This window comes from Ylistrum balloti, unplaced genomic scaffold (genome assembly GCF_031769215.1).
Source record: "Ylistrum balloti isolate Yb309-2 unplaced genomic scaffold, AGI_CSIRO_Ybal_v1 Utg371136, whole genome shotgun sequence".
NCBI lineage: Eukaryota > Metazoa > Mollusca > Bivalvia > Pectinida > Pectinidae > Ylistrum > Ylistrum balloti.
In genome coordinates, this window is record NW_026782623.1 from 129,646 (window position 1) to 187,165 (window position 57,520).

The 57,520-nt window shown below is 36.6% G+C and overlaps 2 protein-coding genes across 2 annotated transcripts; both read right to left on the minus strand.

The window, feature by feature from the left end:
- Positions 1 to 2,119: 2,119 nt before the first annotated feature.
- Positions 2,120 to 34,865, minus strand: LOC132561006 (tRNA dimethylallyltransferase-like). The gene is made up of 11 exons (XM_060225724.1): positions 34,740 to 34,865; positions 33,457 to 33,597; positions 32,988 to 33,086; positions 13,867 to 14,267; positions 8,982 to 9,050; positions 8,034 to 8,152; positions 6,273 to 6,350; positions 5,385 to 5,473; positions 3,939 to 4,056; positions 3,511 to 3,583; positions 2,120 to 2,773 (listed from the first exon to the last, which is right to left on the minus strand). Exons 1-11 carry the CDS (start codon positions 34,863 to 34,865, stop codon positions 2,398 to 2,400), a joined length of 1,689 nt encoding a protein of 562 aa, XP_060081707.1. The 3' UTR covers positions 2,120 to 2,397.
- Positions 34,866 to 37,700: 2,835 nt separating this feature from the next.
- LOC132561002 (myc protein-like) lies at positions 37,701 to 41,249 on the minus strand. The gene is made up of 3 exons (XM_060225719.1): positions 41,163 to 41,249; positions 40,022 to 40,524; positions 37,701 to 39,890 (listed from the first exon to the last, which is right to left on the minus strand). Exons 2-3 carry the CDS (start codon positions 40,521 to 40,523, stop codon positions 39,208 to 39,210), a joined length of 1,185 nt encoding a protein of 394 aa, XP_060081702.1. The 5' UTR covers position 40,524; positions 41,163 to 41,249; the 3' UTR covers positions 37,701 to 39,207.
- Positions 41,250 to 57,520: the final 16,271 nt, after the last annotated feature.

A 57,520-nucleotide genomic window follows, 5' to 3' on the forward strand; every position in this document is an offset into this window, starting at 1 on the left:
TTTGACACAAATATTTACATATTCAGACTGTTGATCAACAGATAAGGATTTCCTTTTTATAATAATCAATTATCCTGTTCGTGTGCATATTTCAGCTAAAAGCAACTGTCATTGTGGATAAGGTGATACATCTAAGATATATATGTAATACTGAAACTTCAGTAATAATATATAGTTTTACCATGATGTCGCTTTAAAAAGGTTGATCTTTATGATATTTTGAAAAATTTTCGCTTGTAGACTATTTTTTTTGACGCTGAAGATGACGGCAAGATTCGGTTATAAGTGATAGCGTCAACAATATAAATGTTATTAGGTTGCTAAGGTACTTCTGTGGAGTATAACTCTTGGATAGACTTCAACTAAATTTTGCATGAATTATCACCACAAATCACTTATTTCAAAGTCGTGGTGAACCACTTTCTCAGGTTTTCAGGCCGTTAACAAATAAATCATCTTGTTTCTTGATATATAAAGAAACTGGCTATCGTGAAAACTGCAACAAATAAAGCAGAGACTCCTTTTTTTTGAATAATGAAAAGTATCCTAAAATATTTCTCTATCCAATCATAAAATCTTCTAAAAAGTTTAATACCAGAACATGGTTAAATAAAGGAATTCAGTCATTTTGTACATATTGATTTTTTGCTTATAAACTACTTTCTAAAAACCGATCAATCAAGAGGCCCATAAGGCTGGTATAGCTCACCTGGCCTTGCTTGGCTTCATGAAAACAGAAGGAAAAGGAATTCTAAATATCCAAACAATAATACAAGCATATCCATTTTCCTATTGGATCCTCAGGAGGTCAGTTAAACCATTCATAATTCAGACCAAATCATTCGAACAGGATAGGAATGATTTTAAAGAATTTGCCCTTTTTCCAATATCTATTCAGACCATATTTGGACAAAATTTAATCAATCCTACAGGAGGAGTAGGATTTTAAAGAATTTGCTCAATTTCATTTCTGTTGGGCCTTGTCCGACCCATCCACGGGGGAAGAGATCCACCATTTATACAAAAATGATAACCTTTACCCAAGAATGCTTCAGACAAAATTTGGACAAAATCCAATTATTTCTACAGTAGGAATAGGATTTTTAAAAATTTGCTCTATTTCCCTTATTGGGCCCTGCCATATATATGAAACTGACACCTCTTCCCCAAAGGATGCTTCTGACAAAATTTGGTCTAAATTTGCCCTGTCATTCAAGACTAGTAGTGATTTGTAGAAAAAGTTGACAGACACTAGGCTATGCCAATAAGCTAATCTGGCAATCAGAAAAAAAGTGTAATTCTGGAATATTTTTTACTTCTCATACATACTTAACACTAGCATCAGCTCATTTTCACTGGGATGATACTTTCTCTATTTTCCAGGGTAGAAATTTGTTTGTCAACATTTTATCCATGAAATAATAAGATACGTGTAAATATTAATCAGGATTTCATTAAACTGCAAGTAAAGGATGATATTCTATCATTAACACCACTCGGCAAGTTCCCATAATCCAAGGATATTTCAAGTACAATACAATGAATGGTATAAATGCTACGTGAGAACAATTATTTGTTACATTGTACAGAATACATTTACATACTTGCAATCAAAGCATTATATCAACAGTATAATGAATCATCACAGCATTGGACTGATAAACCAGTTATCATGTATTCAACACTGCCAGTAACATTTGTCTTATATCAAGATGACAAAATTTTTATTTGTGTTCAAATTTAATTCTTGTTTTGAAACGAATATCGCAAAAATTTTTTACCCATATACAGTGTTTCAATATAACAATTTCTTTTTTGATTGATTTTTCATTCCTTGTGCAAATAAAATGAATTTAGGTGAAAATATTCAATGTTCTAAGATTATTTCTTCAGTTGTTTCATATATTGAAACAATATGGTTTACATAACAGCCGAAATCTGTCTCCTTCAAAACATCAAGTCTGTGAAAAAGGGCTTAAAGGCTGTGATGACATATCATGATCAATTTTCATGTAAACAAAAACAGAATCAAAATCAAGGTAATAAAATCAAAAGCAACAAATATCTTGTTTATAATTGTGTTATATTTCAAAATAACAGATTACAGCATGTCTGGAAATGTTCTTTAAACATGATATATGAGAATTTTTAAATGAAAAAGATCTTCATATGTCATATATGTAGCACAGTTATCTCCCAGTCATGGCTTGTTATAAGAGAATCCTAATCAGCATTAGAATTGTCTGACATAGTTATCTCCCCATTTAATCATTTCTTTAATGTGACACAATAACACAGTCTGGTATAGAAAGGTTGTCTTCCATTCTACAATTATTTGTAGAAGTAGGCTCTGGTATTGATGAATTATCTCTTTGCTGATCAAAGCTTTCCACTCACTCAGTCCGGCATTGATGAGTTATCTCCCATTGATCCAACCTCTCCACTCCCACAGTGTGGAACAGATGAGTTGTCTCCCATTGATCCAACCTCTTCACTCCCACCGACTAGCTGGGATGAGTTATCTCCCATTGATTCAACCTCTCCACTCCCACAGTGTGGCACAGATGAGTTATCTCCCATTGATCTAACTTCTCCACTCCTACTGACTAGCTGGGATGAGTTATCTCCCATTGATCCAACCTCTCCACTCCCACTGTCTGACTGTGATGAGTTATCTCCCATCAATCTCACCTCTCCACTAAGACTGTTTGGTAAAGCTGAATCATCTCCCTCATCCCCAGGTTCAGAAGTCACTTCTTTCTTTGTTTTATTGCTACAGAGTTATAAATATAATGTATAATAGTAAATACATACACAAAGCTGTGACATTTGTGAAATTTCATATAGATATATGTCGTAGGGTCAATTAATTGGTGATTATTGTCTTGTATTCAGTTATGTCTGTTTAGGTGTGTCGCAGACAAATCTTACAATAGTGGTTGTAATGTTCCAAGTACTTATAATATGCTATGAAATCACGTGGCCCTATTTCCATTTGAACACCCCTGCTGCCTTTCTGTTAAACAAGTCTAGTGTTATGTCAGGCTTATTCCCTAACTCAACATTTCATGGTGGTACTTTTACAATATAAACTAGGCCTAGTCAGAGCAAATAATGTTCAATTATATTTTCCCTCATTTCCAATCAGCTGATTAAGTAATTAGATTGAATGATATTGTCTTTGTTGTTTACAGACAACCCAGTGTTTCTTCCATAATTTGGCTGTTCTGTTGATCTCACCAATGTTCCAACGATGTGCATTAGGTAACTTTATTTGTTATATGTTTCACAAATACCCATGGTTATCTAATACTAGCATAAGAATTGTTTGATCACACATCTAGGATTCAATTTCAACTCTCAGAGAAATATTTGTAAAGTCTTAAACAAATAGCCAGCTATCATTTTTTGGTGGCTTAAGGAATCTCAACTTTGCAGTTAATCTAAGAATAATAGTAAATATCATATACATCAAAATTCTGTAGTAAAGTTAATTACTTAATAACCTACCTATTTAATAAACTCGCTTTTTCCTTTTTCAGCTTATATTTCCTTCGTTCGTGTCTTTTACTTTTTAGGTGACCTGAAAAAGAAAATAAATCACATTTATCCTAACTCAGATTCTGTCTATCCAATCATATCAATATGTTATAAACCCCATGCATCAAGTATGTGTTTATTTCCACTGTGTTAAACATTAAAGTACTTGGTCATGGATTTTCATCAATAAATACTTTGTCTTACAACTATTTCACACATTAACAGCATGATAATGACTCACAATCCCTTCCATTAGTTATAAAGTAAACATCAAAATTAAGCGTAAAGGTGACAAGGACTTTATAGTCTTTTTAGTATCTCGATTTTTTTTTCCGCTTGTAGTTTTATGCCTTTGAAACATTGAATTATAAAGTATTGGACTAGCTCTAAATACTCACGGTTCCACTCCTGTGATGTGTAGAAAATACGTCCATCATTACAAATGTCACACACTTCATGAACTCGGTAGTTATCAGTCTCTTCAGAATGGATGGGGGCATGACGGGGTTCTCTCCCCTTTAACAAATACAAAATGCCAATCATACAACAAATGTGTACAAAGGGAGGTAAATACAGAAAAGCAGCTCGGCAACATATATATTCACCCACTGAATGAAATGTTTAAAGCCAAATTTAAAATAATACTCATGACAACATCTTGTGTTGGTATTGATGTAAAAACTGTTGATATCCATTTTCGGAAACATGCTCGTTGTTTTTTTCTGATCAGTCCCAAAATCAAAATGGTACAATTAGGGACAAAAGGAAACCTAAATATGATATGTAAGAAAGATCATTTCTAAATTTCATTAAGAAATAAAAATGACAAGAGTTCCTCAGAACTGTATGTGCAATGTTCGACCATAATGTTTCTATAACTCGAAGCATAAAGGAAAAACTGCGCAAAGCAATATTCTTGAGAAATTTTCCAACTTCAAAGGGACATATCACTGCCAAGAAGGGTTACAGACTGCCAAGAAGCAAACTTGGTGCATAACTTTTGACCAAGAACTCATACAAAATTGTATTTTGATAACTTGAAGCATAACGAAGAAAATTCCAGAAAACAATATTCCCAAAGAATTTGAGTTCAAAGGGGCATAACTCTGTCAAGAAGGGTCACAGACAGCCGGAAATCAAACTTAATCTGTACCCTTCCAACAAGAAGCCATGTACTAAATTTCATTTTGATAACTCAAAGCATAACCAAAAACAGTCCGGAAAACTTTCATATGGATGATGACAAACAAAGTGATCCCTAAGTGTCCGCCAGCTCTGCAGGCGACACAATAAATCCAAGTTGGCCACCGGTCAGCCATTTCTATTTTCTGATTGGTCCTGAAATCAAGGGGAACAAAACTAGGGACCAAAGTCAACCAACACATAAAGTTTGGAAAAGATCTGATGAACACTTCTGAAGAAATAACAATAACAAACGATGGATCACAAATACCAAAGTAGAAGCCTGTCAGCAATCCTGCTTACTGATCAGACACAAAATGGACGACATATTTCTACATGTTGAGACCACGGCAATGCATCTAATGAAATTTGAGAATGATTCATCAAACACTTCCAAAGAAACAGAAATAAGAATTGTTTGAAGTATGGATACTGGCTGCAGAGTGGTTGAGGGGATTTAAACAGAATACCATCTATAAATGGTGGGTTAAAAATGTAGTGAGATGTCACATTCAAAGATTTCATCATATTAACACATCAAATGAAAAGTAAGGTATGAAACAATACATATACTTGTGTACTTTCGAACTCCTCAATAAATCTCTTACTAATGGTAGATTTATATTAGCTATAATTTTATTTATGGGCACTTGACCATTTACCTGTAAAATATCTGTTAGGATTTCAACAGCTGGTGTCTTTACTCTATCCTCCCACTGAGAAACATCAGAGGCGTATACACCTCCCTGATCTGAGAAACATACACAGAGGCAATATATACAGTCCATATACAGGTAGTGTATAACCTCCCTACCCTGGTCATTATCCTGATCAATATATATAGAATGCATTAGGTCTATATGTAAAACCTCCCTACCCTGGTCAATATATACAGTTTACAACAGGTCTATACATCCTTTCCATCCTGGTCAATATATATAGGTAGTGTATAACCTCCCTGCCCTGGTCAATTGAAAAGGCATATACACAGGTAGTATAATAGCACCAGCCCTAGTCAATATATACCCTGGTCATTATATATAGAATACATCAGATCTTATATACAGGTAGTTGAAAATCCTTTCCATCCTGGTCAATATATATAGAATACATTATGTCTATACACAGATAGTGTATAACCTTCCTGCCCTGGTCAATTGAAAAGGCATATACACAGGTAGTATAATAGCACCAGCCCTAGTCAATATATACAGAATACAATAGGCCTATACACAGATAGTGTATAAACTTCCTGCTCCAGTCAATATATACAGAATACAATAGGCCTATACATACGTAGTATATCATCTCCACATGTGTCAATACATTCAAAATTTATTCAAGTGAATCTTTGAATTGAAATAGGAACAAATGAACTCCAGTCATTTCACTATTGCAGACTTAATCAGAAATATTTCTGTAATGTGATACTAACACACTTCTATTTTCACAGATCAAGCACTATCAGTAGTCTACTGCTATACCTGTTATAATCCACAAGGATAAAAAACATGAAGTTAGGACATTTAGGAAATGGTTGTGCTACATACGTTTGATGTATCTGTTGCGAATATGCTTTACTTGGTACTTAGCATAGGCCCGAGTTCTTTTCTTCAAATTTTCTACTCCTGTAAATAATAAAAAAATACATTTTGTTTATTGAGGATAAAATTTGTATTACCAAAGGTTAGCAATCCACATGGTCCTTTTGTTACCAAATTACAGATGTTAGTTAAAAGACTACATATTTACACAAACAACATCAGATGTATCCCACTTATCTAGAAATTAAGTTGTCACAGAATGTGTAAATTCTCAAACAAAGGTATTTTAACCTTTAAAAGGCATGTTCTTCATATACATGCTATTATAGCAAAATATAATTGACATTGTTATATGCTAATAAAGTGTAATGTAAAACTAGACTTAGTTAAATTAATTTGATGATAAAGAAGATTGAAAAATAAAAAACATGAGTCCCAAGGACATTAATGGTCACCCGAGTCACAATGCTTCTTGTAACATATTTTTGACCAACTCAACAGCCCCCTGGGTGTCAGCTGAGGTCAATATGTGCATCTCATTTAACTATCTTGAACTTAAAATAATAATTCTAACCAGGTCTGAGCTATTTCCAAGAGAAAATAAACAAATAATGTCCAACAAGAGGTCCATGGGCCTTGATGGTCACCTGATGACTTCAGGTCTTTGGAAAGTTATGGAACCTTTCCACAATCTCAGAATTGGGGCAGACAGAACAGGACTGATATATTTCCAAAGTATTTATTGTTTCTAAGTTTAAAGGCTTAATTTTCAATTAAACAGAACTGATAACACAGTCTGTTGTTGAAGTTAGCATATTTGACAACTGTGGCCCTTTGAATAAAGGTCAAGGTCATTAAGTTGAACAAAATTGGTAGTGCTTCATCCCAGCATGCTACTGGCCCAATATCATGACCCTAGACCGTTTGTTATTGAAAAGAAGTCATTTGAATTTTGTTTGATGTGACTTGAATTACAAATCAATCAATCAAATTCTAAAAAAGTTTATGTTTTCAAATTTACAAATTGCTTACAGAAGTATATGTTGTATTTCTACAATGACCATCCATCACTGATGATATATTATTTGAAAAAATACCGGGTAACAGGTGGACAATGATATTAAGATAAAATACATAACCTTCTATGTTAATAATATCGACCAATTGGCATTCACCTGAGTTTCTTAAACAATTCACTGGAGATATGTCATCCCATACATTTAAAAAAATCCTATTTGCTTATTTATAAACTTTGAGCAGTTTACCTATTAAATTGGAGTTTCACCCTGACCACACAGTACTGCAGTATATAAAAGGATGGAAAATGTGAGAAGTAAAAGACATTGATTTACGTTCAGTAGGTAGATACAGACTGATGTGACATACAAAACAAACTGTAGGTTATTTGTCTGTGTTATCATTTTGTACAAGCCTTGTTCTGGCCGCCATCTTCACATGGGATATTTTTTATAGTAACAACATGAATGTTTTGAACAAATGAGGAACAAAAACAGCACTCTATGCTTGTAACAGTAAGAGATTAAATTGCCCCTATTTGTTTAACGATTTTCTTTTACATAAATACTGGAAATCAAATTCCTGGGTAAAACTGGTATTTCTCTCATAGTAATAACTGTACTAAACATTAATCAATAACAGTTCTCTATATTGATACAGACTTTCCATTCTACAAATTAACATTATACATGTACCAAATTCATAAAAATCCATAATTAAAAAAAAAGGTGACCAACATCCAAGTCCTACCTTCTTTGAAGAGTTGCCTCCCCTTGTCTGTATTCTGCTCCTCCTTTGACAGAACCAGGTATTCATGAAATTCCTTGAAGCCTATACTTTGGAATATACCTTGTGTGTAGTCAGGCTCACTGCACTAACACAAAAGTGTTGTATTACACCAATGTATATTAATTGATAAGCATGATTTAAAATACAGAAAGTAGCTGATGTTGTAAAATGTGGATCGTGAATTTCAAAAAAACCCTTAAAATCCTGACCTGTGTATGATGATGATGGAAATTAAATTGGTACATGTCTGTAAATGACTGAGAAAGTAGTGATCATTAATGATGTAAGTACCATTACTATACTACTTTATAGATATTAATAAAGTTACGAGTACAATTTCAGTAAAATGAAAGCAAATGACTAGAAACAGAAAGTGGAGTGGACCCAGAGATACCAACCCTGGCATTTGTCAAATCATACACTAGGCCAATAGAAATATATTCTCAGTTCAAAAAACAAATTGGTTGATGGTATAAAACATTTCAATCACAAATTGATCTTTTTTAAAAATGAATTGTTACATGAATAACACAGGATGTACAGTTACATTATTTGAACTGTCCAATTTTACTTGCTATGTCTGGTAGTCTCTTTTTTAGCTGTTATGAGGTATGTCTTTCCAGTTGTAGGTCGTCAGGTTTGTAAGTAGGCAGTAATGCTAACAGCCAGTGATGTTCTGTGTATATACTTAGACGGTCACAGTGATTTTTGGAAATCAAATATTTTTAGTCCTGGGCTCATGATTTCCTGTAGGACCTATTCAAATTTTGAGCATCTTCTTTATCTCCATGTAATACCCTCATTAAAATCTTTTCATATGGCGCTCAGGACTCGCTAGAAAAAAGATCTTACAAAACTTACTGTGGTAAGTAAAGTAAGCACTCAGTGGTGGACTATTGAAGAAGTTACCTTTTCTCTTTCAATCGGTCAGCATTGTATTGTTGATGAAAATCCTGTAGCTCATCCACCAAGCCACGTTACAAATGTGAATACAGGCTTTCTAAAATTAGTTCTGAAGCTGAAATATTGTTGAGTTTGAGAACCCAAGTTTCTAAAATTCTGTATCCAGACTTAAAAATCCCACATACCCACATAGCAAGTGACTCTTTTTCTCCCACATGTACCCAAATACTTGACATAATACAAAACATTAATCAATAGAGCTGACTTTAATGCTAGTAATACAGTCCTCTCCGAGATCAAAACTATCTATTTTTATATGTGATGTCTATATTACACTTAACCATGCTTTCTTTGGTATTTTTGTGGAGATGAAAGATAAAATACAGATCAAGGAAAGCCTGTAATACCCATCCACTGAAGCTAAATATTCACCTGTAATAATTCCCCACTGAAGCTAAATATTACCTGTAATAGCCAGAAGACACAGGTGTGTTGGAATCTTAGAGGTCCACTGAAGCTAAATATTACCTGTAATATCCATCCACTGAAGCTAAATATAACCCCACTGAAGCTAAATATGACATGTAATAACCCCACTGAAGCTAAATATTACCTGTAATACCCATCCACTGAAGCTAAATATTACCTGTAATATCCATCCACTGAAGCTAAATATTACCTGTAATATCCATCCACTGAAGCTAAATATTACCTGTAATATCCATCCACTGAAGCTAAATATTACCTGTAATATCCATCCACTGAAGCTAAATATTACCTGTAATACCCATCCACTGAAGCTAAATATTACCTGTAATATCCATCCACTGAAGCTAAATATTACCTGTAATACCCATCCACTGAAGCTAAATATTACCTGTAATACCCATCCACTGAAGCTAAATATTACCTGTAATACCCATCCACTGAAGCTAAATATTACCTGTAATACCCATCCACTGAAGCTAAATATTACCTGTAATACCCATCCACTGAAGCTAAATATTACCTGTAATAACCCCACTGAAGCTAAATATGACCTGTAATACCCATCCACTGAAGCTAAATATGACCTGTAATACCCCCACTGAAGCTAAATATTACCTGTAATACCCATCCACTGAAGCTAAATATGACCTGTAATAACCATCCACTGAAGCTAAATATTACCTGTAATAACCCCACTGAAGCTAAATATTACCTGTAATACCCATCCACTGAAGCTAAATATGACCTGTAATATCCAACCACTGAAGCTAAATATGACCTGTAATACCCCCACTGAAGCTAAATATTACCTGTAATACCCATCCACTGAAGCTAAATATTACCTGTAATACCCATCCACTGAAGCTAAATATTACCTGTAATACCCCCACTGAAGCTAAATATTACCTGTAATAACCCCACTGAAGCTAAATATTACCTGTAATACCCATCCACTGAAGCTAAATATTACCTGTAATACCCATCCACTGAAGCTAAATATTACCTGTAATAACCCCACTGAAGCTAAATATTACCTGTAATACCCATCCACTGAAGCTAAATATTACCTGTAATAACCCCACTGAAGCTAAATATTACCTGTAATACCCATCCACTGAAGCTAAATATTACCTGTAATACCCATCCACTGAAGCTAAATATTACCTGTAATAACCCCACTGAAGCTAAATATTACCTGTAATACCCCCACTGAAGCTAAATATTACCTGTAATACCCCCACTGAAGCTAAATATTACCTGTAATACCCATCCACTGAAGCTAAATATTACCTGTAATACCCCCACTGAAGCTAAATATTACCTGTAATACCTGTAATACCCAACCACTGAAGCTAAATATTACCTGTAATACCTGTAATCCACTGAAGCTAAATATATTACCTGAAGCTAAATAACCTGTAATAACCCCACTGAAGCTAAATATTACCTGTAATACCCATCCACTGAAGCTAAATATTACCTGTAATACCCATCCACTGAAGCTAAATATTACCTGTAATACCCCCACTGAAGCTAAATATTACCTGTAATATCCATCCACTGAAGCTAAATATTACCTGTAATAACCCCACTGAAGCTAAATATTACCTGTAATACCCCCACTGAAGCTAAATATTACCTGTAATACCCATCCACTGAAGCTAAATATTACCTGTAATACCCATCCACTGAAGCTAAATATTACCTGTAATATCCATCCACTGAAGCTAAATATTACCTGTAATAACCCCACTGAAGCTAAATATTACCTGTAATATCCATCCACTGAAGCTAAATATTACCTGTAATACCCATCCACTGAAGCTAAATATTACCTGTAATAACCCCACTGAAGCTAAATATTACCTGTAATAACCCCACTGAAGCTAAATATTACCTGTAATAACCATCCACTGAAGCTAAATATTACCTGTAATAACCCCACTGAAGCTAAATATTACCTGTAATACCCATCCACTGAAGCTAAATATTACCTGTAATACCCATCCACTGAAGCTAAATATTACCTGTAATACCCATCCACTGAAGCTAAATATATAATACCTGAAGTAATAACCATCCACTGAATAAATATTACCTGTAATATCCATCCACTGAAGCTAAATATTACCTGTAATATCCATCCACTGAAGCTAAATATTACCTGTAATAACCATCCACTGAAGCTAAATATTACCTGTAATAACCCCACTGAAGCTAAATATTACCTGTAATAACCATCCACTGAAGCTAAATATTACCTGTAATATCCATCCACTGAAGCTAAATATTACCTGTAATACCCATCCACTGAAGCTAAATATTACCTGTAATACCCATCCACTGAAGCTAAATATTACCTGTAATATCCATCCACTGAAGCTAAATATTACCTGTAATAACCCCACTGAAGCTAAATATTACCTGTAATACCCATCCACTGAAGCTAAATATGACCTGTAATAACCATCCACTGAAGCTAAATATTACCTGTAATACCCATCCACTGAAGCTGAATATTACCTGTAATATCCATACACTGAAGCTAAATATTACCTGTAATATCCATACACTGAAGCTAAATATTACCTGTAATAACCATCCACTGAAGCTAAATATTACCTGTAATAACCATCCACTGAAGCTAAATATTACCTGTAATAACCATCCACTGAAGCTAAATATTACCTGTAATAAATATTACCTGTAATACATGCCAACTGTTAAATATTACCTGTAATACAGAAGTTAAATATTACCATGCCAACAGGTGCTAAATATTACCTGTAATATCCATGCCAACTGAAGTTAAATATTACCTGTAATATCCATCCACTGAAGCTCAATATTACCTGTAATACATGCCAACAGGTGTTCAATATTACTTGTAATACATGCCAACAGGTGTTCAATATTACCTGTTATACATGCCAACAGGTGTTCAATATTACCTGTAATACATGCCAACAGGTTTTCAATATTACCTGTGATATACAACAGGTGTTCAATATTACCTGTAATACATGCCAACAGGTGTTCAATATTACCTGTAATACATGCCAACAGGTGTTCAATATTACCATGCCAACAGGTGTAATACATGCCAACAGGTGTTCAATATTACCTGTAATACATGCCAACAGGTGTTCAATATTACCTGTAATAATACAGGTGCCTGTAATACATGCCAACAGGTGTTCAATATTACCTGTAATACATGCCAACAGGTGTTCAATATTACCTGTAATACATGCCAACAGGTGTTCAATATTACCTGTAATACATGCCAACAGGTGTTCAATATTACCTGTAATACATGCCAACAGGTGTTCAATATTACCTGTAATACATGCCAACAGGTGTTCAATATTACCTGTAATACATGCCAACAGGTGTTCAATATTACCTGTAATACAACTGTCAATATTACCTGTAATACATGCCAACAGGTGTTCAATACATGCCAACAGGTGTTCAATATTACCTGTAATATTACCATGCCAACAGGTGTTCAATATTACCTGTAATACATGCCAACAGGTGTTCAATATTACCTGTGATATACAACAGGTGTTCAATATTACCTGTAATACATGCCAACAGGTGTTCAATATTACCTGTAATACATGCCAACAGGTGTTCAATATTACCTGTAATACATGCCAACAGGTGTTCAATATTACCTGTAATACATGCCAACAGGTGTTCAATATTACCTGTGATATACAACAGGTGTTCAATATTACCTGTAATACATGCCAACAGGTGTTCAATATTACCTGTAATACATGCCAACACCTGAGTGTGTTCAATATTACCTGTAATACATGCCAACAGGTGTTCAATATTACCTGTAATACATGCCAACAGGTGTTCAATATTACCTGTAATACATGCCAACAGGTGTTCAATATTACCTGTGTTCAATATTACCTGTAATATGCCAACAGGTGTTCAATATTACCTGTAATACATGCCAACAGGTGTTCAATATTACCTGTGATATACAACAGGTGTTCAATATTACCTGTAATACATGCCAACAGGTGTTCAATATTACCTGTGATATACAACAGGTGTTCAATATTACCTGTAATACATGCCAACAGGTGTTCAGTATTACCTGTAATACATGCCAACAGGTGTTCAATATTACCTGTGATATACAACAGGTGTTCAATATTACCTGTAATACATGCCAACAGGTGTTCAGTATTACCTGTAATACATGCCAACAAGTGTTTGATATTACCTGTAATACATTCTAATTATCATCTAAAATAAAACTACAAGTGTTTATACATATTAACAGCATTGATAATATTTTGTGTTTATATTAAGAAGAGTTAATTATCATAACAACATCGCTGATGAATTAATTATCTGTTGATGGTTTGTTTACCTGATTATCTTGCGTCTATTATTTCGGTGGATCATTAGGGCCATCTCTGGGTCCACCTCCTGAAGACGTGCAAACAGTACATCAGATTCCACTCCATTGTATTTTTCCCAATCCAGCGATGTTCCATCTCCATATTCTTTTAGTTTGTCTTTAACAGTAATATTCTTTCTGTCCAAATCAGAGTTTTCACTGTCACGGTTTATTTGTGGTTCTTGTATTTCTTCTGGTATTAGAACTCTGTTTCCTTGAACATATGAAGATGACTCTTTCGCTTGCTGTCCATTCCCGAAAGAAAAGGAAGACAACTCGACTTTACTCGTCAATTCTATCGGTGGTTCAGTCTGGAACAGCTTCGTTTTTTTGGCTGGACTTTGGCCCTCCTTGAGTGCTTTCTCAATATCCTGTTGAAGCCGAGTACATTATTACACTTAAATTTTACATAAGAAAAGTGTCCAAACTGATAAAGTTCACTTGTTAATTACTTAAACAAGTTTACACATGATTTGTATTACACTGCAAGTTCACCACGACCAGCAGCACAGGTATTATCATATTTCATCATCTGTTCATCCCTGTAATAACTGTACAGCTTACTCTGATTTCCCCTCGTTTTGTTGAAGTTTTTTAATGTATATTTGCAGAGTCATGTACAAAATTTTATCTGTATTTTGCTATTTCATTTGACATGTTTCCTGCAAATAATTTTAACCATTTGTTAACAAGTAACAATATCTGTCCTACTCTCACATCAAACTAAGCATACTTTTAGCAAAAACTGTTCTGATTTATCATTGTGATTTATGGAGAAAAGAAGCTATCTTCGTATAATGAAAATGACAGTGTGTGTTTCTAATATAAATTGTAACGGATTGGAGAGCGATTAACAACAAGAACAATCCTGATATCATATGTCTATCAATAAACAGATCATGGAAAGCCTACACATGACCAGGCAGTTGTAGTTACAATTTAGGAAACACACACAATGAGGTGACCATTTGTACATGAAGATATAGGAAATGTTGATTTCCTCCAGATGTGTATTGGTAGGATTGTATCTGGTCACCATGTTAAAGCAGCGATAATTTACACCAAACAACAAGATACACCACAAAAACATCTATCAATGTTAGTGAGAGCAAGCGATGACATACACACTAGAAAACATGCCAGTTCAAGTCCCACTAATGGCTTCCACAGGGACATTCTGAGACTTAAGTTCTAACAGTGGGCACACATGTCCTCGGTTAAAATACATCCTACATCCCCCTAACCTTAGTGAAATGATGTTGTGAGGAATCGCATCCTTCTGATTGTCATTATTCAAGAAGTAATTTAGAAAAATTGTTTTTAATAAGTAAATTTAAATACAGATAAATGTAAGTTGTGGAAATTTTGTCAATGAAACAGAAAGGAATACACAATTTCTTTAATGCACAAACATTTTTAAAATATTGAAATTATTATAAATAATTTGATTTTATGGCTGCAGATTTTCATGATGTTCGTTGTTTAGACAAGTTTATAGTGCTTAAGTTTCAGAAATTTTTGTATTTTGTTATTGTTTTATGAATAAACATGTTCATGGAAAGTAATTTCCATCACTGTTCTATAACGCGAATTCATGAAAATAAATTGTCAATGAATAATTGGTGGTTTATAGTATATGAATGTATCCAGAGAGAAAAAATGAAATGCAAATGTATCTCCTTAAATGAGACCATTTTAAATCTAAAGATCAAACTAAACATTAGCAATCAGTACAACTTTACATACAGAAACCTTAGTCTCATTTTTGTTTTATCCTGAGTATGTGTATTTGTGTCGGTGGGGCAGATTCCCAGTGGAGAGGTCATTAGATTCGGTGTAGGGAGTGGGGACAGGGCCTTTGGGAGTAACAAGAGGGTAAGATGACCTAGACATGGCCCCAAAAACCTGGACCTGGAAAGGATGACACATCAACCACATGGAGCAGCTGGTCCCCCATTTCTTGTCCTAGTCTCTGAGGGATTTAGTAGAGACTATCATTAACAGAGGAGATGTTTTTACAACTGCTCTCCATTACAGCTACCATTCCTACCAGGTCATCCTGTAGACCTCTTTATTACTTAGCTCCCACATAAATCACAACATCTCCACAAAATCACCTACATCCTCCTCTGTATGGCCAGTCTGACCATCATACACCACTCCTGTCATCAGTAGATCTAAGACCACTGACCATCATAAACTCCTCCCTGTCACCAGTAGATCTAAGCCCACTGACCATCATACACCACTCCTGTCATCAGTAGATCTAACCCCACTGACCATCATACACCACCCCTGTCATCAGTAGATCTAGGACCACTGACCATCACACACCACTCCTGTCATCAGTAGATCTAAGATCACTTTCACACACCACTCCTGTCATCAGTAGATCTAGGACCACTGACCATCACACACCACTCCTGTCATCAGTAGATCTAGGACCACTGACCATCACACACCACTCCTGTCATCAGTAGATCTAGGACAACTGACCATCATACACCACTCCTGTCATCAGTAGATCTAAGACCACTGACCATCATACACCACTCCTGTCATCAGTAGATCTAGGACCACTGACCATCATACACCACTTCTGTCATCAGTAGATCTAGGACCACTGACCATCACACACCACTCCTGTCCTCAGTAGATCTAAGACTACTGACCATCACACACCACTCCTGTCATCAGTAGGTCTATGATCACTATCACACACCACTCCTGTCATCAGTAGGTCTATGATCACTATCACACACCACTCCTGTCATCAGTAGGTCTAGGACCACTGACCATCACACACCACTCCTGTCATCAGTAGATCTAGGACCACTGATCATCACACACCACTCCTGTCATCAGTAGGTCTATCACACAACTGACCATCATCACACCACTCCTGTCATCAGTAGATCTCACACAGACCACTGACCATCACACACCACTCCTGTCATCAGTAGATCTCACTATCACACACCACTGACCATCTATCATACACCACTTCTGTCATCGATAGATCTAGGACCACTGACCATCACACATCACTCCTGTCATCAGTAGATCTAGGACCACTGACCATCACACACCACTCTTGTCATCAATAGATCTAGGACCACTGACCATCACACACCACTCCTGTCATCAGTAGATCTAGGACCACTGACCATCACACACCACTCTTGTCATCAATAGATCTATGACCACTGACCATCACACACCACTCCTGTCATCAGTAGTTCTAGGACCACTGACCATCACACACCACTCCTGTCATCAGTAGTTCTAGGACCACTGACCATTATTTATGACATTGACCACCAATTACTATAACATAGTCAGTAGATTTAGAACTATTGCATATGATATATATCATATCTATTTAATTACTTTACAATCAGTAGTAACAAACGTCTATCTTGTTTAACCTTTTTAAGTCACAATATTAGCTAAAAAAACAGTTACATGCCCAGGACAAGTGTCCCTGACATATTATAAACCTTGAAATTTAGGGATTGGGGAATTTACAGTAAATACATGTGCTGTATAAATTTCGCCAACAGGTATGAATTTGTGAGGTATTACATACCTATCAAAATATACACCAAATATGCAAAGGTTCACCAAATGCAAAAATAACCCCAGTGCACACAGCTAATTTATTGAAATTGTAAAAATTAACCCCCTGTGGAAATTTCCACACTTACAGTAACTTACACTGACCAATAGACTTGTCTTGAATTTTAAAGAAATATCTCGTCAGCAGGTTAGTTTGGTACTCATTACTACCTAGGTATACACAAATCAAAGCCTTATACATGGTTACCTAGCAGGGACATTTTGTATATATCAATTATTCTTTGTTATCCAACAACTTAATGGACCAGTACACTCGATATATGGAAAATACTGCTTTATAATTATAGTTTTGATTACTGCATGTTACCTGGCTTCATAGATCTATAGTGGTGTGTTACAGGCATCTGTAAACAATGCCTGATGCTTGACTGAAGTATGAACACATACATCACTAGTAAATGAATCCACTTTTAATTTATTAATTCAGAACATCAGCAGAGTTGTCTCCTTTTGTTTGCTTGGTAATAAATATTGCCTGTTTCCATATGTTAAAAAGTCAGTGGCAAGTTTCCATGTCAGAATATTCCTAGGAATAAATTCATCATAGCTGTGCTACTATGTCTTGGATTCATGCATGACCAAATTTTTGGTTCCAGTAGGTGATTCCCTAACGCTTGAGAGACATCCTTCATAAATACCTAGCATGCCCCAACAGTGTTACATGTGTCCTGCTTAACTGTATTCAATAGCTCAGTCTACACAGGACATGTTTATAAAGCAATTATACATCATACTAGAGCATCAGGCTATCAAGATTACCCATATGCCTGTGGTGGCGATAAGCTACCAATTAATCTTGCCTGACCATGGCTTTATAACCCTTCTATGATGCTTGACATCCTCAGACAAATTGCTGTCAATTGAATCAAGGGTCTGCTATTAATTTTACTGATGTAATGTATCTGGTATATAAGCTTGTTAAAATTTCACCCCTCATTGGCAGAGGGCATTTATGGGAGGGGAAATTCTGGTAACACAGTGGGGGGGGTTACAGAGGTTGATGAGTGGAGGTTGATATCGGAGTTCACACCCACCACAGACCTGCTGCCAACTAGTACTATAAAATAAAGCTGTGACCTAGCTATACCCCAGACAAGCTAGTAAGAAATGAATAATGCTGAAATCAAATTTAAACACAATGAAAAGTGTAACTGAGCAGCATAGATTTATAATGATATTGACATCACAACCGGTCCTCAGATATACTTGGTTAGGTTTAACATTGGTTAGACAGATAAATTCTTGGTTAAGTTTACTTATCCTTAGTAAGGTGTATATATTTTTGGTTAGACTGATGAAATCTTAGTTAGTATTCTTAATCTTTGTTAGGTGTATATAATCTTGGTAAGACATAAAATCTTGGTTAGGGACACTTAACCTTGGTTAGGTGTGTATAACTGGGTAAGACTGATAAAATTTTGGTTAGGTATACTTAACCTTGGTTAGGTGTGTAAAACTGGGTAAGACTGATAAAATCTTGGTTAGGGACACTTAACCTTGGTTAGGTGTGTATAACTGGGTAAGACTGATAAAATCTTGGTTAGGGACACTTAACCTTGGTTAGGTGTGTATAACTGGTAAGACTGATAAAATCTTGATAAGGTATACTTAACCTTAGTTAGGTGTGTATAACTGGTAAGACTGATAAAATCTTGATAAGGTACACTTAACCTTAGTTAGGTGTGTATAACTGGGTAAGACTGATAAGTTACACTTAACCTTGGTAAATTGTATATAATCTTAAGGTTAGACTGAGAAAATTTTTGTTATTTTGTTATAACCTTTGTAAGATTAAGCTTGTAGCTTACAATATCAACTATTTGTCAGAATAAATTGATGCTGGTATAGGCGATAAACCCAGCTAACGAAGAAGAAAAAATTGTCAGAATGAAGTGTGACATTCATCTGTTTTTCTTCATAAAAAAATGCTCTATAAAAGATATCTTCAAAAAAAAAATTAGTGACAATTATAATCATACATTAATGAGAGCTTTCTCTATCTCTGAAGGTTTTATTGTGACTAGTGAACAGGTGATGAAGCAGATGTGACATTACTGACCCCAAAACATGTAATGAACGACCCTAAAGTAGTCAAGCTTTATAGCCCTATTACCAAACCACTAGTGGACTCACTTTTATCATCAGATTCATTACATCTCTTATCCTCTCTGCTAACACCTAGAAATAAAACATCTGATAGTATACTCAATCAAAAGCTATGACCATTCCATTACCACCATCAGTCAGAAACTTCCACCTCATATGTCAAAAAACCACAACCTGCCAGTAACTTCCATCTATCTATAGCTTCTATCAATCTGTAACTTCCACCTGTATAAAATTATAAACTGTCTGTAACTTCCATCTGTCTATAGTTACAACATGTCTGTAACTTCCACCTGTCTTTAGTTACAATCTGTCTAAAGCTTCCACCTGTCTATAGCTACAACCAGTCTGTAACTTCCACCTGTCTACAGCTACAACATATCTGTAACTTCCATCTGTCTATAGTTACAACATGTCTGTAACTTCCATCTGTCTACAGTTACAACATGTCTGTAACTTCCACCTGTCTACAGCTACAACATGTCTGTAACTTCCACCTGTCGATAATTACAACAAGTCTGTAACTTCCACCTGTCTACAGCTACAACAACATGTCTGTAACATCCATCTGTCTACAGCTACAACATGTCTGTAACTTCCACCTGTCTATAGATACAACCGGTCTGTAACTTCCACCTGTCCATTGATACAACTAGTCTGTAACTTCCACCTGTCTATAGTTACAACCTGTCTGTAACTTCCACCTGTCTATAGTTACAACCTATCTGTAACTTCCATCTGTCTATAGTTACAATCTGTCTGAAACTTACATTTGTCTGTTACTACAACCAGTCTGTAACTACTGTAGTTACAAGGTGTTACATACTGTTTGTAGGGGTGAAGGGAGTATGAGGGGTTATGTGACAGTGCTATTTGTAGGGATGAGAGTGATATGAAGTAGGAGGGTGTGTGACATACTGTATGTAGTCAGTATGGGGATGGAAAAGTTTTAATGATGCTGATGTTTGCTTTAGAATTACTGTCATGGCCTGCTCACTAATAAGGATAATGCTACATCAACAAACAGTGAACTGCTCACTAATAAGGATAATTCTACCTGTCCTGGCCTGCTCACTAATAAGGATAATACTACCAGTCATGGCCTGCTCACTAATAAGGATAATGCTACATCAACAAATAGTGAACTCATCTGTTTCCTCATTAGAGAGTTTATGACAAGTTTTTCAGTATCACAAACAGGTTAAGTTTCCTATTAAGACAAATTTTTAAAAGTAGACACATTATGTTTCACATATATTTAAACAGCAAGCATTAAGCTCAAAACTCATTTAATCAGAACACTGGTAGAGTTCACATAGTATGCAATGACTGTCTGCTTCTCCAAAGATAAGAGTACATATACCTAAATCTCAGTCTACTGTTCATTTGTACATCTGTAAATGTCTGTACACAAGTACATTTGGTTTTTTTAACACAATCTCTTTCTGGTCATTTTATTCTTGAATCTACTGAAGGTTTTTTCAGAGTTGATTGTAGAAGTCAAAGACTGCAGATATTGTTCATTTCTGTGTGTAAATTGAGGATGCTTTGTATTCCTCCAAAGATACAGGGGTTCTGGAGTACACTAGATATCCTCTGTCTTTGATGTTGAGTGTTTATTAGTAAGCTAACGAAATTCCAATTTACATGCGTTGATTGCTTCATTTCAAGGTAATTTTACCGTTGTGAGGTCGTGGCGTCCTTTACTGCGACACTGACTTAATGAGGAGTTTTGGTGTAGCCATCAACCATGGGTGAAGATAAAATCAGTTCCCCGCTAAAAGAATGTCTACTTTACAGCATGTGTGTTGGCTATAAAAAGCATGTGCATTCACAGATGCACATGCATCCAGTATGTCTGTAGTGCTTTAGACATATGCATTTACACAACAATTACGTCAAATACTAATACCACCCACATATTTAGGCCAATACATCTTAACTCAATGAAAATGTCTGCAGCTTTAACGACAAGTGTAAATCACCTGCGTTAGAATGCATACATGCGCGAGCATAGGTACAGGACTATAAGGTTACTATTGGGCTAATCAGTTTAGAGTCAAGTCTGATAGTCCTGGACCCACACAGCTTTAGCCTTGTTAGCATACCTTAGTAACAGATAGTACTATGTTGAAAGTTATTAATCTAAATAAAATGAGCCAAAGTTAGGACCTTATCTGCTAAAAACAACATCACTTTAAACATTTAAGCTAATTAGCATCATCAACTCCATAGCTTTGTAATTAAAATATAATAGATGCTTTTTAAGCTTAAAGTTTGAAATTGTACTATTGCCATGGCAGTGATATAGGTGAATGCTTCTGGAAGTCAAGCGTTTGAAAAACCAAGAATTAGATAAATTCTCACACAGTCCTGCCACCAGGCAAGACATGGAAGGGGGTAAACAGTACAGTTCACACCTCAACAAGCTTCTGATACAGTGATTTACGGTGTATTTAACGTGAATGGTGAACTCCTCTCCATCCCAATCAGCAAAATACGACATCACGAGCCTAAATACACCAAGATTATACTATAAACAGAAAAAATGATATTTTCTATTTTATCAACAGTTATGTCAATAATAAATGAATGATGTAATACCATGCATATGTATTAAACTTGGTTAAAAAAACATGTTTTTGTGGTAGAATTCTTTAAATTGATTATCGTCGTCTTCACAAATCTTATTTTCAATGTATATTTTTGTGGTGTTATTCCATCCAAAACAGTAAGAATCAGAACCCTTTAACAATAATATTTAGTGATTTACAGTGATTGTCCCACTAATATAAAGAATAGTACAGTAGAATCATTCCTTTCCATGGGAGTTTTATTTTCTTTGATTTCACGAGGGCTCTTTACCATGAATACACATGTCCACAAATTGTTGATATTAGCTACATGTAGTAGATACATTAAGCTATATTTATCCAAGAAATCAAGAGCCCAAAAAATTAGATATTTTTTGAAAAATCAGGGAAATTGAGCCGCACAAAAAGATATAATTTTACAGTAACTTGTAACAAGGTCCCAGAGGAATCTTGGTGCCAGCCATCTCAGGCCACATAAACCGCAGCAGAAGAATGTTTTACTTTCATTTCTATGATCCTTGTGTTTATAGTGTTAATCTTGCTCTAAACAAATTGTTAATTTGTTACCTTAAAGATACTGACATTTAATCAGCATTAATGGAAATACTGCCTCATAACTAGATTACACATTGTTTGTATAATAGATATTAATGAGACCTTAATTACTTGACCTCTGACAGTGGTACCTCATACCTGCGGAGGAGTGGGGAAAGCATGTTGTCAGAGGTGACTAATGGTGGGACACTAGTTGTAGCTTCCGAGTGGTTTCCCTGATGTCTTTTATTTAAGGTACATCAGTGTGTTCAAGAATACAAGCCTGCTGTATTCCACTGCATGACCTTATGAGGCAAGTAAAAGTAGGCCCCCTGCAGGTTTTCTTCACAGTCTTCAACTAAGGGAGGAGACTGACCCCTTTTGCAACACCTGGGATCTTGATCTTTACCTTTCTTATAGAATACAAGTTCTTATAGCACAACCAGTAGAAAATTAGAGTGTGATGTTTTGATGATTACACGGTCACCTTCATCAGACAAATGACTAGTGTGGAGCGTACTAACACTGACGTACGTAGTGTATGAGATGGTACTTTTTTGGCTGTACTATAATCCTATGTAAACTAAGGTGAAAAATAGTGTGACAAGATGGTAAACAGATTATAGACAAAAAAATATAGCAGATGGTAACAAAGTACTGTAGTCAATTCGGCTACGCCTTGTTTAACATTTGGTCATAGATATGCGAGAGTCTCTGGCCCCCCTCGTCCCTATTAAGTACTAGCCTGCCACTGCGTATCCAGAAAAGGTTGTTTTCCCTGTCAACTATCTTGCAATTTCCCAGTCAATGATATGATTTTGCTGTGTGGAATGATCTGTAAGTACAGATTTATTGATCTGAGACTGTGAATTTTTTGCCTTCTTGGAATTCTACATCCTTCAGAAGTATATATATATATATATATAATATGTCGCAGTGCTGCAATGTCTTCTTTGGGTGTTCAATACTTAGGATGAACTAGGATATTTCAGAGTGTCTTGTAAGGATTCATGGCTGCTGCAATGTCATGACCATGGTAAATCCTTTGAATGGTCTGTGACAGGCCTTTGATGTAAGGGATGACGACTAACGTCCTCTTCTTTTGTTTTTTTCCTTGGCGTTTTATCTCTTTGTCTTTTTGCTTGCATAAAATTCGTTAACTGTCTAGATTACCCAATCAGGGTATCCACATGTTGTCATTGTGCTATGGATGTGATTTTTTTTCTTGCTTTTTGTCTTGTTCTTCTCAGACAATTGTTTCAAATCTGTTGAGCAAGGTTCGTACAACGCCCACCTTCTGGTGTAAGGGGTGGTGCAATTGGAATTTGAGGTATTAGTCTGTGTGCATCTTTTTCCTATAGACCAATACTTTGAAAGTACCATCATCTTACTTTACTAGGAGGGTGTCAAGGAACAGCAAAGTGCGACTGATTTTTTCCTCACAGGTGAATTTGATGCTGTTGGTGGTAAATCTATGGTATTGTTATGCTCAATCAAATCTTTCTCTAAGTGTTCTATTAATAAGTTGGCACTATTGGAGGCACTGGGCTACCTATAGCTGTGCCAAACCTTTACTAAGATGGTATCTCAGAAGGCAAAGTATGATGTTGTAAGCATAAATTCTTGTAAATCCATCAGGTCTTGGATATGGAGATTGGTGTTCTTTTGCCATGAGCAGTCTTGCTCTAGGCGGCTACAAACGTTACTAAGTGCTTTTCAGTGGGTGTGTTGGTGAAAAGAGACACTACATTGTGTGAAATGAATTCCTGATGGCTTTGGATAAGTACTGTGGACATTCTTTCTATAAGGTCTTTCAAGTTTTTGACATAATGTTAAGATTTTCCCACCAAGAGTCCGAGAATGTCTGCTAGTGACCTGGAGACATTGTAACCAATGGAACCAGTATAGTCCACGATAGGCCGTAATGGGTTACCTTCTTTGTGGATCTCAGGTGTCTGTACATTCTAGGTGTGTTCTCTGCAGTGGTATACAGGTGTCTTTACATTCTAGGTGTGTTCTCTGCAGTGGTATACAGGTGTCTGTACATTCTAGGTGTGTTCTCTGCAGTGGTATACAGGTGTCTGTACATTCTAGGTGTGTTCTCTGCAGTGGTATACAGGTGTCTGTACATTCTAGGTGTGTTCTCTGCAGTGGTATACAGGTGTCTGTACATCCTAGGTGTGTTCTCTGCAGTGGTATACAGGTGTCTGTACATCCTAGGTGTGTTCTCTGCAGTGGTATACAGGTGTCTGTACATCCTAGGTGTGTTCTCTGCAGTGGTATACAGGTGTCTGTACATCCTAGGTGTGTTCTCTGCAGTGGTATACAGGTGTCTGTACATTCTAGGTGTGTTCTCTGCAGTGGTATACAGGTGTCTAGGTGTGTACATTATACAGGTGTGTTCTAGGTGTGTTCTCTGCAGTGGTATACAGGTGTCTGTACATTCTAGGTGTGTTCTCTGCAGTGGTATACAGGTGTCTGTACATTCTAGGTGTGTTCTCTGCAGTGGTATACAGGTGTCTGTACATTCTAGGTGTGTTCTCTGCAGTGGTATACAGGTGTCTGTACATTCTAGGTGTGTTCTCTGCAGTGGTATACAGGTGTCTGTACATTCTAGGTGTGTTCTCTGCAGTGGTATGTGTTCTAGGTGTGTTCTCTGCAGTGGTATACAGGTGTCTGTACATTCTAGGTGTGTTCTCTGCAGTGGTATACAGGTGTCTGTACATTCTAGGTGTGTTCTCTGCAGTGGTATACAGGTGTCTGTACATTCTAGGTGTGTTCTCTGCAGTGGTATACAGGTGTCTGTACATTCTAGGTGTGTTCTCTGCAGTGGTATACAGGTGTCTATATTGCGATTCAGTGATCTTATTTTCCTGTTTTAGTTTTGATAAGATAGCTACCAGGCGCTGTTTGAACCTTGGAGTAGAGTTGTTTTCAAGTTTTTTATATATTTTGTTCTCTTCAAGCATAGCCACGACTCTGTTCTCGTTTTGTTGGTGTCAATGACATCTGTGCTTTCCCGCTGTCTGTTGTTAAAATCATGAAAGATCTGTCCTTGCTCAATCAATTCTGTACCATCTCATATGTCAGTGCTAGTGCGCCCCATACTGGTCATTTGTCTGATGAAGATGACTGTGTAGTCATCAAAATGTCACACTCTAATCTTCAACTGCTTGTGTTATAAGAATTTCTATATTACTGACATTACCAACCTGAAGAAAATGTAAAAAAAAAACATTTTTCCTTCTTTACTTTTTTCTTTGTTTTATGCCTCATGACCTTATCTGTTACAAGGACACTAAACCTTTAAAAAAAATCCTATACCAACAGCCGACTGAGTAACGGTCTATAAAGTCTCTGAGAAATATAGGTTAATCATCAAAACACAAGATGAATGATGATTAACATCTTCAACATGCAATTAAGTCAAAAATATGGTACACCTGTTGCTAACACAACCAATTCCATCAAGACCTTTTGTGTTGTTCCTTCTAAGACAGCAGTAAGAAAATTTGCAACGGCTGCTGATGTGTCCATATTCAGTTCACAATGAAATTAGATAAGTGGTGTGCCAAACCTTGTTATACATTTATGATTGGACAGGGTACCAGTTCCTAAGTTTTTGTAAAGAATTGCTCAGTTTTTAGCTGACACAAGTGTATCTCCATCTAGCTTAAAGTTAGAATCAGATGTATCCCAGAGACAAAAAAAAATATAAAGCTCAATTTCATTTAAATATTCTAGAAAAAGGCAACTCTAATCAGCCACTGGAAGTTATTTTGAATTTTATTTTATGAAATATCATTCAACTTTGGACTGAAAATATGGGGTGGGCTTATCAAAGGATAACAATATATATTGTTTTTACCATTTCTGTTGAAGCCACAACTGGCTGTTTCTGTTGAAACTACAGCAGATGTGGATGGAATTATTAGCAGACTTTGTATATTTTCAGATCACATCAACGTATCCCTATTACTTATCCTATGATATGAAGAAAAGTTCTGAAGTGTTCTTTAGGAACTTTTAGTATGAAAGCAAATACAAGAAAGCCGACTATATTACAGCTTTCTCCTTAAAGTGCAAATTCTGAAAGGAGTTTGTATAAACTAAGCATATCATTTGTTGGATATTTATCAATTTTGCCTAAATTTGTTAGTAAATACTGTATAATCATTCGATTTTGTGCGGGAGGTTCATTTTTGTGCGGGAGGTTCATTTTTGTGTGGGAGGTTCATTTTTGTGTGGGAGGTTCATTTTGGTTGAATTTGTAGGTACTCTGAACCCATGAATTTATATGTACTAGAAATAACGAACAGGTAAAAGTTGTTATGGATTGTGTATAACTAACAGATTTTGTGAGCAAGAGTTAACCATGAAATCAAGTATGAAAAAATATGTAAATATTTTGGAAAACTACTCCTACCAAAACATTGATTTTATAGTACAGCTTGGTAACTTGTGTGCTGATAAAGCATAACTGTATACAAACATTTGAAACACTTATGATAGATAAGTACTGATACTTTGACATTCGCCGTTATATTTGACATTGACATTGAAGTGGGAGTCTGGAAACTGTAAGGTAAGGTGAGGATAGGTATGACATTGAGGTTAGTAATCAGCCAGGGAAGTAACTCTGGCTGAAGGGAAGTGTGAGAGAGTGTTTGTACCAGTTGTCAGGACAGACACTTCAGTAGGAAATCAGTGCCAGCCATGTGAGTCTATATTGGGCTATAAATCCATTAACAGCTCCTAACAGGTGCTTCCCACTTCCAGCAAGCCTTCCAGTCAACCAGAACCACACAGCTCCCCTGGGTGCAATGTTAATGGTCTGAGGCCAGATACGCCCTAGGACACCCAAAGGCGATAGGCACTCCAAAGGCAGCTAATACACAAATCTCAGGTGGGGAGGGTGAGAACTAATGAGGAAAAGTAGCAGTCTGGGAGAATTCACAGCAAACAGTATGTCTAAATAAACCACTACTTTGAACATCCTACAAAAAAACTTTGTTTCACTTTTTATTAAGGGAAATTAAATTTTATTTGTTCTACTTCCTCCAAAGCATAAGGAAATGGTTGGTGTTACCTTTGATGAAGACATAACCTTTCAGTACTGGTTTGACTCATCATCACCTTACCATCCAGACATGGACAACACTTGTCACTATAGGTGTGGCTAAGACAACACTTGTCAGTATAGGTGTGGCTAAGACAACACTTGTCAGTATAGGTGTGGCTAAGACAACACTTGTCAGTATAGGTGTGGCTAAGACAACACTTGTCAGTATAGTTATGGCTAAGACAACACTTGTTGGTATAGTTATGGCGAAGACAACACTTGTCTGTACAGGCGTGGCTAAGACAACACTTGTCAGTATAGGTGTGGCTAAAACAACACTTGTCAGTATAGATGTGGCTAAAACAACATTTGCCAGGTATGTTTAGATAATTCTTTGTGCCAGTATGTTTAGTAAATGCAATACTTATTGTTCTAACTATGGCTAGAAAACATTTGAAAGGTATGGCTAGGGCAACAAGTGTTTGATAGAGAGTAACTCTCTTTGTAATGGAATTTTATGTTGAGCTTGACCACCATGTTAAAATATACAAGCAGTAATATAATATCTGTCTATAATTTTTCTAAATGATTTCAGAAAGTTTCTTGGCATTTGATAAGGTCTTTATATTATGTAATTCTGACAGTTATCCAAGGTTCTATGTTCATGAACATTCTGAATCATAATAATTAATCACGTTGTATCATCACATCAAAGGGCCAAATATAAATCAGAAGTCAAGGACAAATAAAACTATTAACAACTGTATAACGATCGACCTACTTTGTCCAAGGTCACGTCATACTGTGTAATGACCATGACCTACTGTGTCCAAGGTCACTTCATACTGTGTAATGAGCATGACCTACTGTGTCAAAGGTCACTTCATACTGTGTAATAGTTGGGATATGATTTCAATATGAGTTACTAACTACTAATCAAAGTATATAACAGTCACACAATTAGCCACAAGCTATAATTAGGAAGTGTTTAGGATCAAGCTAGTCTTTTATTTTACATAACATTCACTGTTTTCCCATTAATTAGACTGTTTCTGACCCATTACACCTGCTCTCAGTCTATTCTTAATTATAAATACATTTGTAATAGTTAGGTATACATAAACCTGTTAGATAACAAGATCTACTCTGTGGGAGCTCACTAGGCTAGTTCATATCAACCTTGTAAAGGTGTTTAACAATGAGAACTAATCACTTGACGTGAAAATTCCAGTAAGGTTAGAGTCACACTTATGTTGGCCACACATATTATGTCAGTTCAGACTAGAAATTCATTTTTTTGATGTGCTAAAATATCTTTTTTTCCAATTCTGTATAGAGAGTCCTATATGTTTTTTAATATTGATGTTGTAAAGATGCTAAAGTTTGAGTCAGGGTGCAACTTATGAGCTAATTTTGTCTACAGTTGAAAGACATAGCTCTGCTCCATATATACGTTTTCATGATATAAATGGAGTACAAGCTATACAAAAACCGTTGGTGACTAATGCATCCAAATCAATAATTTTGGCAAAATCAAAATTTTTTATCATATAACTGAAATTGTGATTCTGTTGACCCCAATCCTGGAGTTTTTATAAGAAATTTATAACAGAATATATATCAACCAGACTATGGGCAGTTCTAGGAGTAGGCTTCTTGGTTGCTGTTAGAGATTTCAAGACTGTAGAGGGTCTTCATTTATTTATTCTAATATAAAATACTGTATTTTCGCAAGAACAATAGTTTTATTATTTCATGGTATGTTAACATGATCATAAAACCTTTCATTTGTGAAACAATGAGACATGTGTAAAGATGTTCTTTTATATCCAGAATGGAAAATTTTTAATTTGTTGAAATAAAATTTCATTGTTTTGAAAATTTCAACCAATTTTAATATCCAGCTCTATAATTATTGATATCAATACATTTTATTCTTTTTTTTTTTTTGAAGTCTTGAAAGCCACACTATTGAATTAACAACAATAAATCCCCATTTCTTTCAAAATGCAGTAATTACACAAGAGTATAAGACCTGTTAACCAATTCTTACTGGTGTAGCTATTTCCTTCATTATCAAATTGTTCTGTCAATATTAAAAAGTATGGCTTTCTGCCATGTAGAATATAACATTTCAATGTGATGGCACTACAACAGTGTCTGTCAGTGACCCCATTATCTGAGCACTCACTCCAACATGTCATTGACTAGGTTCTTACTGTAATTTTCTGTTACCTATGTCACTGTTTCTTCTGTCAGTTGTTTGATTGTAAATATCTGTCAGCTATACCGATCAGTTTTAGGATATCCCCATGGCCTTACTCTGATGTCAGTTAACAAAGAGTAGATTCTGAATTAGCAAGAGTTACTCTACATCATTCCTTTCTGACGAACAAAAACTTACATTTTAAACACCAATAAAAAAGTATATTACATCAAAAATAGTGTAATTAATGTTCCTGTAGGTGTGTTCTATGATAAACTTTCTAACCCAACAAGCATTTCAATATAGTTTGGCAAGAAATCTGATGTTTGACTACAAAGCATACATCTTAAAGTGAACACATTAAGTACTTTATACCTGAACATAAACCTGGAGCTTCCTAACCAAGAGGCCCAAAGGATCTTGATGGTAACTGGAGTTCAAGGAGCGAAAAGTTCAAACCCCAATGGCTACAGGTTTTTTTTTCTGTGTAGTCAAATTTCCTCCTAAACTTAAACAGGTGAACCCATAAATAACCTGCATGTGGCACTCAGACAAAGTCTTGGTTAAGGACATGGTGTTCTGTGCAACATTAAAAATAATACTTCATATGTATGTGCCTATATCCCAAGGTTAATGATTCTGAGAAAATTGGCAGTTTTACTAATTCTAAATCTCCTTGACCTTTGACCCTGTGGCCTTGAAACTTAGGCCAAAATTATTTTCACATCCTTCCCTACAACTATTAAATTGCATAGGATTGTGCAAAAGTTGAAGATTTTGGAGGATATTGGCAGTTTTACTTCTTCCAAGTATTGATGGCCTTTGACCCCGAAACTTAAAACTTGGGGAACAGAATCTTTGCATCATTTCCCAAAACTTTCCAATGCAAATACCTGTATAACATGTTGACAGATTCAAATGTAATGGAATTTTAAAGCTGTTTCAGCATTCTGGCTCCACTCAAAAACTGACCCACTCCTGGAGTCAAAACAGTACACCCAAAGACTATGAATTTTGCATTTTTGCAAAAGCTACTCTTTGACATCACAACCATATATTTTGATTATGTCTCCAAGTATAGGAGATTTTCTAAAATAACAGGTTTTGCACCATTCTGGGCCTACCCCATGGGCTGGAGGAGAGTGGGGACTACAAACTTTGGAATTTTGATGCCCCTTAATTGATGCTAGTGACCACATTTGGTAGGAATCGGCCCAGAAATTCTTGAGAAGAAGCTGGAAACATGAAAGGTTAACAGATGACACATAAAGGATGACAGACAATGCACAATGATGGTCAACAGGTGAAGACAAGAGCTGATGAAGAGCCTTTGGCTTAGGTAACCCAAAACCTGTTGTACAGGCCCTGATGACCTTACAAATAGCTTCAGAGACTCCTGATTATAATGACCTTCGTAGAAGTTCCTGAGGTCCTAATGACTTACTGGTATAGGTTCATACGAGTTAACAATATAAAGTATTTTCTCTGATTTTTTCATCTAACTCCAAAATATCTTCAAAACCTCACAGATCTTATGATATTACATTGTCAGGAACATAATATACATGTATCTAATGTAATATCTGATTCTACTTTTACTGTCAGTTACTCTGACATAAATTGTTCTACATTGTAGAGCACAGATAGTCCAGAAACTCCCCATATGAAAGTGGATCCTAAGTGTTTTCAAGTGATTGAAATATATCTATATTGTGATATTATATCAGCTTTATATAGGAAACTGGCATTAAAGGTCAAGTACTGGCCCACACCTTCTTTAGTCACTCTGTACACCATCACCAAAATTATTAATACATTGTTCTGTGATGAAGTGATGGTTTAGATACATTGTTCTGTGATGTAGTGATGGTTTAGATACATTGTTCTGTGATGTAGTGATGGTTTAGATACATTGTTCTGTGATGTAGTGATGGTTTATATACATTGTTCTGTGATGTAGTGATGGTTTAGATACATTGTTCTGTGATGTAGTGATGGTTTAGATACACTGTTCTGTGATGAAGTGATGGTTTGGATACACTGTTCTGTATGCAGAATAAGGTCTACTTGACTGGTAACAGTTTACAGTAAAATCACTTATTGTATACAGATTTACCTGTCTTGTGACTGTTTACAGTAAAATCACTTATTGTATACAGATTTACCTGTCTTGTGACAGTTTACAGTAAAATCACTTATTGTATACAGATTTACCTGTCTGGTAACAGTTTACAGTAAAATCACTTATTGTATACAGATTTACCTGTCTTGTGACAGTTTACAGTAAAATCACTTATTGTATACAGATTTACCTGTCTTGTGACAGTTTACAGTAAAATCACTTATTGTATACAGATTTACCGGTCTTGTGACAGTTTACAGTAAAATCACTTATTGTATACAGATTTACCTGTCTTGTGACAGTTTACAGTAAAATCACTTATTGTATACAGATTTACCGGTCTTGTGACAGTTTACAGTAAAATCACTTATTGTATACAGATTTACCTGTCTGGTAACAGTTTACAGTAAAATCACTTATTGTATACAGATTTACCTGTCTTGTGACTGTTTACAGGAAAATCACTTATTATATACAGATTTACCTGTCTTGTGACATTTTACAGTAAAATCACTTATTGTATACAGATTTACCTGTCTTGTGACAGTTTACAGTAAAATCACTTATTGTATACAGATTTACCTGTCTGGTAACAGTTTACAGTAAAATCACTTATTGTATACAGATTTACCTGTCTTGTGACAGTTTACAGGAAAATCACTTATTATATACAGATTTACCTGTCTTGTGACTGTTTACAGTAAATCACTATTGTATACAGATTTACCTGTCTTGTGACTGTTTACAGTAGAATCACAAGTTACATACATTTTTACCTGCCTGGTGACAGTAAAATCACCTCTTTTTAGATATTCAAGTAAGATTTACCTGTTTGGTAATGATGAAGTTCCACAAGAGAGACTCAATATAGTAGCTTGTGCCTCCCACTATAATTGGAAGTTTTTCCTGCTTCAGTAGGCGGTCGATCTGATTCCAGATGTCAAGGCAATAACTGTGAATGGGTTATGACCATTGAAACAATGCAAAATTTCTCCTGTGCTACTGACAATCTATATTCCTTAATCTACCAAGTTAAGATGATCTCAGCCTGATGTACACATTTCTTTATTTCTTAGAAATATATATCAACTCAAGAACAATTGACAGTCAATGTAACAGTGTGTTTTCTAGTGAAAATAAGAGAGGTACCCTGATCCTGGTACCAAATGGTGTCACCAAAAAAAAGTTGAAGTTTTGAAGAAGTGTTATTGTATAGAAATAGATCCTCACAGACAACAATTAGTGAATTCTATTCCATATAATTATTCTATATAACTAAGTCTTGATAAAGGGATACAATAGGCAGAGTGGCATCCCTGTAATCTGTCACTGTATAGTTCCTGGTCAGGGGGCTGAGGAAATCAATCATGTGATGAGGACATTGTCTTAACTCCTCTGCAGTCACTTTGTTTGTGCTGATATCCAACCCCTTATAGACCTGAAAAATCATAATACTACACATGTAAAATAACAGTTCCTCATATACACTTTGTTTACCAAAATCAAATCTGCAACCCTGACATTATGATTTCCAGTGTCAGCATTTTTTTCTATGGAATATTCAATATTGAAGTCATGAGATTTTAAGGAATATAATTTTGTTTGTCTCTGAAGGTGATCAAAATCCAGAAATGGAGACAGACAATATTCTTACATACTTCACTGGGTGATACAATGGTTGCTAGGAATGGAATAAAACAACTAGCACATCCTATGTTACTACTCACAACATGGTAGTATCATTACTTTATGTAATGTAACTGTGTTGAAAATTGATTGCAATTTTCATGCTCATTACATTTATTAGGATTTATTATGAAAGATAATGGATGCAGGCTGAAGCCTCTATATCCATATCAACAATATATATATATACTGTGAGTAAATCTACATCCTCCAGTACAATAGCTAAGTAACGCCAACTGTTCAATTGGAACTTAGACTATTTTTTTCAGTGTTCATCAAGCAACTACATGGGTTATTCATGATGGCACAAAGTACAGGTTTCACAAAAATCTACGATTTGCTACTTGTTTTTGAAGTATGCAAGAAAAATAATCAAATTTGAGTCTGTTCTGTGGATAAGAATACCTGAGTGTAAGAGTTTGACTGATTATAAATAATTAGCTTGTGTTGACCCGCTAAACTCCTACACAAGGGTAAAGGGTAGAGATATTTCCCAACCACAGAACAGAACAATGCAAAATTGTATTAGCCTAATTCAGTGGAAAACTGGTGTCATACACCAGAAAGTGATAGAAATCATTCGCCATGAAAATTCGAAAGTTCAATTTGAAATTATTCGGCTGTCTAAAATCGCTTATATTGTGAAGATATGTTTTGAAGGACGATGGCAAAAAGCTTGCTGACAAAAATCTTTTTGCTTCAGATTTAAACAGATAAAGACAGTCTCCCCGTCCTGCTGTTATATGCTGCAGCAGGTACTAACCTCATTTGTCAACAACACCACATGGGTGATACACACCCATTATCTGTGTACACGTGTAGTCATTTAAGGATAGTACCTGAGGTGAAACTGGAAATATATTTCATCGTCAACCCTTAAAAAATATCAGTAACCTGCATAGAATCGGCGCTAATGATTTCTCCTTTGAAAATTTTCCCTAACTCAAGTGCCAGCTTCGATTTCCCTGTCCCGGTTGATCCCAAAACAACCACTACTGGCAATCGCATGGAGGCTGCCATCTTGTTTATAACAACGCCACCTATAGTATAAGTTTCTGCCGAACTGTGGTAATTTGACAGCTAACACGTTTCTGCCGAACTCTTTCTGGATCTGAAATTCGATTCGCGAAAAAGAAAAATATCATAAATTGATTATAAGACACCCGATGAATACTTCCAGTTTGTATTCTTCTATGTACCTAAATCACATAAACAATTAACATTAAGTTATTGTGTACTTCAGTTCAAAGAGGGATGTATACTAGATTCATACGCATTGAGCACCCTTTTAAGCAAAGATCGAACGTCTAATCTATATACTATATCCGTAATCGATTATTGTCTAAACACCTATGTTAGAATGCATTATACGACCCAGATATGACCTCATATTACACACGTTTTCGTGTGGCGTCAGGTGAGTAAATTATTAAAATAAAATCTTTTGAAAAAAAAAACTCTTGGTAGATTTCGATCTGTCTTCTATGAATTATTTAAAAATTGGTGTACTCTAGATTTATATTATGTACTCCATCAAAAGAAGTATGCTTACTTGCTGAAAGGTGTTTCGTTGAATTAACCATGTTAGGATAAGAATTCTTTCATTCGTAACGGCATTGTGGATCTTTTGTTGTAATTTTATGTTTTGATTTTCTCAAGCTTGTCACCTTATGCGTGACAGAGTTCACTAACAGAGTTCATAGGGGAAAAACAAAAGTTATCTACACTGTCATATGCAATCCATCAATCGAACGAAGGATGATATCCCGTGCACTATCTTATTAGATAACACCCGGGGTATCGACTTGATCAATTCTCACAAGTCAGAGGTGTCACTTTTCCGTTGCTATATATGCAGTCGCTGTTTTAAATCATTCATCGATAAAAACAAGGTAATTGAAGAGATAAAATGTGCAGAATGTGTAAGAGATATCCGGGGTATATATGCCCACCCGTGAGCGGTCACGTGCACTTGTAGAATAGGAGTGGCCATATGCACAGGATTACACAATCGATGCCGCGGAGCCCTACCTGTGTCAACAACTGTAGAAAAAAAACCCACCTTACACTCTTTTCATAAATTCAAATTCATTCAGATATAAAATTCATATTCCATCGGATGCCTATCGGAGAGAAATCTTTTGACTTGTGAGCCGAATAACCTAAGCGAAATACCTATTGTCCACTGTGCATCTCCGGGAGACAATATTGTGGAACTATATATAACACACTTCGTCTTATCCAGAAATCTTAAAATAGATATATATAAAAACATTTCCCATACCTATATTAAGATATTTAGACCTCTCATTAAACGCCAGAACGAATTACTATTTTAGGTTTGGAATAAGTTCTTACAGCGATCCGAAGGCATGCATTCTCTGTAAAATTTCCATCAAAACGCGATAGAATTTAATGGAGTTGTCCTAGTGGACAATACCTCGTGCTGTCACTCTAAGATATGGACCTATTGTTCCGGAGTTTGTTTGTCTATGTAAGGTTCAACTTTGATAAAATTCCGATTTCAACCAGAACTATTTAATAGCTCTACCATTTTTTTTCTCGAGTAAAATCGGAGCAGTTATCGTCTTCTCGTGGTTAAAGAATATCTTAAGACGTTGATTTTGCAATTTTCTTCACATTTTCAATACAGTGTCATGGTCTCCTATTACAAGCAGAAGATTGATTTGTTGATAAGAAAAGGCTGTTGTCTGGCTTTCTGAGTAACATCCGAGTCATAGTAAAGTGTCCTTAGTATGTATCGATACGTGACTTGGCTTCCATTTGGTCCGTTTGTCCGGCAAGCCCACGGATTTGTTGTTTGGTTTTCATAGTGTTGTTGTTTTAATCAGTGTCAAGATTGATTCTTGTATTACAAAGAACTCCTACATTACAACGAAAACTTTATGGTCTTAAAATGGAAGAATGTGTCTTGGCTATGTAGATGGGTAACTACGCAGTCTAGTTAATGGGTTCGTCATAGGAAGTATAAATAAAAGCACTTTGACGAATCTAATCGATAAACATGCAAATTAAAATAAAAAGTTAACGCTGTTGAGTTTAAATGTCGCCTCGTATGGTATTGAAAGTCCGTTCAACATATGCAATGGTTGAACTTTCAGTGCCGCAGTGATTCCCCATTCAGCGGAGTTTATGTATTATGACAGCCGTGTACATAACGACAAACACGTCTCTGATCAACTGTGATGCCGACTATGTCCCAGGTTAAATATGGTTTTGAATCAAAACGGTGTTATCTACAAATATTCCTTTTACTTGGCTATTTATTAAGTTTCAGTGTCATTTTGCGTGTGAAACCCTGTATAGACATTCAGACTCCCTTCTTCATGTAATGTCAACGAAACGTTTAACTTTATTGTTGAACTTCAGTATTAGTGCAAATCTTTTCATTGACTATGCTTGTGACGAACCATGTTTGGCGGTGAATCTGTTATGGAACAACCGGTAGCATCAGACGTAAACGCATCACCATATTTGCTAGTGTAATAAAATATTGTATATCATTACCATGTCTTTATTGAACGGGTTTATTAGCCGCTATTTGTTAGGTGAATATACTTCTTGTGAATGACATATACTTTGAAGGCAGACTTAAATCCAGTCACCAGATACATCTGTTGTGGTCTGCTCGCTTTCGCAGAATACCACACATATATAGTAACACACGAAAGGTTAGTCATACACGTTTTCCCGCCAAAATGTCATAACATAGCACAGGCGTGACCTACATTCCTCAAGTCTGGTGTATTGCCTCCGACCTCCTTCCTATTTAGCTTGTATTTCTGTTCATCTTCTAGAGAATTCCACGATTGAAATGACGATAAAACACGTATGTACAAGTTAATCTTTAGTTTTTAATTTCATTGAAGGTAATATTTACCAGTTAATTAAGTGCATTTTTTATATTTCAAGTACACATATATATATATATATGCAGATCCCCTGCACACACGAAAAAACACAAATTTTAAAGGTTTTCCATCATTCATGATTGTGTATATTTACAACAGACAACAAAACAATCACTTCTTAGAACAAAAGGTGCAAGAAACAATAGGTTTAACCAATGTTGTTTCTATAACAAATAGCAAAGCTAACTAACAGTATAAACCCATTTACTCTTCAATACTAAAGAGTTTCATATAAAACAGTAAAAAATATAAAATGCAATCAGTTAGTCAAATTGGCAGTTAGTGGTCATTTTTTCAAATGTCAAATCAATGTACATTAATGCCCAGCAATTTCAATGACAAATTTCGAATGCAAAAGTGGGTATTTTTTTTCTCTGATGCAATAGTTTGATGTCAAGATTTGAACACTGTGGATTAGAAGGAAACACTGGTCGTGAAATGAATACCTTGACCAAGATATTGTTACAATGAAATTATTTGAGCAATCACAGAACCAAGTAGAAAATTCTAAATTTTAGATGTCATCAATTTAACATTGAAAGCTTGATTCTACTGAAGTTACTAGCTAGCTCAAACAACACACACAAAAAAAGATTAACACCTTCCAACCACCAAACTTTCGATAGGGACCATCATTGTGACTTCACATCATGGATTTTATGCTATTTATAACAATAATGAATTATGAAACCTTAGTTAGGCAGTAGAACTTTCTGTGCTACCTTGGAAATACCCAACAGACCAACTAAAATAATCAAAAATGTGAAAACTCTTATAAAACTCAGTATACTCGGTAACATATTGCAATAGATATATATAAATGTAAACAAATCAATGAAGGACAAATTGTTCCAACAAAATAACTACCATTATAAAATACCTCCCAACGACAAACTGCACAAACAGTGGAAGAATCGACTTGAACAATTGTCATCAAACCTGCTGTAAACCCTCGTTATCAAATTTAACTGTACATTTCGAGATGATTTCTATGTCATATTCTTCTTGCCCCAATGATTATAGGCTCTTTAGTTATCTTGGATCACCCGTAAATGTCGAGGAAAATAAATTAACAAGTAAACAACTGTCAATTCTAGGATCATTTGTATTTCTTGTGATAAAACACAAGATCTTGAGAGGTATATATACTGCTATGGTTAAATTACTTGTCTAAGGTCAGCTTTATATAGAGCTCTACAATTCACACATTACTAGAAAAAAAACACTTTCAGAAGCTAACTTGAGATATATAACACGGTATGCAAAATAACACAGCACATGATAGTTTATATAAGTGATATATAGTGACAGCTGATCACACAGATATAAAATATATTGAACACATCCCTGGATAATGAACACAATTCCCTGTCAGTATATATTTCAATACCACACAGATATAACCACAAATTGCCATTTAGTATCACACATTAAAAATCCCTAACTTGAAGTTTGTTCAAAGTTCTTCTCAACTGATCATGTTTAGCACGAAGCAAGTCTGTTTCTTTTTCCAATCTTAAGCTTTCATGATTGAGTCTGTGTATATGATCAGCAGCCTTTTTCAATATTAACACTTTTGGAGCTCTTTCCTGCTGAGAAAGTTCTGGTACACTGTCACGGAGTGTGAAGAAACTATATTTCAAGTCATTTCTTCTTTTCCTTTCCAACACATTATGTTGAGTCCGTTTACCCCCCTCACAACACTCCTCAGAGTCTGAGCTGCTTCTACTGGAACAAGAACTACTACAGCCACTATGTGTTCCTGCCCGAGAGAGCTTTTGACAGAGAGTTTTTTGAAATTCTGGAACACTTAATTCACGTTTAATCCGTTTAGAAGATGATATAGAGTTTGATGGTGACACTGGACTGGAACGCACACGTTTCAATGAGTGTGAATGTGGAAGGCTGTAGTTGTGCACATCTGTAGGACAGTCTACTTTCACTTTCAATGTAATTGAACTTTTCAAAGGGGATTTCACAGCACCCCCATAGTCATTATCCTCGCGTTCAGTTTTTATACACCTGGCTGGTATTGTTGTGGACTTTCTGATGTGTGATGGTTCAAAGTCTTCATTCATCTGATCCCTGACTGTTACAACGTCAATTTCTTCTTCTGTAAAATAAGAGAACAGTTCATATTTAAATAAATATACATTAAAGTTCAAATATGTGTAAAATATCAATTTTCAAGAATTTCATTCATTTTTAAAGCAATAGTAATGATAATGAAATTTAAATTCCTACCTGAATCAGAAGGGGTCTCAAGGCCTTGTAGGTTGTCTACCCTGGTCTCTGTCATATATTTGTCAGTGATGTTATGCATTGGGTAGGGAAAAACTGATGTTGGGTCTACACAATCTGCAACAGTATTTGTATCCAATGATGAATTACAGTTCGATTTCTGTTCAACATATCCCTTGGCTAAATTCCCTGACCACATACAATCCTGGATCAATTTGGATTGCAAATTCAAAGGTGTGCCCTCAGCAAATATGTGTTTCATTGTGGCGAGCACATCTTCCTCTCTGTTGTCAAAGAACTCAACATCATCATTAAAGTTAAGTCCATCTAGTTCTGGAAAATCAGGCATTGTTTCATGCGGTGGCGAACCTGGAGGTGTTGGTGGTCCAAGATCAAATTTATTCCATATATTTATACAGAGTGTTGTGCCATTGTCGCAAGTCTGGCATTTGTGCATCTCGTTCTCCATCTGATGAGAGTGTCCTTTTGAAGTCCGTACAACCATCCTGTGATTAATAAAAAAGAAACGTTATAGTTTCAAGAATACAAAGCAAGATTTTGGTATCGACCCAAATGCTATATATAGTTTCGTTGAACCTAGACCTTCGCCAGATAACTGTTGGCCCCGCCCACTAGTGTCTTTCGACAGTCTCGCCTTTCAATATAACAAATTTTGAATTAAACTTAAGTTACATCTTACAAATCAAAGTGTTTGACGATTAAGCACAAATATTAGTATTGTATGACATGGTATTTATACAATTGTATTGTGGAATGACCAAACTGAGGTGGATACTGTTGGAACTTGGCAACGTTTCAAGATATCCACGTTGCACAGGCATGGGCTGACATACCGGAACCGGCAAGATGAATTTTATCGATATTACGGGAAAGTACACATCTTCAATCAAACAAACGTATGTCATATATCTCAATACGATATAAGTCAAAAATAACATATGGTGTCAAGAGTTGTTAAACACTATTTCACTAGAAAATATATCAAACATGGTTTTGACAGTTCAGTCCGGCTATGAGCACCCGTGAACAGATCCCACATGGTTACCAAAGACACCGAAAATGATAATTATGTTGTAATCACGTGTATTACATATGACGTATTTCTTTATAATGGAACACGTACCTTCTTGTTTGAAATAAATTCCATATAAGAAAACTGTCAAAAATCAAATTTGCGACTGCACTACTGACACAACTTCGCTAGTCTGCCCTCCAACTACAAGTTCGACCTCTTCATAAACGACGGCGGATTACATTATGCATAATTATATTCATACGCATGGCGTCTACCGTCCAAGGTCAAACTTACGCATATTGATGTTGTTTCAATTTTCTATCAAAATTCTATCATATAAATACTGCATACTATTATGTTTAATAATTCCAATTCATGACAGTACCGACAGTAAAAAAATGAATTAGTACGATAAACATTTTAAAAGAACTATATTTCTACGATAAAAGTGGTGAGCAGGCAACGGCGGGAAACGCGGTGGGTGGAGCTTGTGAGATTTACTACTCTGAGTACGTCAATCAGGTAGATGTCGGACTGTTGCGACCAGTAAAAAGTTGATATTAGAATATGAATGAAATCTAGGCGACCGGTAGTACTACGATCCAGTAAACAGTTTATACAGAGTAGAAAAGGCCACTACAAGAGGTGATCATCGGGAAAGCAGCCATGTAGCTAATTTAGTTTACTATCATTGCCTATCACGGATACAGAACAAATTTAAAATTAAGGTATACACATATACTGATACACGAAGTCGGCGTTTTCACAAAGACGATTGCAGATCAATTTATTTATTCTACGGAACGTTTACTGCCAGATTTATTAATTTAATGTCACTTTCAAGGTACAAAGAGAATTATTCATCACAATATGGTTGGCCGTCACAGACAGATAGATATTGGATACAACAAATTGAGAACAGTCATTATTTCCACCGAAACTTGTGACAGAATTTTGGTAGATTATATCGTATACTTAGAACTGAACATAATATTGATGTCTGATCTGCTTACACACATTTTGTAATCAAGCTCAATATTTATGTCATTGTGCACATGGACGTTTTGTCTTAAGTCATAATAAATAAAAGAAATGAAAAAAAAAAAAAAAATGAAATATGATCATACTCTAGACTTTTGATAAGAAATGTCATTTCTTGTCAGCATTGGAGTTTTCGGAATGACTGGTTCTAATTCAAATTTCATTTTTATTGTCCAATACACAAAATCGTATACTTCAAGCAGAATATAATACAATACAATTCTTTTGGACAGTTTAAAATAACTTTCGAATCGAATCCTTTTTCTAGACAGAAGCAAGCCATCCACGAGTCGGCACGCGAGAGAAACGGGTATCTTCTTCGTATATATGTCATAAAAACTCGCATACAATAGTGGCATATTGCCAAATATTTTTACATACACCTGTCCGACCAATGTCGACAATACACAAAGAATACACAGGTACGGGAGTAAAATCGACGGAGCAATTATCATAGCGCTGCAATGCGATGCTATTTTAATACAGGTGTTTATTCGATAGAGGATTTCATTGGCGCGAGCGCCGACAGGTGTGTGAATTTGAACGAACCTGTTGGTATGTTAACAGTTTGATTATCACCCCGGTAAGATTCTTTTGGGTTCTGTAGGACAAATTCGTGTTTGTATTACGACGAACACCAGCTGTTTCACGGAAATAAACACGACACAACCAAAACAAAAACACGACCGTCTACACCGAGGTGACATTAGTAAATTCGGGACACCAATGAATACTGCCGCTGGAGTACTGCCAACTACTCACTCTTTTCATCCAGTATCACACAAAATCGATTTTTTTTTTTTTGGGGGGGGGGGGGGTAGGGGTCTTTTCACATATCGAGTCATAAACTCAAGTCAGTGATATACCTGTACAGACGTCACTTGGTCGATGCACGTGTATGAATGACACTGCGGTAAGGTCTCGTGAAAACCGCACTGCACGTGCTGTATACTGAGTACACCTCGGTGCCCATGTCCCTATAGCTTCTTCGTGTAGTTGTTTTTAACCATATAAATATGTTCTGCAAGCATCACTGTTAAAACATTACGTTGTAGAAATAATTGCTACCTGTAATCAACAGTTAGTCTGTTAGGTATGCTGTCTATAAATGATTCATATACAGCGTTTCCTGTCTATTCTAAGTACGTTGTGTAGTGTCAAGAGTACATTTATACCTGATAATTATGACTAGCCTATACAGGGTATAATCTAAAAGTAGTCAACCCGACATATGATCCGACCGGATGTGATTTTGGTACCCGTAGTCCCATGTACCGGTACCCCTGGACATATGACAGGGATACATTTCCCTATCCGTACCTCCGGGATTGATGTATTGTCCATTCAAGTATCCTGTACCCTGGACCGATGTACTGTTCTATGATGTACCCGTTATGTATTGCTTCATCATATCGCAGGGATGCATTCCGGAAGCCTATACTATTTGTACCTCTTGTATTATCTGTACACCTGGGTTGTATCAAGCTTCTCGTAACTTCGCAGTATGTTGTTATCCTTATCCATGCCCTAGGTTCGAAGTTTTGACCTATCGTTATGTACTCTCCTATTCCTGTGCCCGGGGATGATATCGCCCTATCCGTACCTTGGGATGAAAATTTTGACCTATCAGTTTGTACTCTCCTATTCATGTGCCCGGGAATATATCGCCCTATCCGTACCCCGGGACCAAAGTTTTGGCCTATCAGTAAAGACATATCGCCCTATCCGTACCCCGGGACCAAAGTTTTGACCCTTCAATAAATACACTTATATCCATGTACCTGGCCCGGGAATAGATCACCCTATATGTCCCACGAGATCAAAGTTTTGACCAACCAGTAAATACATTTATATTCATATAACCGGGAATATATCGCCCTACACCGGGATCAAAGTTTTGACCCTTCAATAAATACACTTATATCCATGTACCTGGCCCGGGAATAGATCACCCTATATGTCCCACGAGATCAAAGTTTTGACCAACCAGTAAATACATTTATATTCATATAACCGGGAATATATCGCCCTACACCGGGATCAAAGTTTTGACCCTTCAATAAATACACTTATATTTTTGACTATATGTATCAGTTTTGACCAACCAGTAAATACATTTATATTCATATAACCGGGAATATATCGCCCTACACCGGGATCAAATTTTTGACTTATCATTATATATTCGCCGCCTGTTCATGGTATAAATGGCCCAAACAATATTGCTATAACGGACTTCGATTGAACACGGTACAAAATTAGGTAAACAACATTTTCATATTTAGATTTCAGGCGCTTTCAACAGTTTCTATACGACGATTATAGCATACAGCTCCCTCGTCGTATACATGTACTAGAAATCTGTTTAAAAAAAAAGGAATAAAAAATCAGAAACTATTGAAGATTTCTAGCAGATATGTTAAATGGAACAAGTGAGAATATTATCCATTTTGGTATGTTCTTAAAACAGTTCAAAAATTATCAGTTGACGGTGATTAAATCAAATAATATTAACGACGCTTATTACAATAAATAATCATCAATTTACAGTATCATTACAACGCTTAGTGAATTTAACTGCATGCATTAAGCGTTTCTATGATATCACCCGTTGAAAACCTACTTCAATAGTAACTTTATACATTTTGAATGCCATAGCCAACACCATAAAAGAAAAAAAAACTTGCTTGCAGAAAAATAACAAATTTGAAATGTAGTTGTAGACACATTGGGATTATCAGCGGGAGTTCTCTGAGCGAGAGTTTGGTTTTATCAATGAAACATGTTAGGATATAAACATAACTGTGGGAAAAACATATCGGGATTGGGGACAGTGTAGGCGGAATGGGGAAAACAAGGAGTGATATGATGGACGCGGTGATGGAGTGAAGAGGAATGGAGGAACAATATGATGGACTAGTGGGGAATAAGGGACGTGGGAGGTGATGTGATAGCCTGATGGGGTAGGGAGGGACGGCCATCACATCGTCCCATCAGTCCTCTACATCTCCTCTCCTCGTCCCTCCCTGCCCCCATCAGTTCATCACATCGTCCCCTCCCTACCCACCAGGACTCTACATCTCCCCTCCTCGCCCCTCCCTACCCTCATCAGTCCATCACATTGCCCCCTTCCTACCCATCAGTCCTTTACATCTCCCCTCCTCGTCCCTCCCTGCCCCCATAAGTCCATCACATCGCCCCTTCCTACCCATCAGTCCTCTACATCTCCCCTCCTCGTCCCCCCTGCCCCCATAAGTCCATTACATCGCCCCCTTCCTACCCATCAGTCCTCTACATCTCCACTCCTCGTCCCTCCCTGCCCTCATCAGTCAATCACATCGACTCCCTCCCTACCCCATCAGTCGAGATGACGGAACATGCGAGATTTGGGAGCGATTATTATAAGAGAACGGATACGAATAACAGTTAGGGGAGGGAAGAGCGATTTGAAAAGGGACATTGTGATGGGTGGATGAGATGAAAATTTTAAACAGAACTTGATTCAGTTTTATGATTTATTAATACAAGAAATAATAGACGGAGCACAGAAGTAAATGTTGGCTTGTACACCGCCGTTTTGTATAAATACACGTGTAGGAAATTTATTTTCACGTGTTAAAGTATAAAGGATATTTTTCCGAAATCACGAATATGCTTTCTGCATATGGTGTTGATCTAGATTAGAGAGGCAAACCAAAACTGTGGTATTCTCTTCATACGAAACACGTGCGTCAAAGACATCTCGGAATGCACACGACAGCTGAGTTACGTCATTTCTTAATTCACGTCGAGATACCATTTAAACATAGTTTGATCCAGCGTGACGTGTATGGGTGTCGTTTTGCGATGCTGTCATAGTGTCAATGGGTGACATCAGGTCACCTCAACCCTAAGGTCAGGGTCCTGCTCCCCGTGACCCGGGCCGAGCTTCCTGTGACTGCCGTGCGGGGCAGTCAAGGCACGAGTTAGTTTTACTGTACCAAGGGTGTAGAGTGTGGTACGCGGAATTCTGACACTCCAGACCATTGTATCCCGTCACCAGACGCTAACTATCCTGACACTATTACAATGGTTTTAGTTACGCAAGGAAAGCCCAGTCATCACGTCATCAAGCATTGTAACCTTCTCCAAGATCCTGACCCAGATTGTATACAACAAAATTTCGACTTGTGTATGGCTTGGGCGATGTAATGCTTGATAAGTATGTAACATATATGTTTTACATAGGTGCCAGTCTTAATAGACTCGGACCACGCTAAATAGATGACCAGACACTTAGAAGTCATTGGGTACAACCAACGTCTGACCCACAACTAAACAATCTGTGTGCACCATGGCCGCCCGTCACTAGATTACCAGAATCGAACAGAGAAATAAAGAGCCAACTGCTGGACACCGAAATTTGTTCACGAATTTTAAAAGATATAAAGCATGGAATTATTGATAACAAATAAGACTTATACTTGAATTTGTTCAGTAAAGGTCGCTGATCAAGTGGAGTGAATTTTCGGTAATGAGCACCAGCTGGTGTTAATAATAGAAAGTAGCCCAATATAGAGGCAGCATTTTATATGACATAATGTTATCGCGCTTTGATAAGACTCAAAATATTGATAGATCGTAATCTAATTATCTTGATACGAGAGCTCCTTCTCTAACGTCTTGATTCATGTGTCTTTGTTTAGCACAAACATATAACGACGTCCTTTTAGCAAATTCTACGTGTACAGGTCAAACTAAAGAAAGAGCTATATTTATTACAGTTAAGTGTTTTTTTAAAAAGCAAGAGCGTAAAAAAAAGAACAAAAACGATGATACCAACCTAATAGGTGGGCGGCCTAGGGGTGGTGGTACTTATATGTCAAGGACGTATCAACATATAATCGAATATGAAGTTAAAAATATCTGACAGACTTGAACCGTAAAACTTACAAAACAGGACCGCTCAATTGAACCTCGGATCTATTCTCTACTTAAGTATGACGTGTTAGTAACTTCTTACCGTGACGATTAACTGTTTGTACGGGGATGATACGTCCGTTATATGTAGATATACGGGTTGTAGAGTGCGTTCAATAGATACAATGTGAGCCGTTTTCAAACAATATTGAATTTTAATAAAGGACGCACCAACGCGATAAATTTGGCTCCCATCATCCCGAGTTTGATGTCTTTGTCCGAAGAAGTCATATCCTAGCAGTGATGGGCAGACTGATAGCAGAGGACAGCGTCAGTGACCATAGAGAAACGACCAGGCAAAACTGTTTTCCTAACATATAATTTTGTCTATAAGCATGGACACACTCGAGCAGTTGTCTTGTCTTTCCGGAAATCCTATTTCACGAGAGCGATGCGCACACTTAACGAACATCGTAGATACGAGATGGCCAGTTAAAGTATAAGTTTCTTTCAAGAAAACCAATTCACCATAAATGTACTACACAAATTGAATCTTTGTACAGAAATTTTTACAGGAGTGACTTTCAAAAAGTAGCCGAATATAATAATTTTAAACGGATGTTTAAACACTGTCTATCGATCTATTTAATTGCGGCCAAAGAGTTCACTATGTGACAAGCTCCTAATTATCTTACTACATGTACATTGAACGGGAACCAATTAATAATGAAACACCATGTACCGGAACGTGGAATTCAATTTGCCCAATAGAAACGCGTTGCACACGACGGACAACCCCCTCAATGGTCACATAGTTGGTACATTTCTATATAAAATATCACAATATTAAGCATGCATGCTGATAATGAAACTCCTGGATCACAATATTTTAGTCTGCCTGCAAATCTCGATAGATTTGAAGGCGCCAGCTGAACAAGCCGATATAACGCAGCATCACTTTGTCTTAAGTTTGCACATCATTGATCGCTACAGGAAATTAGAGAATTATGTTTTATGCAGATCCTTACTCTTGTCTTTACAAGGAGGCAAATTGACAAACAGCTTTATCGAAGAAAAAGGGCAATACCTTCAACAAAAAGGTGGAGTGTTTCCAACTAACTTCAGAGCATTACATTGGGTTGTTTTCTCAATTCATTAAATGATCGATTACAATCCAATATGCTTCAGAAAGATTTAGTACTGGCCCCTTGTCTTTGTTATTTCTATCAAGTGACACGTGCGCGATAATTAATGCCTTTTTAGGGACCGCTACCTGTACATTTTACAATGAAATGATCGATATTTACGATAATTTCTCGTCTTTCTCAAAAGTTTTCACTCTTAAACGGCAGCATACACATGGACGTTCATGCAAGGAACATCGATATATCACATAATTTTGGTACGTCTTGGATAAGATGTGTTGACAGATCTCTTTAGAACAACTAAGCTTGTCGCGTACATCATACCCGTCTCTCTACAGTCCGCATACCTCTCGTTCCTGTATCCCATCCCCTCTCCATCACCTCGCTTTCCGTATTGTTTCTGTATTATCTTTACCATCTCGCCTTGTTCCTCCGAGCAGTTTATGGCCCCGCGAAGCTGCACGTTGACCTTGGCGATGTTCCTTACGTAGGTAAGGATAAAGCAAACAAATTACAAGGTATTTCTGTTTTCTAGTAAGCACGAAGATGAGAAGCGAAATGGAAGGTTTAGATAAATAATCTTTTTTTTTTGTTTTTACTTATGTACCCATTTCCTTCGCGTACTAACGTTTTCGATACCAAAGGGTTCCGAGAGACGTATTTGTCATGCCAGACCGTAAGGTCTCTATCAACTTTTCGAATTTTCTGGAATTATGATGCTGGTAAACTGACCGGTGTTGATCTCAATATAACTTTGTACGATGCAGTTATCTACACTTCAATTAAATCCGTTATTGTCATTTTATAATTAAAGTAGATTGTAATCAGAAGGAAAATTAAACACCAGATTTGAAAATGAAACATGAAGTGTTCATAACAATAAGGATATCATTTGGTCGTACTTTCAGTGACATTACTCTCTTCTTCAGACATACAGTATGTCAGTGTCTAGCAATTAATAACTACATTGTAATGCCAGAAAAACAGAAATAAAACATAATGAGTGTGGAATGAATATCTCGAGTATCACTGAAATAAATACTACAATTTCAACACCATATAAACGGAAAATTTGATTTTTTTTCTGATTCCAATACAAACATCACTGAAATGGTGTTTTCGTGATTATGTGGTATTCTATAAGATAGAGCAGACAGCTTTATCTGAAAACTGGCGCTGTCTGTCTCGTTACTGCACTTACAGGATCGATACTGTACGGGCTTTACTGAATGTTTGTCTGTCGTACCAAACACCCGATCGGCATCAGCAGCGATATTGCTACGGCATTCTGCAACAATAGAGTCAGGAATAAACTAGCATATGTTACAGTGTGTGACGGTAACATTTTCTCTGGATTCCGGTAGTCAAGACATGCAATTACGTCATTGGTAAAGATTCCTAGCACTAGTAGGTCATGTTGAACACATACATACATATGTGACACCAAAATCTAGCACTCGGCTAGAGCTATGTTGATGTATTATAAGATTCTAGACCTAACTCAACCGTTATGAATGAGAAAACATGTTGTACTATTAACATATCGTATCGCCCTATGTTTCATTGTCAAGTATATCATAAAAAAGCTAGTAGAAAAAAATAAGAAGAAAAACGCTAATTCAGGCGTCTGATTGTCAGTCGCTCGTTTTTAACACATTGAACTAAACATAGCAAATGTGGCTGGTAGGTTTGAAAGAGATGGTACCAGTTTAGACACTAGGTGTGAACCGGAAATGAGGGTGACGAGAAGGTGACGAGTAACATCTACCACTGCATTTTCAATAAGTGTTGTCTGTGTTGAGGGGATAATAGGGTAGCACTTTAAACATTAGGGGGATCGCATATCCACGATAGTATCTGGCGGACCTTTGATCGGTCTGTAAATCTCCTAACTTTGACAGTGATTACAATTAGCCGGTTCACGATATCTCTGTTAACGTCCTTCGTTGCAGGTCTCGTGACCATCTCATAAACGTGTAACGTTTTCGCGGATTGTTGATTTTTTTCTGGCATTTTTGCGAATTAATTGTTTTGAAAAGAATACACAAAGCGTGGAACATTTAGATTTTCCATTGATTTCGACCCCCCACTCAAATAGGGTTCAAATTTATTCACAATGCGACCCAACGCTCCCAACGCGCCGCTCCCGCGGTCAAATAGCCATACACGTACTGTTATGCATTGGAATAAATGTGGCTTCCTTAACAATTCAAGAAAAACAAATTGTTGACAATTGGGTCATAGATCCCAGGTATGCACGGTGTATTGGAAAAACCCAAAACAGAATCTCAGGTGTTAATCCCGCTATAATCAGGCTCTTTTGAGTTGAAATCAGTTACCATAATTGTAGCAATTAACAATTGAATATAGGAAAATCAATGCAATCAACAACACATCACATTTCATGTTCCAAATTATGTCAGACTACAGTTTGAATTTTTCAAACATAATAATATATAATACTTTTTTTATTTTGAAAATGACTTAATTAACACCTTAATAAATTAACCGATAACATTTCGAATGGTCTTAACATGGCGCGTGTGCTTATCTGATGCAACGTGCGTGTTTGCACAATAATTCCCCTCACTTGAAAATATCCCTATTCTAATTAGGAGAGATGGTCCGTGCGTAAGACATTCATATGCATAATGGTATGTACGTAATGAGGACAGATGTACCAAACTTCGGGCGCGATGGGATTCCCGTCTGTACTATTTTATGATAAATTACACTAGATCAGTAAGTGAAAAATGATATTTATAGTGACAAGTTTTATGAGGCCATGCCATGTTTTGTCCAGACCAATATAGAGGGGCCAGGTTTTCGAACAGCGTTGCTTCCAGGCGTACGTCAGATGGCGAGGTCGACAGGACCAGTAACGTCAATGCCTCATTCCGTCTACATGGGCCAGGAATGTCAGCCCCACACAGTCAATGTGGGCCGCAGGGGCGTGGAGGTAAGGGGGTGGATAGGAAACAAAAGAATAAATAAAGGGAGTGAGAAATTAAGGTAACAAAACGAACGACAATGATGATATCAGGAAATAGTTGTACTATTGAAAAAGAGTTGAGAGTTAAATGGTGATGAATGCATCAATGAAGTGAAGGGAGAGTGTCAACCGGAAGTGATCGTGTCAATGAAATGGGGAAAGAGTGAAACGAGGAGAGAGTGTTAACTGCTGGTGGTTGTATGAATATAACGAGGAGAGAGATAACTGGAGATTATTGTATGGATATAACGAGAAGAGAGATAACTGGAGATGATTGTATAATAGCAACAACGAAATGGGGAGCTAGAGTTAGTTTGATTGTACTGATTAAACGGGGGTAGGGTGTCAACTGGCGATGATTGTATCAATGAAATAATCGAGGTAAACTCTCAATGGTAGTACCAAGGACAGACGATGGTTGTAAATATGGTGACATCGGTTATAACAGATCCATATGTTTGTAACATATGACCGGTTTAGCAAAGAATAGGAAAGAAAGATAGATCGAAAGGCGACACTAATAGTCAAACATAGCACATACAGACTTGTATATGCTATGCGAGTAGTGACCGCTCTGCGGTACTGACAACGTAATTGACATATGTCAGATGTCCGCGTCCTAATCAGATCAGGACGGACATACGGACACGAAATAAACCATAATGTAGGGAGGGGGATAAAGGGGGAGGGGAGGAACTTCCGTGCCATGCACAGTACAGTGCAATGTAATAAGTTAGCAATACTTACGCTAGAGAAGACGGAAATCGATAATACGACAACCATCCTCCTAACTGTAAGCTGGTCTTGTGTTTTAGCTCAGCATTGACCAAAAGGGAACTGTGATATTGTATCCATTATTTGAATAAGAATTGACTAGAATCAATAAGTACCATTTTGGTACCCAGCCAAATATGAATGCGAATTCCGTAATCCTTGACCACAATTTTGGCATACTGCACTAGTAATGTTTCGAACTGCCCATTTAGACGCCTCTTGTAACAAAAAGTGTTGAATACAGACGCTTTCATCTCTGAAACCGTAATACGAAATGCTCTTCCCATGCAGAATCAGTTAAAATGACTCTCATTGTCAATGAACAGTAAAATGACACAAAAACAAATGAAAACACGTACAGGAGCGGGGAATGAAGATGCCTTCTTTATCTCAATGCATCTAGTAAGACGTAACTAATTGTGAGACACCCCCTCCCCCACCCCCACCTTACTCAGGATCTTTTCATATTTCAGCCTTAACTCTATCTTTCTGTGCCTTATCTTGTGGTAGTGTTTCCACTAACAACCGGCTTCTAATGACTTTGGCTGTTGCGAGGACGTACAACTCCAAACCAACACGCAATGTTTCCGACGACATAAATGACAACAAGCAGTATTTCAGGTTTGTGCCCATGTCGAGCAGTAAACTCAATATATCGAAAACAACCATGTACTCGAGTGATTGTAGGTGGTTGATTCAGCAATACATAAAATTTTAAATACGTCTCGCATGTTAAAATTCGTCTGGCTCGTATATGCAACTTCAAACGACAAGGCAATTAAAACCATGGGTTACAGCTCGCGAATTAAAGATTTATATAAGCCATTTCCTTGTTTCAATTTAAACTTCATGTAGAACACAGACTAGGACATGTTTTCCAAATTTAATCAAAGATAAGAAAACACGTAAAACGGAGCACAACCAACCGCTGGGCTGTCATCCTTCAACTTCAGTATTCAACACCTACCGCGTGTCCCATGACGTATCCTCCCACTGCCGAGTGGTCCGGGGGTGAACTAAGTGACACGAGGCATCTACCCAATACACCATTTATGTGTTTATAATATAGTATATAATTTACAAACGTTCATTCAGTAAGAATCAAGCGTGAAACTAGCTGTTTGTATGCATTACGGTATCCTGAGTTTTAAAGACAGCACACAATAAAAATTCCAGTCACAGCAGCGACCTTTTCCGTACCTAATAATTCACTACCTGTGTCAGGTAGATAATGTATCACATCAAAGTGTGTCGTTCTGTCAGGTGTAGGAGATTTTTTTGTGTATTGAGTATACAACAGTAAACTTGATATGTTTATACCTTACGTAGGGATTACACTGGGACACTAGATGGCTTATGGACACCCACATGATCACTTCCGTTGAACGTAAGACGTATCATTCTGTAACTTCAGATCAAGCATTTAATTAAGTCAGGTATGTGAATATATTTATATCATAGCGTTTTAAAAGAGCTCATTATCACAGTAAAATGAAGGTAGTTGCCGACATGAAATATAAAATTGTGCAATTCTGACAGGAACCACCGTGGCCAATCAGTAGTAAATATCGAGTACACCAGTAGGTACAATTTCTCCGTGAAAAGTACATTAGTTACACCTTTGATCTTACCCTGCGCTGGACAGTTGGGTATAAATCAACCAGTGCTATGACGATGACAAGATGTTTAAAACTAAACAGCTGATCGGAGAAATGTGAAGGTCGTTTACTCTCCCGAACCATCTGGCCGGATAGAGTTTCAGCTGATAGGGTTAGAGAATGTATCAGGCCTATTTCCCACAGTGGTAGCCACTAAATAAAAAACACATTTTATGACTATCCCAAGAAAGTTCTCATGAATCGAGACCGGAAGTATCCTCCATCAGGAATTTTTCGCATTGCTCCTATGCATGTTCATTATAGTGTGGACCCTCCCCTTTAACTAGCGGTAAACGCCACTGTAAAATTACTTGGGGCAATGAGCTTTAAATTTCTCATGTTGATATCGTTTCAGAAACAAATCAAGTCGTAATGAGACCATCCTCCACGTCCTGTCTTGACAGCAACAGTGACTGGAGACGGAGGCTGGAATGTGTACCCGTTACCTGCCGCTCCCACATGCAAATTGACGACACTTTTATAATCAATTGAAACGTCATTAACATTCTGGATCTCACCTGGATGTAGTTACTCAAAATTGATAAGTTCTATTACGTAAACAACATTTCAATGTATCGATCTTGTTGGCATGACCAGAAAGCAGCTGTCGTGACATTTGAAATGTACATAAAAAATGCAACATAAATTCAGATGTAACGGAAATTGACGATAGCGTCTTGGTGTTACAAAGACTCCAGAATCAGAAAAACGAGAAAGTCTTGCAACATTCATTGCAATTGAGCAAAATGTTTATCATTCAAATCCTTGTTGACCCAGAGACCGAGGTTATGTCCTCCAAGCGGTCGCAATATTGTCAACCATAAAATTTCCGCCTCTCTGAATTAAGTTACTGTATCACCAGACAGTGTTAATTGTGACTTATTCCTTCCGAAGTGTCGGCGACGTGAATTTTCATACCTATGAATCGCACAAACAGAGTCATTATTTGGATAAAATTGTCGACTAAAGACGGTGAGTTGCTGCATTCAAATGTTAAGGAATATCAGAAATATATCTAGAAGTTGTAAAAAATTAGATAAGATTCAATAACACGCTGATGACGCCATTCACAGTTTGGAATAACTGCAAGCATTCGGCACATTGTTGCTCATTTGAATACATTGCTCTTACACAAAAGTGTTTACACTTAGGTTAAGGAAGCAGATAAGACAGGTAATAAATGATCTCGAGACATATTTTATGTCCCGGATTCAGGATATGTCATTTACTGCTGTGTTATAGTTTATATGCTTCTGCATAAAAGATGACATGATCAATAATAAACAAAAGGAGTTCGTTTTCAATTTTGTGGACAAGTAATTTTTGTTGCCGTGGTTTAATAGAATGGTAACAAGCTTTGTAGTTTTACGGGTTCGTCTGGAGCTACAATTAAAATCCCCGTCACTAATTCGATGATCCAGTATTTCCTATCATAGCGGAACGATACACGTGTCCTGTAAAACAAAGGGTGCAAATCTAGACAGGAAGTCCCGTGACAAATCCAACATCTCAACATCAAAGAATTTACGACAGGATATCCAATTTAATTCGACGTTATCGTATAAAATCAATTATCAACCAATACATGACAACAAGTTTTGGTATGACGGGAGAAACGTGCAACCGACGAGCACATGTGATGGTGGTTCAAATGTCATCTCAAATTATAATGTGACGGAGAGCGTTCTATGACCTTCTGTCTCCTCACCGAGGCCATTGTATCTGCTGATGTAGACAAGAAATATAAGTAAATGTTCTGTCCACGGGGATATCCAATTAGTCTAACGGTCAATTCTACATAACGATTTGAAGGTTCCCAGCATGCAATAAACCAGAATCGAACCTTTGTGCTCTCCATGACAAGACACATTTTAGTAGTGGTTTTCTGGTTAACAAAGACAAGGCCAAATCTTACAAGTAGTGGTATTCAAACAAGTACTTAACTTTTAAGATTCATACTATTAAGATAGCAGACAAAACAATGACATGTGCAAAATGTCATTTGCTGGTACTAAATCGGTTCATTCTGCATTGACATCACAGTTCACGTCCCAACGCATTTGTTGGCCTGTAGCTAAATGACTTGCTATTATAAAAGCATGTCCTATTGGTATGTTTTCGTTTCGCTTCGGTTTTTGACAATTCTTTGAGAAGAGTGAAGAGACTATGATAAACAATGTATTCTATGTTGAGCATATAGCATGTGGAAATTTTTTTTTGTAGTTTTCATTTAAACGAAGAGGTCTTTAAAAAAATATTGAAAACTGCAAAGAAGTACAAAAAAGGCGGCACAAAATTATGTCTTGAGAGAAAGGCGTCCAGAGTCCAGAAAGAAATTGTCCAGTTCATCATGGTTACATAACTGTGTGGTAGGCCATGGTGGGAGACCAGTAGCAGTGTGGACCTCCCCTCCGATCAGCATGCCCACCAGGAGGGAATCGACTGTGAAACCAATGGATGTCTAGACACGTTATGGGAAAGTTGTTCTCGGTCACTCATCACTTGCAAGCACATGTCATCCCCATAAATATTTTTCTACTCTTTTTTTCCTGCTTTTTGTAGAAATATCCTTTTCCAATTTTTTTGTGAATGAATGTTGGTTTCTGATCAAAACCATGTGTAGTGTATCTGCTGTCGTTGAGGTTTGGCTGCAAAATTGTCCCTGTCGGCTTACGGAAAGTTTACTTAACTGTAGATAACGTAATTACTTCTTTGGAATACACACAAACATAGGACTTGGTGATGTTACTTGATTCAGGGAGAGACGGTCCAGCCGACCAAACTACCAGGATTGGACATGCCTATCAGTCTACGATCTGTGAAACAAAATTTAGTCTATGGAAATAAAGAGCTGAAAGTCCACTAACAGAAAGTATAGCAGATTTTATTATGCTTGGGTTTCATGATAATGAACAAGTAATCAATATATATAATTTGTTTGTTCCTGAATTAAAAAAAAAAGTAAAATTAAAATCAAACACTGGTTTTCTTCAGAAGATAAGGATATAGATAGAGTAAAAGATCTGCTCCCTAACCACACCCTCTGAAACGTGGAATGTACCTAAACTACAGGATATGCTGAAATGTCTCAACAGTTAAATAAAACTAAAGTTCCCATTTCCTGTTGGTTTTTTTTTCTTAGATATATTAGCATTTGGATTGTCACATTAAAAGATTCTATTTAATCTAGCAAAGAATTTGACAATGTAATTTCAAAGAGATTTCAATTTCAACCCTATGCTGTTGTTGGGAGAGGTAATCCATCACAAAAGTAATTCTTTTGAAAAGTTAATGTATAATCCTATCAGATGTTTTCCTCTATACAGAGAGCTGTATACACGGATATACACACAATTAACTCTACCAAATTAGCATTGGAGATATGATAGTCTACTCCAGTGTTACTAGGGTGGCCTAGGGGTTGGTGACCAGGATGCTTTGTATAACCCTGATGAAACACTGCTAGGTCAGCCGTGGGGCAGGATGACCCGCACCTGTGTTTTTCCCTCTTTTCACATTCATAGTAATCCATAATACTTATTCCGGCATATATATCACACTTATTACAAAACGCACATCTGGCAAGACACTAAAGTTAAACTATTGTGATCAGCAATCAAGATGCTGAACCAGATATGACAAACAAAACAATTCTTTGCATGTATGTTGTCTCTCTCCACAGAGCCTGCAGACAACTTAGACTTTCTCTAAATGCCCCATCAATTAGGAGAATTAACATCCATGTACAGTGATTTTATTACCACAAACTCTATCATAACGTAAAGTTTCCATTCAAATTTTATTTTTTTGACCCTATTAAGCCTTTTTGATCCATTGTCAATGACTGGTCAGACTGTTTCCACCCAATCTAATACAGGATATACATGTGTTACTCTAATCCTTGACCAGATACATCTTTCTTCCTCTGAAGTGTTTTTGAAGACTTAATTTGACATT

Bases quoted from the DNA above. Each gene is read 5' to 3' on its own strand.
- LOC132561002 (XM_060225719.1), bottom strand. From the start codon at position 40,523: ATGGTTGTACGGACTTCAAAAGGACACTCTCATCAGATGGAGAACGAG. The intron at 39,891-40,021 runs GTAGGAATTTAA...CTTATTTTACAG, and splicing joins TGAGACCCCTTCTGATTCAG to AAGAAGAAATTGACGTTGTA.
- LOC132561006 (XM_060225724.1), bottom strand. From the start codon at position 34,865: ATGGCAGCCTCCATGCGATTGCCAGTAGTGGTTGTTTTGGGATCAACC. The intron at 6,351-8,033 runs GTAGGACTTGGA...TATTATTTACAG, and splicing joins GAGGCAACTCTTCAAAGAAG to GAGTAGAAAATTTGAAGAAA. The intron at 2,774-3,510 runs GTAGGTTATTAA...ATAACTCTGTAG, and splicing joins AAAGCGAGTTTATTAAATAG to CAATAAAACAAAGAAAGAAG.